Source organism: Mytilus edulis, chromosome 9 (assembly GCF_963676685.1).
Source record: "Mytilus edulis chromosome 9, xbMytEdul2.2, whole genome shotgun sequence".
Lineage (NCBI taxonomy): Eukaryota > Metazoa > Mollusca > Bivalvia > Mytilida > Mytilidae > Mytilus > Mytilus edulis.
In genome coordinates this window covers 42,291,561-42,353,950 of record NC_092352.1, presented here as the reverse complement: position 1 = coordinate 42,353,950, position 62,390 = coordinate 42,291,561, and the positions used below count along the sequence as shown (strand labels likewise).

General features: G+C 31.2%; 1 protein-coding gene across 1 annotated transcript; it reads right to left on the bottom strand.

Moving 5' to 3' along the window:
• Window positions 1–3,637: 3,637 nt before the first annotated feature.
• Window positions 3,638–33,318, bottom strand: LOC139488392 (uncharacterized). The gene is made up of 6 exons (XM_071273942.1): window positions 33,234–33,318; window positions 30,648–30,720; window positions 21,001–21,129; window positions 20,572–20,700; window positions 20,034–20,153; window positions 3,638–4,356 (listed from the first exon to the last, which is right to left on the bottom strand). Exons 1-6 carry the CDS (start codon window positions 33,234–33,236, stop codon window positions 4,271–4,273), a joined length of 540 nt encoding a protein of 179 aa, XP_071130043.1. The 5' UTR covers window positions 33,237–33,318; the 3' UTR covers window positions 3,638–4,270.
• Window positions 33,319–62,390: the final 29,072 nt, after the last annotated feature.

The following is a 62,390-nucleotide window of genomic DNA, read 5'->3' as shown; positions in this document are numbered from 1 at the left end:
TTATGAATAAATTGTTTTTGTTTCATGAAATATTTTACCGTATTAATCCAAATTTGAAATCTAATGTTCAATTTATGATAAAATATCGAAAGGTGCAATTAAACAACGACAAAAGTTCTATTCATCTTGTATACAGTTTGGCATCATTTCGGAAAATGTATGAATGCTATACCTTTGCTGTAAATATTGCTTAGTCATATAAAACAGTTTAAATGATTAATAACAAAGACGCATATCGACCAATTTATAACTGTACTTCACATAAGAAGAAGACACTGGGACATTACTATCAAGGAGAGAAAAGTGGTCAAGGTTATCAGCCATAAAGATTACTTTTATCAAAATATGAGTAGAACACATGCTACAATTGATGTGAACAAAAAAGTCTCAATCTTAATACATTGACCAATCACTGGAATATAGTTTATCTCAAGATAAAGGTCATTATCGTCAGACAAAAACCTAAAGCTAGTAACGGTCTTTATAGTTTATTTGTGTATCTTATCTGTTGGATTTCTTTTTATAAGATGATGGATTCTTCGATCATCACGAAGATTCGTTGGAAAAACGCAATAATCAGTTATACCAAAGTAAAAAAGGCTTAATCTCTGCTAATCATGTTCATGGTCGACAACTTATTATCTCACCTATACTAATCTAATCATACAAACATATAAACTCATCATTTGCAAAAACAACTTAATTTGCAAGATCTCAATTTATTAAAAATGGTGCTAGTTGGTCAAATGCAGGTTAACCCGAACGAATCATTTGAAATAAATTCCACTCAATGCACCACTTTAAGATATGAACAAATCAGACAAATTCACAAAAACAGTGATGAAAGTTATTATCGAGATTGTTTAATCTATATGTATGTTCTGTGAAAAACGACAGCAACTATGATGTGTTGACCGGCGAAGTAAAGATATCGCTTTAATAGCCTTAAACTACATTGTTTTAGGAACGCTATAATATTTGTGATTTAAGTAAAATGAAAGTTAACCGTTGATAATTTTGAATGTATTGATTATCAATTACATTAATATCAAAATTGAAAGATGTGGTATGATTATCAAAGAAAGAACTATCAACCAAAGTTAAATTGAAGTTGCAACAAGCAGTTATAGGCAACGGTACGAGAAAGACCTATACTGTATAGTAGGTTTTAAAAGCCCCCGACCTGAAACATGTGAGATAATACAAACGATTTACTGACTGCTTGATTTATAACAACTATATTAATGATCAGAAATGATGATAAGCGAGACAACCCAAACACAGAACATCAATGATAAGATTATATAAAAGAAAGTAAATGTAGAACATTCCATAGGACAACAAAAAGTAAATTATAAACAGCACAGTCCATTAGACGAAATATGCTTCGCGATAAATATTTAGCATTAAAAGCCACATCTGCATCTTGAATTTATGATTTCTTGTGCCTGTGTACTCAATTAAAGTTGAATTAATCATCACGATTTAAAAAAAAAGAAGATTTATTTGATTTGATGAGTAAAATAACAACCGAATTGAAACTTTCAGCTAAACTTTCAGAATTCAAACAATATGAATTAAAAGACAAAATGAGTTCACATTGCCATTTACAGTTGAGAACTTTAACCAACCGAACTATGTCATATATAAATATTTAATCAAACTGAAAATGATATTCATAAATCAGCAAACAAAACAAAGAAAGATATGTAACATAATTTATGGTCTTCAAAGATAAACAGTGTCTGTACCATAGGCCGAGCGCCGCATTGGCAAAACTTTAAAAAAAACAAGTTGATTGTTGATTTATCAGAGACAACCAAAGACATGATAAGAACTTTACAATTTTTGATACACAAAAAATGATTAGTAATATAGATTATCTACCGCTACCTTGGATTGCAAAATAGCAAAATTCTATATATTCAATCAAGTCGGCAAATTTCGTTACAGGAATGCAATTCCCTTAAGAGGGGGTTTCATTTCAATGAACAAATGGATGTGGTTTTATCTTATAGAAGAAACAGACAAGACGCGAGTTTCGTCTACATAAGACTCATCAGTAACGCTCATATCAAAATAGTTAGAAAGCCAAACATTTTCAGAGTTGAAGAGAACAACTTAAATCAGTGTACTTTTGACAGCAAAATGACACAGGTGTTATATTTGTTACAACATGAGCAACACGACGGCTGCCACATATAGAGCAGAGTCAGCTTACCCTTCCGGAGCACATGAGAATCGTTTGTATTGTCTCAAAGTTTTTAGTGGGGTTCGTGTTGCTTATTCTTTAGTTTTCTATGTTGTGTCATGTGTACTATTGTTTGTCTGTTTGTCTTTTTCTGTTTTAGCCATGGCGTTATCAGTTTATTTTCGATCTATGAGTTTGACTGTCCCTCTGGTATCGTTCGTCCCTCTTTAATACAGGTTCCTTTTTTATAAATTGTATTATCATAATTCGACTTTAAAATTTGACAGTTCCATTTTACCGGATGTGCAAAAACATGAGCAACACGACAAGTGCAACATACGGAGCAGCATCTGCTAACCCTTTCGGAGCACCTGAGATCACCCCTAGTATTTTTTGGGGTTGTAGTTACTTAGTTTTCCATGTTGTGTCTTGTGTAATGTTATTTGTCTGTTTGTTATTTTCTGTTTTAGCCATGGTGTTTTCAGATTTTTTTTCGATCTATGACTTTGAATTGCCCTCTGGTATCTTTCGCCCCTCTTTTTAAGAACACATAAAGAGTGGGTGCCCATATTCGCCATGGACACATTTTTGCCGTTTTATGATTTTGTTCGTAAAATTTCTCGTTTTTTCCTATTACCAACGAAGATGTCTGCAGTGTCAGCATAGTTAAAAAGTTTCATAGCGTCTTATGTGCAGTAAATTATTGTCGTGGTAAGTTTTCAAGGATACACAAGACTCGAGTTTAAAATAAATTTTTTTTCTCGCAAATTATCCTCGAAGTCCCCGACTGTACAAAGATAGTTATAGTAATTTTGGTACATACAATACGAGGAAAGCATATGAACCAAGCGTTTAAGCGTTGAACAGGGACCTGATATGTCATACACCTTTTTCAGTATGAACATGTTCTACATGACAGAAATAAACCACAACGTTTAATCATTTACTACTTTCATTTTGACACCAATATTTACATTTGACGTCACAAAAAACTATTTTCAATACAAAACCTACCTTTCGATTGTAGAATACTTATTATTACCATCATTGTAAAATACTGAGTGGGTCTTCTGACTTAACGTTTTCATTCAAATTGATTCTATATACTTATTCAGTGTAATAGTAGAAATAAAACAAGAAATCATTGATACACGTACACGATAATGTTACGAGAATCTCCCAGGCGAGCATTGAGGGTGGCTTTAATATGTCTTAATTTCATCTTTTTTTTCTGAGTTCGTGTTGCTCAATCTTCAAGTTTCTGTGTAGGATCCTGTTTACTGTAGTTATTTTCTTCTTTTTTCTTTTCATCAAAGTATTCGATTGCTATGGTATTTATTACCCCTAGAAATATCTTTCCCTTTGTGAGAGGTAACATCAATCTCATTGTACTTGCAACAAAAATCTTCATTTATCTGTAACTTAATGATATCATTCGAAAATTAATTTGATTTAATCTCTTTATTACATTATCATATGTACATCAGGTTGCATTGTAAAAACAACTTTCATTAACATACGGAACGTAAATTTGTCGAGTTTTAAAAACTCCCTATCAATGATATTTTGATTTTTTCACATTTGTTGTTTTTACCATTACATATGAACATGGTTAGAGAAGTTTAACAAGCATGTGAATTAAGTCAGTCGAAACTGCATTGTCCAAATACACGTGAATGTCCGCAAAATATATGATACAGAAATATTCAACTAAAAATATTCAACATCATTTCAAATTAACAAATCACAATTACATAATAAATCAAAATGTCAATAATTAGGGTGATATAATTTCTTTATAATGCGACGAAAATGACGGTTATCCTGGTACTATAAATGGCTCATTTCCTCCTTATCTAATAAAAAACATATAGATGATATTGATTTTTGTTTGATCACAGAGGTTCATTACAGTGTCCATTTTTTAAATTCGTTGCCTATTGCAGTTTTGGCTACAGAAGTAACTACGTTCTTGAGTCACACAGAAGTAGTGTCATTAGTCATACACAATAAATGCCATTAATAACACACAAGTAGAGTCATAAGTCACACAGCAAAGGTGTCATTTTGAGCTAATAGTTATTTTAAAACTTCGAAGTATGCCAGCATTAAACACATGATAATAGTTGATATCTCCACCACAGCCATAGTCATAGCAGAATTACCTGGAAATAAATAATTGTAAATTCTGTCGAATTGTATACATTAAAAAGAATAAGTAGAAACTAGTGTTGTCAACGGTTAACCGGTTAACCGGTTAACCGTTTGAACGACCGAATACCGAATACCAAAAACGCTAACCGGTTAACCGGACTTTTTTCAATTATGTTAGGTTTGATATAAATTTGTATTAAAATCATTAAATAGTTATGTTTTCTTTAAAACTTGTCGTCGCGGTAGTTAATTTGACAGACCAATTGTCCAGTATATTGATTGCTATTGTTAATCCTGAAATATAAAATAATTAGAACTTGTCTGCTCTGGGCAATATCTTAACGCAACTGTAAAACTGTAAACGAAATGCTAACTCAAAAATTGAGAAATGCAAACCAATGTGATTGTTATCAATGTATACTTGATAGTATGAGTAACAAGATTTTGCTTAATCTTTTCAAATTGTAACACACCACATTATTATCGGAGACAACAAGAGAAAATGAAAGAGTCATAGGTTTCAGCCATATTAAATTCTACAAGACCAAGAAGGTTTTTAATGTTTCAATCTGAAGTTAGTACAAACGCTATAGACGCAACGTCAGATATTGTTACCATTTAGTGTAACAGAAAAAAAGACGTTAAATTGGAAACGCACATTATCTAATTCTTCCTGCTTTCAATTTTGAGTATAACACACAAGTATAAATGCCGTGATAATCCAATCCAATATAAGTTTATAATTAAAAACCAATTGTTCAGCTCTTTCCACCAATAAGGATCTATTTTGATATGAAAATATTAAAATTCAGTTGAAAATGTCAGTTCCTATGGCTTATTGATGTATAAATATGAATTTTGAGCAAAGGTCAAAATCTAGAATGTCAAATTTACTGATGACCTTGACCTATATTTCAAGGTCATAAACCAGGGACCCCAAATAAAAAGACCCTAGGTCTGTAATATGTATAGTTAATGAGTTATATCACTTTACGTTTAATTCTTAATATAGGAGGGGCAAAAACTCCCATTTTATGTCTACACACCCTTTTAACCAAAATATATAAGTTACGACATGTCGCAACTAACAATTTAGTAAAAATAATTTGTCGGTATCTTATAAGGTTAATGAAAATTAGTGAAAATAGGCCAAAATCAAAATTTAGAATATGACCTTGACCTTTGACCTTTACCTAATTTTCATTTTTTTGGACCAATGATCTCAAAACAAAAGACCCTAGGTCTCTATCACTCATGGTTTTCCAGTTTAAAATACATTTCAAAATTTCAAATACAAAAGGGGAACTAACTCTCATATGGAGTCTCTATACGGCTTCGGTCAAAATAAAACAGAACATCCTGAGGATGAAACGAGCAATTTGGTAAAATAAATTTGTCGTAATCTTTTATGGTTGCGAAGGAGTAGTGGCCACAAGAAAAACAGTGTTTAGGGAGATAACTCTTACAACGTAAAGTATTTGGTTACGCAGTGGTCAGTTTTAAAAGTGCATACGCTTTACGATATCATATTCCAAATATCTAAGCGACATCTTTTGAAACATCAATACTACGCAAGAAAAGAATTAGGCGGAAGAATAAAAAAAATAATAATAAATATAAATCAATTGCTTTAAAAAAGCAATTGTAGGGGGTCTTTCCCCCTTTAAAATTAATTGAGTGGGGGGGGGGGTTGTTTGTTTGTTTGTTTGTTTGTTTGTTTGTTTGTTTGTTTCTGTCTGGGGTCTATATTATTGTTACCGGAGAAGTTTTATGTTTAGTTTGGAAAGTTTTTCTTTTATTTTAGGTACAGCGCGCGCGCCACATCACGTGACACGGGTTTATAATAACGAAAAGATAGTCTTTTTATTCCTTTTTAGGTGGGGACTTTGAACAGACAACATGTATAGAGACGGAATGCACACAATGTAATTTCTTTTGTCATTGTAGGAAATTGACATTTTGATGGCAGTTCACAAACAGTGCATGATTTGGATTTATTTGATCCGGTGTAACTTTAAAACACATTTATTGATTATTTTCTGATAATGTACATTTTTCAGCACCTGTTTGTAACACAGATTAGTATTTCAATCTCGGAGCGGACATTTTATTGTAGGCTTTTACTGAAATTTACGGACCTAGCAAGCAATTTTTACGGCATTGCAATTTTTTTTCTCTAGGAAAAGCTTTGAGAGATATCTGCACCAAATTTTTTTACAAACTTTTAGTACATGTATGCCCTGCTGACTGCAAATTTTGAGGTCGATTGTATTTGTAGTTTCAGAGTAAATGTGGATTTTTTTTTCAGAAGTGACGCAAGAACAATATTAAATTTCAATTTTTCATGAAACATGATTGATTGATCATGAAACATGATTGATTGATCATGATCATGATTGATTGATCATGATCATGATCATGATTGATTGATTGATTTATTGATTAGTTGGTTGGTTGGTAAAACACGTTGGATAGGGCCAATTCAAACAGCGAAAAAGAAACAAAAAAGATCTTGGACCCTATATTAAACACACGAGACGGAAAAATGATTGATTGATTGGTTGGTTGGTTGGTTGGTTGGTTGGTTGGTTGGTTGGTTGGTTAAACACGTTGGCTAGGGCCAATTGAAACAGCGAAAAAGAAACAAAAAAGATCTTGGACCCTATATTAAACACACGAGACGAGACGGAAACTTGACTGATTGATCATGATTGATTGATTGATTGATTGATTGATTGATTGATTGATTGATTGATTGATTGATTGATTGGTTGGTTGGTTGGTTGGTTGGTTGGTTGGTTGGTTAAACACGTTGGATAGGGCCAATTGAAACAGCGAAAAAGAAACAAAGAAGATCTTGGACCCTATATTAAACACACGAGACGAGACGGAAACATGATTGATTGATCATGATTGATTGATCATGATTGATTGATTGATTGATTGATTGATTGATTGATTGATTGATTGATTGATTGATTGATTGATTGATTGGTTGGTTGGTTGGTTGGTTGGTTGGTTGGTTGGTTAAACACGTTGGAAAGGGTCAATTGAAACAGCGAAAAAGAAACAAAGGAGATCTTGAACCCTATATTAAACACATGAGACGGAAACATGATTGATTGATTGATTAATCATGATCATGATTGGTTGATTGATCATGATCATGATTTGTTGATTGATCATTATTGATTGATCATGATTGGTTGGTTGGTTGGTTGGCAAACACACATAAAATTCTTCAAGTCGTGCCCCAAATCACATGTACATGACCTTGACCTTTGACCTTGTGACCTTTGTCACGGTCATTGCTTCACAATGTCATTGCAAAAGACCCTATGGGTCAAGGACCTTTTGTTTAAGTGTTTTGCCTAATAATGGCTTTTTATAAACCATCAATGGGGGTTATGTCCCTTACATAATGGTAAAACCAATACAGCCATAATGTAACAAAGTTGCCCCTTGAAGTACTGAACATTTTTCACTGCTTAAATTTTCTGTATCTATAACCATTCAAGAATTATAGGGAAATCAAAGACATATGAAAATCTAAAATATGACCTTGACCTTTGACCTTGACCTAATTTTCTTAGTTAGGAATCAGGGGACTCAAATAAAAACATTCCAGGGTTATACGGTTAACGGTTTATGAGTTAAAAAAACATACCGACAAATTTATTCCGTAAAGGTAGATAACTCCTATAAAATTTCATCGAATCGCTTCGATCCAAATTAGCCAAAAATTTCTGAGGATGTAACGAACAATTTGTAAAAAGAATTTTGTCGCTTTCTTATTTTGTTACGAAGGAGATGCACACACATGACAAACAGTGAATAGGGAGATAACTCTTACAAAGAAAATGGTTCGGCTTAGCAGGGTGAAATTTAAAAGCGCATAAACTATACGATACAATATGAAAAAAATCTAAGCGACATATTGCGAAACAAACATTTATCGCAAGAACAAAATTTGGCGGAAGAAAAAAAAAAATAATAATAATCAGAACAAATACAATAGGCTTTCCACAGAAAAGTGGAAAGACCTAATAATAATCAGAAGAAATCCAATAGGTCTTTCCACGGAAAGGTGGAAAGACCTAATTAACATAGGATATTCAATTTAACTGCTAGTAATTATGTGTTTTTTTTTTAAAATATAGCATCATTCTATATTCACAATGAGTATGATTTTATTCAAGCACTGACATACAATAGCTTATAGTTATGATACTGAAGTTCTTTTACTTTTTTATCGTCTTATAGATGTTTATTTTTTGTAATGTGTGCATCATTTCGTTTTGTTGAAAGCAGGACATTTATATTTAGTGGTAGGAACACGCGAATGCAGTTCATGCCGTCCTTAACATATTACGCTTGTGGCGACGTCAAATTATGATCACGGATAAACTTGCAAGACATTTTCATTAATCCGTATTTTTTACAGATAACCCTGTATTCTTAATGCTATTTGGTGTACCAACTTCAGCTTTAAAAGTACTTTTTTGGTATAGTCATCAAAGCCGAAAAATAATCTTCACGAAATCAAATCTCTGTTTGTTTGGCCGTAAAAGTTTTGTAAAGGCATGAAAGTTTAACTCGGACATTTCCGCAAGACATTGCAAATCTATTGTTTTGAATTGAATTTGTAGCTCTTTTTTTTTTCAATTCGGATTTTGGGAGCTTACACTTAGTACAAAACGATCTTGCTTACAATTTAATGAATTATCTGTCAAAATTTTATTGAACTGAAATGTTTCAATTTTCCAAATTAAATTTCCGATGGGACATTTCTGTACATCATATTCTTTTGAAAATATGTATGCAAATTTTAATTTCAGCATTTCTATACAAATTTCCCCGTCAAATATTTACTTAACGCTATTTTTCGTGGTAGTAGCAATATCTAACGTTGCGTCACTAGTTGATACGATGTATTTGATTATTAAAAGTCAAATTTCGCCAATAATTTTCACAGACAAGTTTTATCATACCAAAGGACAAACTTCAATCCATCGTATTATAAAAATGTAGATGTATGACTTGGATGGAAGGTTGTTTCATTGACACTCATACCACATATTCTTATATATATATATATATATAAGTGTGTAGGATACTATAGATAAAGCCTTCAAACATCAACCTAAACTACCAGTCAACTCGTTAATTGTACGATTTGACAACACTAGTAGAAACAAATGAAAACAACAATTTATGAATATCATGCGTCCGAGGCGCTTTTCTGAATATTATTTTTTCTGGAATGTTCAAAGCCAACTATTATTAAGCCAAAAATATATACGAACAAAAACCTGTGAACAACGATAAGACCAAAAAGGACCTAAATATGCGCATTAAAAAATAATACACATATATGTCAAACTTAACCATCTAGTTTAAAGTTTTAAACACCAATATCAAGAATACACTTCCAATTGTATATCATCAAAAATAATTTCAGATCAATTCCCTTTTGAACTAATGTAAACAAAAATCTACACCCTTGTACAATTCGAACAAGATCAGGCTTATGCTGCTACAATGCAACACTTGCATCCGCATTCTCTAGATTTTAATCAGCATCATACATTTTCGCATTCACTCATTAATGGTAAAACAACGGTAATACTAGTTTCTTATCCAACTGGTAATTTTGCGTACGGTGTAGAAAAAAGCTTGTTATCATTGGACATTTCGAACACATGTTTCACATATTATTGTATGTATCTGAAGCCTTGAGTTTGTTTCTAATTTTAAGTATATTGACGCTTTGATACTATTCAAATATATACTGAGGCTATGTTTCTGTTTACATGTGTACTGACGGGAAATGTATATTCTAAAGGAGTAGGTTCAGTAAGACCCCTTTTTTTGGCCCCAAAGTATAGCAGTTTTACAAAATTGTTAAAAAGTATACTTTTAGTTATTTTTTGGACAGTAGAATGCTTCTGCTAAATAAATATAGGCTTTGGTTGACAATACAATGCACATATATCGGATACTAGTACCATTAAGTCATGCTAAATTACTGAAACCTTCATTTTAGCATTTTAGTTATATTTTAGACGGTTACCGTCTAAAATGAAAGTGGCCGCATTCGTGTTCATTCTTAATATTGAAATGTAAGTTGTATTGGAAGATAATACATATCATATATAAAGGTTGAGGATGAACACGGATGCGGCCACTTTCATTTTTGACAAACACCATCTGAAAAGTGACAAGGTTTGGTATATTTGATAGATTTTTCATATTTAAGCTAGAATCGAGGCGTTTTTAATGAGTAAATCAGTTAAAATATTTTACATATACTTTTTGAATTAACTAAAATAGAGACTTTGTAAGAACCAGGCAGGGTGCCATATACATGTGATTTATGAGGGTTTCAGATTTTATCTATAAATGGCCTAGAAGAAGCAGTAACTGAATACTGCTCAAAAAATAAATATGAGTCGGAAAATACGAGTGGATGCCATGGTAACGGACACTCTATTTTTTGGTTGTGAAGCATAGTAAAATCTTTCAAAAATCAGCTAAATCACTACAATTCAGAGCCTGATTTGGAATAGAATCAAGCATTTTTCATTAATTTTCATATGTAACATTGATACAACTTGGTTTTAGCATCATTTTAGTTCAGATTGCATGTAAACCAAATTTGTAAAAAATTTTAAAACTTTTGGCAAAAAATGCATATTTTCAACTTTTCTGAATTTGGGATTTTTGCGAAATTTTCAAATTTTCTGAGGTGTTTTTCAGAAAAGAGCAACTGTGTATAGCATAGTTAGCACTTTAGTTATGAAGTTTGGATACTACTTTACCAAATTAAATAGAAAAAAGCTTGGGACTTTCTTTAGTTTTATCACCATAGCAACCGATTTTTTCCTTGGAAACGGAGTTATTATTTGCAGATTATTGCAGTTTTAGAGCTTTAATGTACTGAATTGTTCTATAACTGATAAAAAAAATTATATTTAAGCATAAGCTTACTCTAAAATTACCATCGTTAATAGTTGCTGACTTCAATAGTTACCATGGAAATACATATTACCCATAGTAACATCTATTTTAAAATGTATCAATAGAAATTTATGTAAAAAAATACATATATTATATATAGACGGTGTTTATATTCATATTGGAATATGACTGCATGCTTTGCTTCACTCACAGTCTTGTCTGTATATAATATATAATGAAACATTGAGGTTAGAACCGAAGGTAAGGGGAGAAAAGGGGGGTAGGTTTATTTAAAAAAAAATCATACATGTAGATTCTTGAAAAGATAACGTTTGGTCGGAGAGCCTGATTATGAATAGAATAATGATAATGAATAGAATCAATTTTATTTTCAGAAATTTCATATAAATGTATAACATCGATATAACTTGGTTTTAGCTTCAGAGCTTAGTTAGTATTGCAGTTCAACCCCGACTTTTAGATTTTTGTTAAAAAATACTAAAAAACATTTATTTTTTTTCGAAATCATGAAGTATCGTGAAATTATCAAAATTTCCTCGTGTGTTTTTTCGAAAATTGAAAATATGTAAATCATAGCTAGCATTGTAGTAACAAAGTTTGAATACTACCTGACCAAAATAAATAAAACATTGTGTGGGGCTCTCTTGAATTTTATCACCATGTTAACGTAATTTCCCCTTGGAAACAGAGTTATTATTTATTGAATTCTGCGGTATTGGGGAATTCAATGTTCTCAATTGTTTCCAAACCTTTATGAAAAGACATGCATTGAAGCATATATAAGCTCTAAACTGCAATCGTTAAGTATTATTACAACAGTTGCCATGGTGACAAATATCACCCATAACAGTCATGATATATAATATAGTTTATGTAAAAAATTACATATAATTATGTTTATAATGTTCATTTTTCTAATGGGAATATAACTGCATGCTTTGCTTTGTTTCACTCTCAGTACTGTCATGACTGTTTTTGCTCATTAAAAAGACTTAACAAATTTAAATATATACACTGTTGCATTTTGGGGGAGGAGTGGAGGTTGGGTAGTTTTTGTTTGAATCTTTCATAGATCAGGATCAGGCACAGCTAAGGTGGGCATTAACTACCTGAGATATACTGCAAAGTTCAAAAGTACTCTTAACTGATCCTAGACTTTGAAAGGGGTGCATGTTACGCCCGTCGCTTTTTCAAAGAATAAAAAAAGTTAAATAACTTCTCAATGTCATTTCACTAATTCATGAAAAACTAATGGGAGGTTATAATATGTTAATAGATATAAACCTGGCGTCACCAAAGTTTCATAACTGCTCAAAGCATTGTCTGAAAACTGGAATATTCCCCCTTTTTATGATTAAAATCACATTTATCCGTCACCTAAAACGTATACAAATTAAAAGTGAACTCCCGTGAATAAATATAAACAATTTATTGAATGAAAAATGGAAAAAAATGGGGAGAGTTTAAGATTGGAAAGTGAAACTTTTTTTCAGTTTATTTCACTTTCTAAATTGAGGTACATTTCTCATTGGTTCATCTTTCTCTAAACATATAACCTAGGGGAAGAAAAAAAATACATCTATATTTAGTTATGATTTTGCATACACCTTTTTGAAACTACACCAAAATGGAACTAAAACTGTAGGAGATGCAGGTTATACGTCAATAACACAGCAATCAAACGAAAAAACAACTAATGACATTTAGCAGGCAACATAAAGATTTCAACAATACTAGTAGTTATATATGTCTACCATTGTCTACACAATATGTCAAATTCTTAATCATGACTAATTTATCTATATAAAGATTTTCTTGAGGATTAATTTATTTAAAGTTGGGATCCTGCTAATATATATACCCCCGCCACATTCTCTATGTATGTGTCTGTCCCAAGTCAGGAGCCTGTAATTCAGCGGTTGTCGTCTGTTTATGTGTTACATATTTGTTTTTCGCTCACTTTTTGTAAATGAATAGGTTTTCTTGTTTGAATTGATTTACATTGTCATTTCGGGACCTTTCATAGCGGACTATGTGGCATGGGCTTTGCCCAATGTTGAAGGCCGAATGATAACCTATAGTTGTTAATTTTTGTGTCATTTTGGTCTCTTGTGAAGAATTGTTTCAATTTGGCAATTATACCACATCTTTTTATTTTTATTTTAACAGAAATGATAAAAAAATAAATACATGAAAGTCGAAAAAATATTATATGGTATGTATGACAGAAAAAAAGGGCTTCAGAAAGGTTTTCCTTAAATATCAACTGGTCACTTTTAGATATTTATTCACTAAACCAGGTCATTTAAGGTAAACAATACAGTTTTAAACTCAGTGGCAGATCCAGAACTCTGTGTAAAGGGAGGGGGCTCCATTCACACTTCAGTGATTCCCGATATAATCAACCAATTTTTCCCCACGAAACGGGGGGGGGGGGGGGGGGGGGCTGTCCACCAAGGATCTGCCAGAGAAACTGATCTGGTTCTCGGTTTTAATAATTATTTAAAGTATCAAACAAAGAAAAGTAACGCAAAACGGGCATAACTCGGGAACTGTTAAAGTGGCACCAACTAAATTCAAACTTGATCTCTGTTTTGTGGTAATAAGCATTGTGAACATCTTTCATAACATTTGGTTGAGGCAAACTAAAATTAGAAAATGGGAACCAACTTTGTGACGACTAAAGTACTAAAGTATGGAACAAAGAAAAGTAATGCAAAACGGGCATAACTCGGGAACAGTTAAAGTGACGCCAACTAAATTCAAATTGATCTCTGTTTTGTGGTCCCCTCAAGGGAGACTGGGGTATAGAAATATGGTCACTTGGTCTTCTCCCGACCGGCAGTAAAATGCTTGCCGAAGTGGGGCGTCCGTTTGGCTGTGCGGGATGTAACAAGTTCGCAGTCACGTCCGGTCAGAAGGGGGACGTTAAATCCGATGCCTCGTATAAAGAGAGTGCCACGCTCTTTGCACGTTAAGAACCCTTGCAACAACTCTTTGAGGGGTCCGTATGTGGTCTGTTGCAAGGCAACATTTCTGTCCCTATCCAATATACCCTCATTTTCCAGTGGCAGTCCAAATTTCCCCAACCATCATCCTATATGGCCTCTATTGTATCAACCTACCTATTGTATTTATTGTGAACTTGTTCTCGTCCTGAATATGCATGAAATATTTGCCACTTGACGTTAAGCAACCAACAATCAATCAATCTGTTTTGTGGTAATAAGCATTATGTATATGTTTCATAACATTTGGTTGAGGCAAACTAAAATTAGAAAATGGAAACCAACTTCGTGACGACTAAAGTACTGACGGACATGGGTGAAACTTATGATATGAGACAAATCTTCACAAGAAACGAATTTTAACAGAAATAAATAACCATAAGTCACCCTACGGCCTTCAACAGTAAGTAAAGCACATACCACATAGTAACATATGAAGGCTTTGTAAACAGATATCAAACTAGTTGAAAAAAAAAATTACTTAAAATAAAAAGATCATGATTGTTTAATAAGTAACTGTTGTTATTTGGCACATGTCAAACGGTTCATTGATTTTTTCAGCATATCAAAGAAAAACGGGCACGTGTCTAAATGTTGTATTCCTCCTAATTCACACTTTTAAAAATCACTATTCCTTCAATAGATAGATTGATTAATTATAAATTGGTTTTATAACAATCAAAATGCAAGGTTAATTAAAAATTCACCTAAGATTTACCTGTACTTTTTAAAAGAAAATATAGTTGATACACTGTTCAGTGGCGGATCCAGGGGGAAAAGGGGGAAGGGGGTTGAAAACCCCCTTTTTGGACGATCAATGCATTTGAATGGAAGCACATAGTTGCAACCCCCTCCCCCCCTTTTACTCTGGGTTGGGACCCCCCTTTTTTTTAAATGGCTTGATCCGCCACTGAACAGTGTATCAACTATATTTTCTTTTAAAAAGTACAGGTAAATCTGCTAGGCCTCAACCATGATTCACTATGCAGCATTAATGCCCCACCAAGAAGTAACAACAGTACAGTTTGGCGATGCAGCCACCCACCTATTCACATTGAATAGATTTATAAACTTTAATAGACTAATATACGGTGGACTTCTGATATGTGTGCTACAATGTGTGATTTGCTTAAGTGTTGTTTACTTGTATTGTTTGTTTCATATTATAATGCTTGCGTGACTTTACTTTTGAATTTGTGTTATAAAAAAAATATTAGATCATTTGCTACATTTCTTTATTTCGATTGTTTTATGCTATATGGTCACGTTTTTGTCTCTTTCACTTATTCAGAATTTCAAATCTCAATTTTATTCCATTTCTTTCATTTTTATTTGAATTAAAAACACAAAATTCAAACATATACAAAAATAACCTATTTCCTATCCCAAAACACATTGGCCAATTAAAAGTTGATTAAGTATAATCCTTTGTTTGCATAAGTTTTCCTCCTTATGAAATTTTAACTTTTCTTAGCAGATTTATAAAAAAAAGTGAAAATAGGAGGAATGAATCGTTTGAATAATGTTGAATATTTATTTATGATTATTTTTCTATAAAATTTGAATTTTTTTATTCAAATATCTATCTCTACCATAATATGTATAGTCCTTATTGGCATAATATGTATAGTCCTTATTGGCATTGTATAGGTCTTTAGTGCACTAAGGAGTCCTTAGCAGTGTTTAGACGTACCGTTTTCTTTTACGATTCTAGACCAAAATAAAATTTGAATTTTGAGATATTGAGAAAAATCCAGGAATACAAATTTTTGAGGAAACCATGCACCAAATTCAGCAGGCCTACATTATTAACTCTGTCTCTCCATCTAAAATTTCTATGCCATACTTTGTTATCACAAAAAACAAATGACCCGTTCATGAAATCAAGAGATATGAGTTGTAAATATAGAGAAATATGATTTTTGTTGATTATGGTTGAAAGAAGTCCATTTACAGGGCTGCAAACCAGATATTATAACGTACATAACGGTTTGTATCAAATCTGAACTTTTTTGTTCCCATGGTAACCAAAAGCAGATAAAGTGTAAATTAACTACTTTACTGTTGAGTATATTATTCAAACTCCATTATTTATATGCATCCAATACCTAGAAAACCATGTAGTTGATGCTGATTCTGAATTCATTCAGCATTGCTAGGGCTTTTTTTTTGGTTGCTATGGTCTTTCAGCCACTTAAATTAAACCTTATATATATTTTTTTATCATTTTCAAACAAATCACAAGTTTTATTGTCTGTTAAATTACATTAATATAAAAAAATAGCAAAACTTTTGATAATGAACAAGTATTGTCTTTTGTCATTTTTATGAATTTTACCAATTTTTGTTGCCATGGTAACAAAAAATTTCAAAAAAACCCAGATGTTTTTTTCGTGTTTTATTAATTCAATGTATGAACTTCAAGATGCAATCATAGTTTATAATGAACTTGTCTGCTCAATGTCAATTTTTCTTGATTTAAAGTATGATATTAAAGCTATTTTCAGAAAATGTCAAAATGCAGATTTTTGCACCTTTTTAAATACCATTTTAGCCTAATATCAAAAAAAGATTTCACAACCTCAACATCAAAATATATACTTCAAATAATGCCTAATTATATGTTGAAATTATTTTTTTTCTTGAAATTGTCATTATCATGAAATTGCTGCAACCAAAAAGTAGACATTTTCCAATTTTCATGCCTGATTTCATCATAAATTCCTCAAAAAAATGGCTGCATGTTTCCATAGCAACCGTTCAACAAAATTAAAAAAAAAAGCTTGCAAACTTTATTTCAATCTTAGCTGCCTATTATATAAAAGAATAAAGCAGTTCTGAGACATACATGAATCACCCCCTGCCTGGATCTTACAAATAGCTGTACTTAAGTGTTTAAAAAGTGTCTAAAATCTTTCCTCAGATGAACTTGAAATTTGAGGCCAAAATCGACCCTAACCGGACCTACTCCTTTATATCTGTAAAAAAAAACGTTCCGGTCCGAAATTACTCAACGTGACTTTACAAATAACAATCATGGTGGAATGAAAGTTTATATTGAGTTCCATTTGAATTCATATATGTTCCAAAAAAGCATGTTGTGTTGTTGCTTACAATTTAATCGTTGAGTTCATCTTATCTATTGATATGTTCTATAGCATGTTTTGGCAAAATAGATTTTGAAAATACACAGAGATCATTTTATTACTACATTATTTACATATGTAATGCATTTTTTGTATAGAGAAAAAGGACTTCCATATGTTATATATGAACCTTTAAATTATATTGACACTAGAACTTTGTCCTCGGTCAATATTATCGGCACAGGAAGATATATAGCATATTGATCTCGTCAAAAGTCCTTAGTTAATATAAATCCCGATTTAGACCAAAGACATCTATAATTTGCGATTCCAAGATGTATCATCATTGCATTATTATTTTTTTTTTTTTTTTGACATGAAGAGTATAATGGTTGTCTCTAGCTTAAAGTAGAATTCAGTTTGTCGTTAACTACATTGCAGTTATTGCATGTATATAGATTGATGCATAACAGAAAGTGTGAAACTCTGATTTAATTTACAAGGGCCTCAACTTTAGGGGAAAATGCTCAACAAGAACGAGATATAAACGTCTTATGTAACTTCTTGTATGACTATATCTACCAAATATGAAAAGTAAATGCAAAAAGCTTATAAAACTTACATACTAACAGACCTACGTGCGGACTGATTGACTGGCAGACGAACGGGCGGACGGTCTTTGTTAGTGCAAATTATATGGTTGCAGTAGGATACTAACACAATGACCAAAGAAGCAATTGTTCTCACTTAAGGCACTATAAGTATATCTGAATATGTTCAATGTTTTCATGTTTCAATTAATAAATGGCCATATTACTGCATGGCTAATTCTTGAGAACTGACAATAATGGTTAATTTAGTTTCTCCTTGACAATCAAACAACGTCTCATTATTCTTTATAATAAAACAAGTTTTGAGACGGGCGATTTCACACAGATGTGGCGGGGTTAAACAAACTGCGGGATATCAACATTCCTTTTAACCTGGTACAGTGGTGTAAAAAGTAAAATCACAAAAATACTGCACTCCAAGGAAAATTCAAAACGGAAATTCCCTGATCAAATGGAAAAACATCAAAAGCTCAAACACAACAAACGAATTGATAACAACTGTCATATTTCTGACTTGGTATAGATATTGTCTTATGTAGAAAAATAGTGGTGACAGAAAAACATAAGAACAAACTATAAAAATCATAAGATGGATACAAATAGCAAAACATACATTTGTATAACTAAAATATAGAGTAGACGTTGACGATTACTTGTTCATCCAAACAAAAAAATACACTGAGTACAGAACTAAAAGTTCTCGCAGCTACTGACAGCTAGTTCAAAGCAAATAACAACTAAAAAAATCATGCATATTAGACTAAATTATCAATCAGTACAAATCCGGCATCCAATGGATTTAGTGTATATACGTAGGAAACAGTCAAAGGGAAACATGACCTTGTGCAATGTCAAGAGACAAAATTCGACATTTTGCTTATTTATGAAACAAAAATATTTAGTTTGCTTTTGATTTTCTAATAACAAAATCAATAGTAAAACAAATAAAAACAATAGTCAAAGATATAAAAGCAGTGTTTGGTTAGTTACCTTTTAGAATACGTTTATTTAAAGAATTAATAAGTTTACCGGCATCGTTTCTAAATTTCCGGGTACGCTAAACACCATATCCGTAAAAATAAGGATGTGCTATCCCGTTTGAAATAAGTTAAGTACAACCAAACTTCGAAACCAAATCTTTATATCTATGAAAGAATTTAGTAAAGGCTTTTAGTAATTTGTGGTAACGATATCCCTGAGCCAATTATACTCAATATCACACAATATCACTATTTTTAAAAAAGTTGACCAACGAGTTGACAAAATTGATATCGTACCTACTTAGCATGTTACGTCACTATAAATAAATAATGTTGTCTAATGCTTTAGATTTGTAATTCCTCTACTTCGGAAAAAGAATACTTTTCCCAATATTAAAAAAAGAAATATGCATACATCATAGATCTGCTTTACTTTGCCCTGTTGTTGTTTACATTTGTATCGTTGAGTGTTTATGGATAGTTTTGGCACTGGTCATCAAGCTTTTCTTCATTTCTTCACTACATTGATCTTTTGTGTCTGAATCTTTTATGTATTAAAATACAGTGCACACAAGTATGTGTAACTTGCCATTTTTCGTATATTATTTTTTCATTAAAAGAATCCTTGTCTTTTGTAATCGGATTTTAAACTTTTGAAACTAAATTTTTCTCTTTATCTTGTTTTGTTTACGAGTATTTTGGATTTCAACTTGTTCATTTCAAAGTGCTGAGTCTACAGCAGTAAGAGCAGTGAAATGTGCAGTTCTGTATTGAACATACATTATCGGTGATCATAGTGTATGGTCTTTTTATCAGTTGAACGATATCAGTTTTCGTCAGTTATTGTTCATATTCACTACTCATACAGAAGTAAAAATAAACACAGATTCATATTTTGTTTGCAAATATTGAATATCGTCAAATTGAAAAAATCAAACATTCAATGGTATTTTACTGATGATGCTACATATATCATTTACAGTGATTCTATGACGTATATATAAGTTTACATATTTACTTACAACTTGTTTTGGTTGCTGTGAAACCTATTTCACAAACACAAAAGCTGGTAGAGTTGCAGTATGCGTTAACTACGCAAGATTCATTCTTTGGAGTGCCACATGTCACATTTGGGTAAATGCCTAGTATACAAAGAAAATACTTGGTTTATTATGATTTTTTTTATGTTTTTTTTTTATGAGAAAAAATTACTTTCCTATTGAACTCATAACGGGTTGATCCTAATCTTTTATGTTGTACTTATATTTGTGTATTAGGTTTGTCGGTTTTTTTTTCATTTTGCTATGTTTATATCCATTTAAGAGAAATCGGATGTTGACCTATCTTATAGATTAAGTTAGTGCTATGTTCAAAGGCTGATTTGCTAGACATGTATCCATAAGTTGCTGTGAATTTATTCTAAATTTTTGAAATATCTTCAATGCATGCATTTGTACTAGTTTTTTTATTAAAAATATCTTAATATTTAGAGTTTCATCAGATCAACTCACTGACTTTGTGTTCACTTTGTACATTTAAATGCTACATAAAAACACATACTAGGTTTGCATTTGGAGTCGGAGGCAGTGTCCTTATAAAAGGAATCCTTGCAAACACAAGTTTTCTCACACTTGCTGTTTGTATCAAGGCAAGGCATGGTGGCATTACAGGATGCATCCAACGCCACTTCTACAAAAAAAATAGTTTCATCAACAAAATCAGGAAAATGCAATGTCACTGTACATAATGAAAAGTGAAAAGATCTGCAAATGTATTTAAACAAACATAAAATAAATGTGTGTGTATAGCAGCTGACAAAAAATATTCTATTATTTTGTGTAAACAGAATATGACAATATTAAATGATGATTCTACGTATTACATATGTGTTATCCTTTTACCGTAGACGTATGTCGACTTACCTTATTATCTCACAATCTTCTTTCTTTTAAAATTTGTATTGGATAGACCCCTCAAATGTATACTTACTATCTACACAGGTTTTTTTAATCTGGTAATGAGTTATCACACACTGACATTTTCCACCTTTACATTCTGTATTCGCAATATTATCTGTACAGTTTGATGTATTTGTACAAGCTTCTCCAACAGGGACTCCTGTTTGAAATATATGTTCAAGTATTAATGAAATAAAAGTGAAAATGTTTAAAAACATTATTGATGACGACTTTTTGTATTAAAATTTCCTTTTTGACACCTCAATTGACTAAATAAACATTTTAAGAATAAAAAAAACTCGATTCGGTATTTTACACAAAAAAAAATGATAGCTAGTGTTCCAAATTTATTATTCTACATTTATACATTTGTTTTAAAGACAGTCTGAAATCATTATTGTGTTGACTCTACAGTTTGATAATTTATAAAATTAGAAAATAGAAAAAGCAAACTTCAGCATAATAACATAGTTTTGCTCTACCAGTTACTCGGTCGACCAGATTTAATAAAAACTGGTTCCTCTATCTGTTCTAAAAATGTCTTTACTTATATGTTTTTTCAACATTAGAGCTTATATACCGTCAATTTTCATGTCACAAGTGCAGGAGTGTGTTCTAAATTTCTAAAGAATAGGACGTCCAAAGAATTTTTTGTAGAAGGTATATCGTGTGTAGTCTGTGTCACTAATAGTCTAAAATAAGAGTAAGTGAATAACATGTAAAACATGAACTCATGTAGTACAGTACTTGCAACCTTAGGCGTTACTGTTTGACGTGAACTTGACTGATCGGTGAATGATCGGTGACGGATGTTTGACTGATCGATGAGTGATCGGTGATCGGTGACCCATAGGATCCGTCAGATAAGTCAAATAACCTATGTGAGAGTTACCCTGACAACTGTCACCGATCAATCAGTAAATTAAATTTATGCACGGATCGGACGGATACGTATATATTTAAAATTCTTATGTAAACCGAACTCGACAGTGTTTACAAACGATGAACGCGGACCTGTACGAAGACACCTTAATTTACACTATTTGTCATGATGACAAATTTATCTTTCTGATGTCACATGACTGTATACAACCCTTTTTAGCAAAATCTTTATATTTTATGTTTAACCGCAGAAAATATTGTGTATAACGGAATGTTTTTTTCTTTAAATGTGATGTAAAAGTTTTATTTATTCATTTGTAAATGAATGTTAGAATAAGTTTTAAAGCAAAAGTGTCTCATAAGTCAGTCATGGCTGGATACCGATATTTTAACTTCGATTTAAATTCTTATTTGTATTTTTATACTTATATTATTATGTATGATATTGTTCAGTATTGGTATGTGACACTATAATAAAATATTCTGTCTGTCTGTCTGTCTGTCTGTCTGTCTGTAATAAAATTAGTTGCAATAAAAAAGTGAAAATAGTATAACAGAATAAGATGCTTAGAGCGTTAAATTGTTTTTGTTGATTAATAGTTTTGTATTAAATATTGTTAACATCAGAGACATATAATACATAATTGTATTATATGACTCTGTTAACATAAACTTATTCCTACGAAAATGGTTATTATTGACCGCCATTGGATTTTTGAACTTTTTATAGTTTCGAATAGGTTGTTTTTTCATGAAATTAATAGAATGTCAAAAAAATAATATAAAAATTTTGTTTGCATTGTTTAAAATAACCAAAATTCTTCTTCTTTTTATCAAATATGATACTATTTTATTTAAAATCAGTTATTTTTACCATCTTGAGACAAGTCTTCTAATCAGAATTGAGATATAATGAGAATTAAAATACTTAAACTTTTATTTTTGTGGAATAAGAATGCAGTTATTGATTTATTTTGATACAAATTATTAACCGTCATATGATTTGAGTACTTTTTGTACATCAAGATTGGCTGCTCTTCATCAAATATGCTTACTTTAAGGAAAAAGATACTAAATTTTTGTATGCGTTGCCTAAAATGCAAATATTTCTTCATTTTACTGAAAATTATTGACCGCCATTAAATTTTTGTACTTTTTATAGTTTAGAATAGGTTTTTTTTCATCAAATTAAAAGAATATCAGAAAAATCATACTAAAATTTTGTTCGCATTGTTTAAAATAACCAAAATTATTCTTCTTTTTATCAAAAATGATACTATTTTATTTGAAATCAGTTATTTTTACCATCTTGAGACAAGTCTTCTAATCAGAATTGAGATATAATGGGAATTAAAATACTTAAACTTTTATTTTTGTGGAATAAGAATGCAGTTATTGATTTATTTTGATACAAATTATTAACCGGCATATGATTTGAGTACTTTTTGTGCATCAAGATTGGCTGTTCTTCATAAAATATGCTTACTTTAAGGAAAAAGATTCTAAATTTTTGAACGTGGTGCTTAAAATGCAAATATTTCTTCATTTTACTGAAAATTATTGACCGCTATTAAATTTATGTACTCTTTATAGTTTAGAATAGTTTTTTTTTCATCAAATTAAAAGAATATCAGAAAAATCATGCTAAAATTTTCTTCGCATTGTTAAAAATAACCAAAAAAACTAAATTATTCTTCCTTTTTTATCAAAAATGATACTATTTGATTTAAAATCAGTTATTTTTACCATCTTCAGACAAGTCTTCTAATCCGAATTGAGATATAATGAGAATTAAAATACTGAAACTTTTATTTTTGTGGAATAAGAATGCAGTTATTGATTTATTTTGATACAAATTATTAACCGTCATATGATTTGAGTTCTTTTTGTACATCAAGATTGGCTGTTCTTCATAAAATATGCTTACTTTAAGGAAAAAGATTCTAAATTCTTGAACGTGGTGGCTAAAATGCAAATATTTCTTCATTTTACTGAAAATTATTGACCGCTATTAAATTTTTGTACTTTTTATAGTTTAGAATAGTTTTTTTTTTCATCAAATTAAAAGAATATCAGAAAAATCATGCTAAAATTTTCTTCGCATTGTTAAAAATAACCAAAAAAACAAAATTATTCTTCCTTTTTTATCAAAAATGATACCATTTGATTTAAAATCAGTTATTTTTACCATCTTCAGACAAGTCTTCTAATCCGAATTGAGATATAATGAGAATTAGAATACTTAAACATTTATTTTTGTGGAATAAGAATGCAGTTATTGATTTATTTTGATACAAATTATTAACCGTCATATGATTTGAGTACTTTTTGTACATCAAGATTGGCTGTTCTTCATCAAATATGCTTACTTTAAGGAAAAAGATACTAAATTTTTGTACGCGTTGCCTAAAATGCAAATATTTCTTCATTTCACTGAAAATTATTGACCGCCATTAAATTTTTGTACTATTTATAGTTTAGAATAGGTTTTTTTTCATCAAATTAAAAGATTATCAGAAAAATCATACTAAAATTTTGTTCGCATTGTTTAAAATAACCAAAATTATTCTTCTTTTTATCAAATATGATACTATTTTATTTGAAATCAATTATTTTTACCATCTTGAGACAAGTCTTCTAATCAGAATTGAGATATAATGAGAATTAAAATACTTAAACTTTTATTTTTGTGGAATAAGAATGCAGTTATTGATTCATTTTGATACAAATTATTAACCGTCATATGATTTGAGTACTTTTTGTACATCAAGATTGGCTGTTCTTCATCAAATATATATGCTTACTTTAAGGAAAAAGATACTAAATTTTTGTACGCGTTGCCTAAAATGCAAATATTTCTTCATTTTACTGAAAATTATTGACCGCCATTAAATTTTTGTATTATTTATAGTTTAGAATAGTTTTTTCATAAAATTAAAAGAATATCAGAAAAATCATATAAAAATTTATTTTGCATTGTCTAAAATAACCAAAATTCTTCTTCTTTTTATCAAATATGATACTATTTTATTTGAAATCAGTTATTTTTACCAGCTTGAGACAAGTCTTCTAATCAGAATTGAGATATAATGAGAATTAAAATACTTAAAACTTTTATTTTTGTGGAATAAGAATGCAGTTATTGATTTATTTTGATACAAATTATTAACCGTCATATGATTTGAGTACTTTTTGTACATCAAGATTGGCTGTTCTTCATCAAATATGCTTACTTTAAGGAAAAAGATACTAAATTTTTTGTATGCGCTGCCTAAAATGCAAATATTTCTTCATTTTACTGAATATTATTAACCGCCATTAAATTTTTGTACTTTTTATTGTTTAGAATAGTTTTTTTTCATAAAATTAAAAGAATATCAGAAAAATCTTCCTAAAATTTTCTTCGCATTCTTTAAAATAACCAAAATTATTGTTCTTTTTATTAAAACTGATACAATTTTATTTGAAATCAGTTATTTTACCATCTTGAGACAAGTCTGCTAATTACAATTAAGATATAATGAGACTTAAAATACTTAAACTTTTATTTTTTGTGGAATAAGAATGCAGTTATTGCTTTATTATGATATAAATTATTAACCGCCATATGATTTCATTACTTTTTGTTCATCAGGATTGGTTGTTCTTCATAAATTATGTTTACTTTAAGGAAAAAGATATTATTTTTTTGTTAGAGTTGCCAAAAATGCAAATATTTCTTCTCATATTGTAAAATATTGTAATTTCAATTGCAATCAGTTGTTATAAATGATTTTCATATGTTTTTTGTAGAAAATGTGAATTATTCAAGAATAAATCTGCTTAAAATTATTTCTTTCTTTTTAAGGAATATATTTATGTTTACCACCATTGGATTGTTGTACTTTTTATTGTTTAGGAGTAGTTATTTTTTTATTAAGGTAAAAATAGACTATCAGAAAAAATATAATGTAATGTTGTTTGCATTGTTTGAAATTATTCATATTTCTTGTTAAAAAAACAGCATTTATTTTTGATATTTGTTATTTTAAAGGCTTCGATTGTGACGAGAATATAGAAAGTACATGATTATGATAAGTTTTTTTTAAAGAATTTTATGATGATAAGGATAAAAAAAATTAAAATATTGAAAAAAATAGACTACATTTTTCAATAACTGATTCTTTCATTTTGTTTTTCCCGAGTATGTTTGGAAAATAATAAAATCAATTTCGCGATGTAGACACTAGCCGGGTTTGAAAATATATAACCTAAATAAAACGAAAAAGACCATTCTTTAATGATGAAATTTTAATTTAGGTTTTATCTGTACAATTCTTTTCATTTCAATTCATAAAACTTTGCTAAATTATATATAAATATACTAAATAAATAAATGATTTGGAAAATACATTGAAGGTATAAAAAGTCATGAGAATTCCGAATGCAATTAGGTTATATCCGGGCACTCTGGTTCTAAACCTTGGTTCCATCTGGGTTTTCTGGTTCAGAACCTTGGTTCTTTGGTTCGAAACCATGGTAACTGGTTCAACATCCGGGTTGTTTGGTTAAGGCAACCCAACTTCTTGGTTCCATCTGGGTTCTATTCTAGAACATTCTAATGTTCCCGTTGAACATAACAGAAGATAACCGCAAGTCTCCGAATAAAAAGGTAAAGTAGGTCAAAGACGCTAAAATTATTTTATAACATTCAATTTAACATCGACGGTGAAGGAAGCATTAAGGTATTTATCTTCTCATTTTAATTATTTTGATAAGAAAAGTAGATAAAAATAAAGCATCGTATATAGATTTTTAAAACAAACCGAAGTACACAGTACATCGAACATCCTTTTATTTAATTCAGACAATTTGTATTCTTTTTTTTTCCTTTACTCATCCCTTGTCTTAGACAGTGGCTTACCCAGAACTTTTTTAAGGGGGGGGGGGGGGGGGGGCGCTCCATTTATGCTTCAATGATTCCTTATATAATCAACCAAAATTTCCCCACAAAGCCCCCCCCCCCTGAATCCGCCTATGCTAGAAGTTTTAAAACCACCCAATTAGGACATTAGGACATGTTGTTTATATGGCTAACGATATGTGCATCTAGCCACTTGACCAGTTGACGACTTGCATATATATTTGATTGCACATTTATTATCAAGTTGAATTTTCTTTTATTAATTAATGGCTTTTTAATAATGTCAGATTTGAAAGAAATACATGTGAAGTATATGTAAGAAATCTTTTTGTTCAAAAAAGAATGTTAAAAGACATATAAAGGAAAGTTATGATCAATAAGTTGGTAAGCTTTAATTGTTTGGAAAAAAAGTTATAAAATATAATAATAAAATGTATAATTATGTACAATAAATTTGTCAAATTTGATACTCATTCAGCCGTTGTAAAGGGCATGCATATAATCATTCGGCCAAAAATAAAGAAATCAAGATTAAGATTGAATATTTTTATAAAAAAATTATGTGTACATGTGTTAATGACAGTGCTAGTGGGATGTGTATCACCAGCACAATAGTAAGAACTTCTGTGTTGGCGCCATGATTTAGGAACATAAAGAGTGTCCGTCTGTCCCGAACGTCCCATAAAAACGGGTTCCGCTCTTCTTACATTAGTTTGCCTCAACCAAATACTACAAAACTTATACACAATATATAAAGAAACTGGTGCATAGTGCCAAATAGAACTCTCCACAAGAGACTAAATGACACAGAAATTAACAATTATACAATGTAGCCTAGGTCACCACACGGTCTTCAACAATGAGCAAGGTTCATACCGCAAAGTCAGCTATTAAAGGCACCGACATGACAATGTAAAACAATTAAAACGAGAAAACAAACGGTCTAATTTATGTACAAAAAATAAACGAAAAACAAGATAGGCACGTGCATATAAAATAAGGCGGGGTTAAAAATGTTAGCGGGATCCCAACCCTCCCCCTTATGTGGCATAAGTGCCAAAGAGAACTCTCCACAAAAGACCAGATGACACAAACACTAACAACTATAGGTCATATACAGCTTTCAACAATACCGCATATAGTCAGCAATAAAAGGCACTGAAATGACATTGTAAAACAATATTCAAACAAGAAAATAAACGAACAAAATGTACAAAAAATGAACGAAAAAACAAGTATGTAACACATAAAAAAACGACATTCATTGAATTGCAGGCTCCTGACTTACCACTAGCACAAAAACACCGAAAAAGGCGGGGTTGGACATGTAAGCGGGATCCCCACCTCAACACAAAATCAAATTTGAAATTTTTTAAGTGTCACTTTTGCCGTTCAAGAGTTATCATGTCCCTTTAAAAAAATATAAGAAGTGCCGACTCTTTCGTTTCCTTTCTCTTAAATAAGTCTGACTCAATTAAATGTTAGGAACCTTATCCGCGATTAACATCACCCCATAACACAGATCTACTATGAAGCTCAATATTGGGTCCCGATGGCGTCACTGTTCATGAATTTTTAGATTTAAAAAGTTGTGGTACGAGTACCAATGATACAAATGTCAACCTGAGTTAGGAAAACTGCTAAATCTATTGTTTCCGTTCTTTGACTTTTAATAATATAATTTGCCTCAGCCAAATGTTTTGAAACTTATTCACAATGCTTATGGTCACAAAACGGTCAAAATTACGCGAATCCTGCATCTATATGTGGAAGTTTACTCATTTTTTTCACAAACAGGGGCATCTGTGATTAATAGACATATTCTACATTTATTTCAGTAATCAGCTTATTTACTTCCATTGAATTCTTTTTTAAATAGACTTAACTTGCACATTTTTTTTCAGAATCTTGGTGCAGTTTGGTAACAGACAGTGATATTTCAAGTTAAATGTGACCAACTTAACAAAGTGTTTCACTGGATTGAGCTCTCGGTCTAAGTGTACTTTAATGGTTCTTAGCATTGAGTTCAGTTTACTGATATGCGTATACCTTCTGTATGAATTTTTATAATGTTAAAGCAGACTATCCATACCTACATGTCCATGAAATGAAATCTAAGGTAAAATGATTGAAACATTGTTGCATTATCTATCACAACTGGCAGCACACGGTGCTACTGAAGCAGTAAATTTTCTTACTTGATAATCATGGAAATTAAGGATTTAGTTTCATCTGAACTAAAGTTTCTTAAAAATTGAGAATGGAAATGTGGAATGTGTAAAAGAGACAGTCACAATGTCAAAATAGCAGAAAGCAGTCAAAGGCCACTTATGGGTCCTCATAGCTGACTATGCGGTATGGGGCTTTGCTCATTGTTGAAGGCCGTACGGGTACCTATAGTTGTTAATGTCTGTGTCATTTTGGTCTTTTTTGGATAATTGTCCCATTGGCAACAATACCACATCTTCTTTTTTATATCTTCAACAGAGCGAGAAAATCCCTCGCCCAGAGGCGGGCTTCAGATGGCCCTTAACAAAATGTGTACCAGTTCAAACTCCAAATTATAAAATAAACTTACAATTAAAAACATACAAGACTAACAAAAACCAGAGACTCTTGACTTGACGTCAAGGTAATCATACCAAGAGACACATCCAATATGCAAAGGTTAAGAGTCAAAAAGTCATAGTCTGGTCAAGAGATCCTTCTAAAAAAAACACATATTTAAACTCAATTGAATGGTACTTGTAATGCAGGTCACTACAATTGCCTTCAACAAAGAATATAAACTCTCGCAACAATGCAAAGTTAACCCCGTCTTCCGCTAAAGTTTGAGCAGGATTATTTGCAACGATTATCTTAACACATATAATTGAGAATCGAGTCGTGCAGTAATGTCAAGAAATTAAAACGGTAAGATTAGACATTAAAACAGTAAAAACTAGCCGAAGGGTTTACCATTAATTTTTTACCCAACCATATGATAGTACTATGGTAAACTTATGGAAATACATGATACAGTCATTAAATTGAATATTTGAAATCGTACGACCAGAACAATACAAAACAGAGTTGTAAACTAAACAAAGTAATGATACATATCGAATTTTTAATCCCAATTCACAAATTCGGAACCGTAGTTTTCATTCAATTTATTTATCTAAAATGTACGCTTGCGTTAAACAATGGAAATTAACACTGTATATTTATATAAACGACCAATCTTGTAATTAATAAACAAAATGTATCATTGAACGTTCGATTTTCACGAGTCGCCATTTTAATTAAATTAAACGAAAATAAGATTCCGTAATTTGTATTAGTTTATCATGTGACGTATTAAAGTTCAATCCGTCATCAAGGTCGATCGGTACTATCCGTCCGATCAGTCCGATCAGTCAATTACTTTTACTATAAGTCTGACGGATTGCTGACGTGAGTTTGACGCGAACTTGACTGATCGGTGACTGATCGATGACCGCTGATTGATCGCTGAAATAGTAACGCCTAAGGTTGCAAGTACTGTATGACATGGCTTTTTTCCTCATATATTATCAAGCTTTTGATAGGTTTTTTAATTGCTATCATATTCATTTTTAGCCATGACGTTGTCAGTTTGTTTTAGATTTATGAGTTTGACTGTCCCTTTGGTATCTTTTGCCCCTCTTTTAATATATAATTATACAGTTGTCTTTTTTCTGCTAATATGATCTTACAATTTAACAATAGACAAAATGTTAATAAGAACCACTCAAGTCTATTTAAATATAACAAGAAGTTGTAATTGCCAATGAGAGTTATGAAGTGACGTAGACAACATTTTCCTCATTTTAAAGTCATTTATATATTCTAATATCAAAATTAATAAAATGCGTTAATGCATTAAATATTACCTGCAGACACAGCAAATTGAAAGTAAAGTGCAATCAGTGGAAGAATGAGTAGTACTACAGTATATAGATAACCCTGCAAATATACCAAAAGATAATTCAATACTTGACTATTATTATAAAGTAACTTTACCTCATTGTTGTTTTGTTTTCATTCTAAAAAAGGATTCCGTCAATATTCTATCTGTCAATACATTTTCATGCAATTAAGTTATTTCAAAAATTCAAAAGTTTTGTAAACAGTTAATTAATAGATATGACCACATCAATGATAAATTATATTAGCACAGAAGTGCTGACTACTGTGCTGGTGATACCTGCGGGTGATAAAACTCCACCAGAAGTGGCATTGACCCAGTGGTTGTAAATAAACTTACCATTGATACCAGGATTATTTTTTTGTATTTACGCCAGACGCGCGTTTCGTCTACTAAAGACTCATCAGTGACGCTCGAATCTAAAAAAGTTCAAAACACCAAACTCCAAGGAAAATGCAAAACGGAAAATTCATTAATAAATGGCAAAATCAAAAGCTGAAACACATCAAAGGATTTGAATATTTCTTCGCAGCAATATTTTTGTAGCGAATATATATTTCAGTCGATACGATGCCCAAGATTTAACAGTTTCTATCATGGTTTCCATGCCAGAGGATTGCTGGACACCACGAAGCTATTGAACAAAGAGTTCCAAGTGATGAAATTCAAAAGTAAAATTACAAAAATACTTAACTTGGAGGAAAATCAAAACGGCAAGTCCTTAATCAAATGGCAAGATCAAAAGCTCAAACACATGAAACGAGTGGATAACAAGTGTCATTTTTCTGACTTACATCCTTTCGTATTTTTTTAATACGCCATCATCAGTAAGTTGACCGCTAGGAAAAATCTGCTTCTCTAATAAATATTCCAATTGTCCTAACCACAATCCTGTTTTTTTTAACCATGAACATAACATATCGAACTATACTAATGCCGAGTTTAAACTTACATGAGCAACACGACTGTTAGCTGGATCTGATTTTCCTTACAGATCTCCTGAGAGTTCAACCAAGTTGTTTTAGATGGTTTTGTTGTGATCAGTATTTGCTTTTATGTGTTGTTTTTTTGTAACGTAACAGTCGTTAATAAAAAAACAGAAGATGTGGTATCTTTACCGATCAGACAACCTTTCCACAACAAACCAAATGACACAGAAATATTCACTCATCAGTCACTGTACAGCCTTCAACAATGAACAAAGATTATATCACATAGTCATCTATTAAAGGCCGCGAAATGACAAATGTAAAACAATTCAAACGAACAAAATATTGACCACCCAATGTATGTACAAAATAATGAAAGAAAAACCAAATTTGTTGCAGAGCAACAAACGACAACCAAATCCGTTTTAAAAGGCTTACCTCAGCATACGAATAAAAAAAAATACATCTCACATCTAGTTCAATGCCAATAACAGCTACATTTTAATAACAAAATGAGAATGCATGTCAGACTAAAAATTCAAATATTTGTTTTTCAAAACGAAATCTTTACATTTATGGGAGAATATTGTAAAGGTTTTACTAACTTTATAATTTAGTAGTAGTACATACATTTTTAGACTACCTTCATTAGCAAAACGACACAACAGACACTGGCCAAGAAAACGAGTTGTTAAGGTGTTTACAGTTTATTTTCGAATAATAATGTTTGAAAATCGATTTGGTATCTTTTGACTCTCTTTTGTTACTATCATCTTTAAACTAGTTGACATAGAGGGTTTCCGATTTGATGAAAAGTGTAAATGGAAGTAATACCGAAATCCTCGGAAAATTCAAAACGGAAAGTTTCTTTGTAAATGGCAAAATCAAAAGATCAAACACATCAAACAGATGAATAACAAAAGTCATATCCCTTGATTGGTTCCGGCGATTTTATTGTAGTAAATGGTGGATTAAACCTGGTTCTTTAGCAATCTAAACAACTCACATGCCATGATATTGACATCGATTCGTGAATATAACAAACAGTCATAATAAGTAAAGCTGTCGATAGTAGGGGTAATCTTAATCTCAATAAAACAAGCAAATATTTAAACAAAGATAAACAAAAAGCATATAGACAAAGCACATGATCAAAAACAAAAGACAAAAAACAAAAAATTATTATAGCACAATAATACGTAAACGGGATGTTTAAGTACCTAGCCAAGACAAATGGATATTACCAAACATTGACTTAACATTAAAATTTATACCTTACAAAGATAAATAAAAGAATATAACAATTTTTTAAAAAGATATTCAAAGCCAGTAGCTATAATCTAGACTATCGTGTATTAAGTTAATACGGAATATTTATTAAAAAGGTCTTGGTATATTCCGATGAGCTTTAAAAAAAAAGAAGACGTGACGTTCTTTGACATACAATGTATCCCTGTCCTACAACTTTCTGCTCAAACATGGGTGACGTTTTAAAAATCTGATCAGCAGCCGTAAGCTCTAAAATATCGAATCTCTCCTCAGTGATTACACAAAGAACATATAATTGCCAAATTTCGAAAGCTATAATTTAAAAGGTAAATATTACAAAAATGCAATCTTACCATGGCTCAGTTCGTCGTGCAATTTTTCAATCTGTAATTACTGTTAAACATTTTTTAGTATTTATACGATAACGTGATGGTAACCCATATCAACAGAAATCATGTGATACTGTCTGCTAGTAATATTATATGTATTATTAACAAATATATCATCCTATGTAAAGTTCAATACGTAATCATTTGTTTAACAAGTCTTGACATAATTTCAACTTCCGGCTCATGATAAGATACCTTTGCATTAGTTAATAAAAGTTTAATACAGGTAGATGTGAAATAAATTGAAAAGTGTTCGAATAAGGTTCGAATGCCAGAAGATTCGTTCGGAAAGAAAACCGCTCGCGTGTTAGGGAAACCGACGTGGTAAGATTATGATAAAGGCAGCAGCAGTGTTCCCGCACAAAACAAAGGCTATCAATTATTAAAGCCTATGTATTATATCGTCTTTTGCCTACAATTGTCCTATATTTGCACTGTCACTTTTCACGTTGGTATCGAAAATGTTATTCAAAACTGTGTATTAATATAACAACGTATATTAGTTCGTGATATAATACCATTGTCTTCATGGGCTGCTTTTGTGACAGCAGTGGGCAATTTCAGACACCCTACATGGCATATGCCATGTATGCAATCAATTTTTATGGCAATATAAGTGTTGGTCACTCAAACGACCAATTCAGTATCTTCAGCAATCCTTAGTAAAAGCTTCGAAAACTTTAGCGATAATGCTATTTTTACATTGTAAATATTTTCTAAATGTGGTATGTAATACTTAGATTAGTTATTAAGACATGCAAACTTTACTGCAAAAAATATGTCCTTCTTCAAATTTTGAATTTGTATGGCTCTCTAGTATCTAAATGAACATACAAATATAAGAGACAGATGGTAATACTTGGTTGTGCATTTTCTATTGTTATTTAAACATGTTAAAGCAAATATTTTTTCTTGTACATCCCAACAACAGAAAGACACTAAGTACAGATCTGAGAGTAATCGCAATTACTGACAGCTACTTCAAAGCCACTAACAACTAATAAAAAAATGCATGCATTTAAAACTAAATGATCAATCAGTATACACATCCAACATCCAATGGATTTAGTGTAAAAACGTTATAAACAGTCAGATAAGAACATAACTTTGTACAACGATAAGATACATGTTTCGACAAATTGTAGATCCATGAATGTGTATATGAATTCAACAAAAGTATTACGTTTGCTTTTAATTTACTGATAAAAATATCAATATCAATATAGACCAATAAAACAATATTCACTGATCTAATTACAGTGTTGAAATGGTAACCTTTATAATAGGATAATTTTACCAGGATCGTTTCTAAATTACCGTTGTTGTTTTGTTTATTAGGTCTTTCCTCTTTTCTGTGGAAAGACCTATTGTTTTTCTTCTGATTATTTTTTTTTTTTTTTTTTTCCGCCTAATTTTATTCTTGCAATAAACATTTGTTTCGCAATATGTCGCTTTGATATTTGGTATATGATATCAAACAGTTTATGCGCTTTTGAAATTTACCCTGCGTAACCGAATACTTTTCTTTGTAGGAGTTATCTCCCCAAACACTGTTTTCCTTGTGTTCACAACTCCTTCGCAACCGTAAAAGATAACGACAAATTTATTTTACAAAATTGCTCGTTATATCCTTTGCATGATTTGTCCTATTTTGACCGACGCAATATGACCGCTCCATATGAGAATTATTTCCCCTTATGCATCTGATATAAGTGATATGCATTTCTATCTTATAAACCATAAGTGATAGAGACCTAGGATCTTTTGATTTGAGGTCATTGGTCCCAAAAAATGAAAATTAGGTCAAGGTCAAAGGTCAAGGTCATATTCTAATATTGTATTTGGCTTATTTTCACTTATATCCAAAGACCGTATAAGATATCAACAAATTATTTTTACTAAATTGTTAGTTGCGACATGTCGTAACACATAAATTTTTATTGCAAGGGCACGTTGAACGTAAAAGGGAGTTTTCTCCCCTCTTGTATTTAAAAATACGTGTTTGGTGATATAAGTTATTAACCAAATATAATTAAGACCTATGGTCTTTTGATTTGAGGTCCTTAGTTCATGACCTTGAAATTGATCTCAAGGTCATAGCTTAATTTGACGTTCTAGATTTTGACCTTTGCTTTTATTTTATATGTATACATGATAAAGCTATGAAACTTTTGGAAAAAGGTATCAAACCATTTAACCTTGAAAGAAACAACCGGAAGTGACCTTTTATAAACCGGAAGTAGCTATTTTTTTGTACTTTATTAATATAAAAGTATATAGAACCAGATATTTTTGGAATCAGTGTCAAGTAAATATTCAAATATAATCGTAAGTAACATTTTTCAAACCGGAAGTAACAAATTATCTCCCTTATTTAAAAAAAAATGTATGGAAACCAATTTTTTTTGGAATAAGCGTACTAGAAGCTATCATTTGACGATTGAAATGACATTTTAAACTTAGTTTCACAACTTTCATATCAAAATACATTGTTTTGATGGAAAGACCTTCAATTGTTCTCTGAACAATTGGTTTTTAATTATTATATGATTTGTAATGGATAAAATTTATCATGCTAATATAGTATTAGTTTTCTTAAAAAGAATCTGAATATATCAAAGTGTCGCACTAAAATTGACCTCATTTGCCTCAGGTTGATACACTTTGAATCTTGTCCAGGATATGCATGACATACTTGATACAGGCCATTAAGGAAGAAATTAAATATCAGCATCATGTAGTCAATTTGAAGTTTAATCATTACTCTTCAGTTAATATATATCTCATGCAGTTTTCCAATATTATAATTTTGATTTTTTAAGCGCAAAGTTTTGCATTTTTGTCGTCATTTTCCTCTTTGTATTTAACTTGTTTTTAACATTGAATAACTTAGTCTACATCAGGGGTTTGATTGAATCCTTTTCAGCCAAACTTGGAAGAGGGAGTAGAACAGAAATAATCTGCATTGAGTTTGCTATGGTCGGAACTCTAACCAATGACCTCCCGATTTCGAGGCGAACACACTCCCACAAAACAAACCAGGAAAGTGGTAGTACAGAACATCGTTTCAAAAACAAAAGTACTATAAATACAGTTTCACAGAATTGTCACATTTACTTTAGCGATGATGACAGACTTCAGAATAGATTTCAAGGTTCAACGATCTTTGTAATTTAGAAACCCTTTCACCTATTATTTAAGAGATGTGGACGTAGCTGGGTGTGGCTAGCTGTTACCGGTCTAAATTTCTGACCGTATTCCATTCACCCTCACATTCTAGTAGTATTCAGTTTCACGTCCAACCTTACTGTCGACCGCCTATCGCAGGACCTCCATATTGTATTTAAAATGTATATGTTTTGGTCATGAACGTATGAAATATTTGTCACTGGACGAAAATCAAACAATACAATCAATCAACTCCATAAATTATTCCATGTACATATAGTACACGAAGACAAGATACTGTATTATGCTTTAAATGAAATTTTTCATTTAAATTACTAAATAGTAGTGCAATTTTCTTCTGGTTTTGGAATTTAGTACATACCTGATCACGATTTATGATATATGATTTTGTCAGAGGATTCAAAACTTAAGAACAGATGAAAGGAAAACGTTTGTCAATGTGTCTGTTCATGCTACTTCTACACGTTAAAAGGAATGTCTAAAATAAAAGTGTTTGTTCTAATGAATTACATATTATTATACATGTACTTCAACTAAAGAATGATGACCAACCTTGCAAAAACGTCTCATCTATTCACGTTTTAATCGTGGCACGAAAAATTCGATTTTATTCATAGGCGTTTGCATGCATATTGTTTATTTACAAGTAAAAACAAAGCAAGAACAAACACAACACGACAACTTATTAATTCATTGGACTGAACAGACAAAACTAATAACTTTGTATTCGCATGAAATGTAATAAAGGAAAATTACAGAATCAAAACAAAACTAGACATTTACCTGAATAGAGTGAAAGACCTTTTGCATATAGATCTATTCGATTATACGTTGTGAAACAAGCTGTTAAAATAGTTAATTGTTGCAAGAATTTATTTACAACTCTATTTCATGATTACTGGCATATACTTAAAACATGAAATACATATATCAAGAAGTTTTTTGTGTTGAACATTCGTATATAGGTTGTAAATGCAGTCTGTACATAGTTTTTTCCAGATAAATAAAATAGAAAATCATTATATTGAAAAGTAGGAATTCAAATATATCAATTTATCCCTTGATTTTATTTAACTATCAAATAGTGTTATTTTATTACCCAACACATTTTATAATAAATTATAATTATTTGAAGCAATTTAACCGGTAATTCTATATATAAGTCCGAGTTCTTTAAGTAGAATATATTGATTCGCCTTGTTCAAGGAAATAAGGTTTCTACAAATTGTTATTTGTTTTTTACGGTTTGTAAGTCATTAAAAAGTCAACGGTTAAGTTAATTGCTAATAAATTTGACATTAAAAAAAATCCTAATAAAGCAGGCTACACAAACATTCCAACATCCCTATTTGTTAGAAGGTCTTTAAATATTAATATTAATTTATCATTGAGCTTTTACTATTAAAAAAGAGGAAAATTAAACCATCGTTTCAGATGAAATCCAAAGAACATTTGTAGTTCGAAAACATACAAAGACCCACACCGTTATGCTAAACTAGCTCCTCGTCTTGCCGTTTACAGTTTTTCCTCTGTTTTAAGGACATGTAAACACTTGAAACTTTTCTAATAAAGTATTACAGTTAGAAACGACATCAAAAAATCAATGGAGAATAAAAAAAAAACTTAATTCAAAAAGTTTGGAGCTGGGGTCGAAATTGCTGCAAGTTTTGTTTAATTGACATCGATTAAATGTATATCCTTTTTGGTCAATCATTTTTTTCCAAATTAAGTTAAGACGGGGGGTAGGGGGGTCATTGATAAAACTATATGAATGTTTTATCCTACATTGAACTTTTGATGTCGTCCCTAATATTCATGTATGATAACCGATTTCAATGTGTTCTGGGAAATTTCGCTCGGAAGCTTAAGAGTTCGTCTTGTTTAATGGTAAATATTTTTTGTCACTTATAAATACTTTCCACAAACTTGTTAGCATCTAGTACCGATGTAGGTCTCAGTTTATCGAAAATCAGTAAATCAGTAAAACACAACAGGACTAGTCTTAACATCGGGCAAGTGCTTTTATGTTACCAAAAAGTACTGAATTTTCGTAATAACATTGCAATACCAATGGTATACCAATGCTATATTTATTAAATAAAACAAACTATCATGTGTGTTTAGGTATCGCCAACGTTATCAGTTTATTAATTAAATAACAATAAACCTAATTTAGAATCTGCAGCGATAAAATAGTCATACCTCTTAGTGATGTGAATTGGTTATGGTATAAAAAGAATTCAATTCATTGATTATCAATAAAAATATTTGCTAAATCATATAGTTTTCGAACTAGATTGTGATAAATTATGTAAAATTCTATGGTAACTGTAACATTTATAAGTCATTATACAAAGTGTTAACCGTTTGATCTTTTTCATTGTATGTAATTAGAAGCAAACATAAAATCGGCGCAAATGAAAAAATGATATCGGCGAAAATGGAAGAAGGATTTTTTTTTAATGTCATACGCCCGTATTCCTCATACAAGTGTCGACTCTTTTTCAAGTAGTTTTTGTATTGTAATTTTACGACTCAGACATTGAAAATCAGTATCGCACAACTATAAAAAAAAAAAAAAAAAAAAAAAAACTTTACTCATTTAACTGTACAAATTATTTTCACAATACCAACAACTTTCATCGCACCGATGATGTTGTTCGTATTTTACGAGATGTAAAACTGAAATGAATGTATAACAAATATTTTCACTAAATTGATGTTCATTCGTCTGCCTTAGATTTCACAATACGATTTGTAAGGTCATCAATGTTGACACATTTTTTTTTAAATTTTAGGCGACCAAAAAATATTTGTAAGAGCAAATTGTATTCAAGATAGCATTTCAACAAAGATTCTACTATCCCAGTGTTGTTCATTTTGGTAGTATCAACGATTTTCATGAATTCTTGAACTGTTTTATCGGGTTATACATGTATAATATTCCCGTATAAACCTTGATTCGAAATAAAATGTGCAATTTTTTATAAAATTCTTGTAGATGACATTAATCTTCGACAATATGTTTCTGTTCTGTATCTGTAATTAAATTAATTAGAATAATGGACAAATATACGAACTTTAAATCGTTCCGTGTAAACATTGGTTTCGAGAGGTAACAATTTACGTGATTTTTGTGGATTTTCGTGGATGACTTTTTAATGAAATGTTTCAGTTTCCAAAGAAATATAACAACTGTTATCCGAATTAAGAAATTGAAAAATTCCCATATAGATTTGACTACATGGATACGAGTATTTAATCTAGTAAAAAGTAAATGAACAGAATTAACGAGGAAAATTCTAAACGGAAAGTCTGAATCAAAAAGCAAATCAAAAGCTTACACACATCAAACAAATGCATAACATTTTCTTGACTTTGTTTATAAGACTAGTAAAGAAAGTAGAGTAGCGTTTGCTCTTATTCATGTATATGAGCAAAGATCGTTAACTGAATTCGTGGTTTGATTTTCCTGTTTGGGAACTGTTTTAGTACCGTTCTTTAGAACTTGAATTTGTATTATATAATTTAATATTTTGATGCATTTAAGTTTAAATTGCATGAATATAACTTTGATTATCTAATGTGTATGCCTCTTAGTCTTATAGCAGTATAAGTAAGATATCCCATTATTATCTTACATTTGAGTTCAAAAATTGAAGTAGGACATACAACACGGCTAGAAGAAAACAAGAATTAGAGACCAACCATAGTCCACTCCTTTTTACACAGAAACTTTATAAAAATGCTTAATGTCAAAAATTGTGAGGACATATATGAAACGTGCCAATGAAAGAGTATTACTACTATGTTTCAATGTATATTTCGTTTGAAAAATTTCACAAGGATTAGTAGATCTTATTTATCATTTGTTTTCATTTTTAAATCTTTTAAAGTTTATGCACAAATACAAACTATCCACAAAAGTAATTATTTATGTTCAAGATTCGATACAAATAATAAGACCACGATGAAAGAACCTATGCACAGTTTTATAATCCAGCTAAATTGATAAAATGAAACACTTTACTCTTGATCTGTTATGTAAATAAATATTCTTTGATAACACAATCTCAAAAGTTGCACAAAGAGTAAACACAATCAATCTTATTTTAGAAATGTCTACAGATTTACAGATCAATTACACTATGATCAAAACGATTCTGAGCATACGACTAGGTAGTTGTGGTACAAACTTGTGATGTACATGTTACTTTATTGTCATAAAAAAATGAACTTGTATTGAGATGAAAACTAGAAATATATTTAAAAAAGTAAAAAAATACAGTTTACATTTATATCTTCAAACATTGTGCATTGTATGTAAAAATAGAAATATATGAATGTTGGACTGCCGGTAGTATACATTATTTTGTACATGCTAAACTATACATTACGGGAACATGTAACTGTGATATAAATATGAACCATGCTTGCGGTCATAAATCTTTGAAACATAATTATTGTACTCAATCAAACTCGGAAATCAACCAATCTATTTTTTCAATTTGTTGTTCGGAGCATACGTTGTCTCATGAGCGATCGCCTTGGTATACCCCTTGATTTTAACTAGCTAGGCAAAGGAATTATTACGTGCTAGGTCCAAAGAGTACAGAAGGTATTTACCACTATGTCACATGAGTTCAGACTTCAATCTGCCAGTCTGGTTTTTTTTCTTTTAATGTTTGGGTAGTCAGATAAACAGCAGAAATATCAATTTTACATTTTCGAATTTAGCGTCACCTTCAATCTTAATACTCAATAGGTTATGTAACCATAATTTAAACATCTATTTCTATTCCTTATGTTTGAAAAAACGACATAGGAATAGTAATAAATAAACTAAATAAAATATTTCATTAGATCTAATATTTTAACGGTTTGTGTGCGTTTATGTTAACAAATTTTCGAAAAGAACGAATTTTTCTTTAACAGTATGTGATAGTGTAGCATGATTTAGATTTATTTTATAATGGTACAATTTATTGGATTTCAAATATATCATCCTCATACTAGAGATATTGTAAAATGTACGCATGAGTTTTGATCTCGTTTTTAGCAACTCTTTATATTCAGTCTAAAAAAGAAATATTTCTATGTCAAGTGTTTCATTTTCGAATATACCTCATCTTTTTTATTTCTATGGTTCATGCACTTCATATGTTTCAGATATTCTGATGAATTCTCGGGGATGGGCATATTTATTTTAATATTTTACCCTGAGCGTTAACGAGGGGACAATACGAATATACATTCCCTATCCATGGTTAAATGAAAACAAATATACGGCTGCCAAAATTTTTTGATTCTAATAGGAAAAATTCGGTAATTTGGTTAACCGTGAAATACCTTTACATACGATACTGGTTTTACCAAATTTTGATAATATTAATAAATTATATAGTCAATGATTTTTTTTTAAACGCATTTTTCACCTATATATTTTCTTCCAATGTAATTTAATTTGGTCTGAGGCGTACAAGAAGCTTTGAAACGCCCTGTATTTACATTTTATTTTTTGTTTACGGAAACATATTTGTGACGTCACCTTGTTTCGTTGCCATGCCAAGACAATAACATCATTTCGCGGAATTTTCTTTAAATGAAATTTTACCATGACAAATAAATTGAAATGGACTGAATTGTTTATTTTGATATTTTTTTGATATTTTTTTTATATTGTATCTGAATCTTGGCCTTCGTAAATTGGGGGTCTTGGTGTCGCAAGTTGAACATATCTGTAGTATAAATAAGTTGGTCGTAACGCGGAACAGCCGTTTTGTGTAATACTGCGTTTGCTCTAAAGGTATATTTATTGTGATTATTCTGGTTAACGATAATAGGTCGTCATATTAGAATCTGCATTGAATACAGGTGCCTTATATTTGTAAACGTTTCAAACAAACCTTTGATATAATCATTTCAACTTCAAACAATATCAAAATCATAGCTATTTCCCCTTTTGATACCAGTAAAGAACTGTTAACAAAGACTCGCGCATACGTTTTAAAATAATAACAACATCAAGACAAAAGTTGGACAAAAAAAATCCAGATTAACATGTGAGAATGTGTGTTCTACAGGATAAGAATAGTCAAAGACGTACGTGACGAATATATTGCTGATTCATTGGTCCCGGTTTTAATATGCAGGACCAGTAAAACATAGAGGAATTTTAAAAATACTTATCCAAAAGCAATAAATCGATTAACACAGTAATGACAAATGAATGTGTTTTATTTTGTTACTTTGCATTTCAAATTTCGCAGTTGTTTATTGTACATATCCAAATTAGTTATTTTCATACATTGTATTAGGATCATATTGTATCTCGAGTTATAAATCTCGATTAAAATTATTGAGTCGATGCTATCACTTTGGCGACTTGGAGTGATGTGCGGAGCGTATTCGCAATATCAAAATGTTTTGTCATGTATGGACCACCGTGTATGAAATGGCTTACTGATTTATGAAAATGACTAAATTGCATTAACTAGTACAACATGAAATGATTTTCACTTAAATAATTCATGTCACTGTCATTATCGTTGTGTAACTTAAGCACCTGTACTTCATCTATCCAATAAATAAAAGCCGTTTAGTTTTCGAATCTAAAGATTCCAGGTAAAAATCACTTTATTAAGAGAGACAAAATTTGCAAGTACGGTTTCATCTAAGCATGCTATCAGAAATATCGTCCAGGCCCTTGTCAAGTCAATTCTACTTTGTAAATTTCTTACTCCAAATATAAAAGTCGCTATCATTATTTCATGTTGGTCACATTCATTCATTCGTATTTTCGTTTTTGATATTTTATACTCCAAAAGAAAACTCCAGCTTATATGATAACTGGTCTTTATTTTGCATTTCAGTTGTCGAGTTTTTTGTGAAGAGTTTTTCTTTGTTGAAATGGTTATTTAAACCTAATGATAACTGCTGATCTTCAATTTTGGACATTTTTACATATGATATATTTATGTTTTGCTCACACGTTGTTGTCAATATAAAAGAATTAGAGGTTTAGCTATCTTTCAAACCATGTTTCATGGTGAAATGTTTTATATTAATATGACTTTATATTGAAGCTCTTTTATAATACATACATGATATTATAAATCACTTCAGTGGGTAAAGATCTGAATTCGAGGTGACAGTCCTAAGAGTTTGATCTAGATAAAAGTAAGGGAAATTTTCATTTAAATACCATCATTTATAAAGAAAGCATATTAATATGAAGTATGACGCGAAAATAAACTTTCACGATGCATCATTTTATAAATGTCTATACCAACGAACCGTCTGCAATGCAGTTCCTTCGAAAGTCTACCAACAGCGGAAATGATGAAACGGAAGGTTGATAAATGTGTTGGACCGATTCACATACACATGGTTTTCAAATAATCTTCAATATGATAGCAAAGTACAAAATAATGATGATTGATAACAGAAAAGGAAGACTAACCAGTAGCCGGTCTTAGCTGACCGCTTCTTTGATCGTGATTTTCATTTTCAATCGATAACAATGCTTTACACATAAAAACATGAAGCGAGCTTTTAATTTTTTTTTTTTATGTATGTTTTTTTTTTTGCTCTTTTGTTTATTTCTTCTTGGTTAGGGGAGGGGGAGATCAAAATTGATTTCAGTGTAATGATATTTTTTCAAAACTACAACAGTCTGTAACAAATCAAAATAAAACAAAATATTTGTAGCAAATCGCTTTGTCTGCTTCAATTCAAGTATTGATTCTAGCATATATTTGAGTTAGTTAGCAGCTCTGAAATATCCGAATCACAACTTAATTGTTTTTAGATACTTAATTTTTTTCCAAGCTTTTTGACAAAAATGGTATATCATTTACTTCTCCTACGCACTAAATCATGTGTCAGTGTTTAAAAATCAGTTTGCTACATTACAGTGACTTGACTGTTAGTGTTGCTCTCCACCAATTGGAACTCATTCAAAATTTTAACCAAATTGCAATTTGTTTTATTAAACCAAATTGTTCAATTGGTCAGAATATTGAACAAGTTGTTCAGTCAAAATGTGAAAGTTCAAGGTGATAAAATAAAACATACTTACAATCCTATGAGGGTGGCGATGGAAATATTCCGAACCCCAATTGGATAAACAACAAAAAGGTCCTACAGATGATACAAAAATATTCTAAATCAAGAGTTTCCCCATACATTATAGTGTTAAATGTTGAAATAAAAATTGATTACCAGCATCGAAAAAAAAACCGGAATAAAACGTTTGCGCGGTAAAATTTCTGGCTCAGATAAATTAAGAAAATACCCCCCCCCCCCCCTCCCTCCCCTTTTTTTACGTTAAGTGGTTGCTTCTTTATGAAAGCCATTAGGATGATTTGCAGTAGTTAAGGAAGGAACTGTTATTATTTTGAATTGCTATAAAAATGTCCAAACTCAGCTTTCATATTGTTTTTCTTTCTAAAAGTATTCTATTTTCATAAGAATCAGATATCATTTTAAATAAAACATCATATATTCAGTAAAATATGTGTGAAATAACAATATACTATTGATAAGTTTTAATGGGGAGATAACCTAAAATATTATTCTTTTGAATAAAGACTTTTTGAAAGAAAAAATGATTATCTCCCCATGGAAACTTCCTACAAACATATTGCAATTTTAGACATATTTTACTGAATATGAAATGTTTTAATTCACATAATGTCTGATTCTAATAAATATAGAATACGTTTAGAAAGAAAAACTATATGAAAGCTTAGTTTAGACATTTTTATAGCAATTCAAAATAATAACAGTTCCTTCAGCATGGAAATGACTATAATATACCTATACAAACTGATAGATTGATTTTGTCCCAACATCATTAAAGTGGAGTTAAAGTCTTATAGGATTTTAAGTATGTTTTATTTTATCACCTTGCACTTTCATGACTTGGCTGTGGTTTTTTACAGGAGTTAGTTCAAATTTCTGACCATTTGAACAATTAGATATTATAAAACAAATCGCAATTTGGTTAGAATTTTGAATAAGTTGCAATTGGTGGACAGCAAATCTAACAGTCAAGTCATTGTAATATATTTCCTATAGCTTACATAATGCTAGTCAAAAGTAGAAAGTAAATACACGTTCCTGAACTTAAAAAGTTGACCACGATTCATGTAATTATATGGAAAGAAATTTCGAACTTAACACACACCTACATATATTCTGAGCTTGTAATCTATTAGTTAATTTACAATAGCTTAACCTTCAATACATTTACTAAAATTAGAAGAAACAACTTTTGGCTGGCAAATGTAATGTTCTAAATATGGAAAATTTATACGAAATACAGCAGATTGGAGTTTACAATTTTACTGTTTGGAAAATTCATGTACTTTCCCACAGTAATATGATTCTGACGAATTTCAAGATTTTAGAAAGTTGGAATTAGGAGAGTATTTGACAAGATATTCAATAGTTGGAAACAAATGAAAATACTTTAGGGTGCATTTTATTGTATTGTAATAAATATACAAAAGGAAATAATAAAAAAGCGAATGTTTTGTGGTAAATGCCACTGGCGACTATAGTCAACAGGTATATCTAAAGTTGACCTATAATAAAGTGAAAAACGCTTGGATAAATACGATTTAAAATAAATTATGTATCAAAATATAGATATATAAAGTAAGCTTAAGTTAACGATAACCTTTTAGTTAATAGTAAAAATAAGGTTTTTGATATATTTTATCATAGTTTATTTAGTAGCATTTATGGCTTATTGATGATCACTTGGTTCCATATTTGTTCTATGAAAGAGTTTAAATAAATAGATCATAAGGATTTTAGATAAAAGACATACAGTGTATAAATTTCAAAACCGAATATTTATTTTTTGTCAAATATATCATGATAAGAGATTTTATGGCCCCTGATGTGTGAAATTTTGTCACAGCAAGATGTAATTTGATAGGGGATATTTTTAACTTTTCCTTTTGTAATACTTTCTACAAAGACAGGATTTTCAAAATTAAAACATTTACGGAAAAAAATGGCAAAGACAAAAAAATTACGAGGTAGTGGTAGCGTTTTAGTCACTTTGTCTCATACAATGTTGACCTGTCATCAGATATAAGAGGTTTGTCTTATAGTCTTGAGTACCATTTCTGGTTCATTTAAGAACTAAAAATTCTATCTGAGACACTTATAGATGCGGACTTTAAATTTTCAGAAAATTATATTTGTACATAATTTCATGGGCTGCTTATATTACATACATTTGGTCTTTACCAGTATGTATTGTTGATTTACAACAACTGGGTCGATGCCACTGCCGGTGGAAATTTATTTTCCCGAGGGTATCACAAGCCCAAAAGTCAGCACCTTTTGTGCTGACATGAATTATCATTGATATGGTTATATTTATGAACTAACTGTTTACAATTTTTTTTTAAATACTAAGGCTTTTCTACCTCAGGCATAGATTATCTTAGCTGTATTTGGCAAAACTTTTAGGAATTTTGGTCCTCAATGCTCTTCAACTTTGTACTTTGTTTTGCCTTTTCAACTTTTTTGGATTCGAGCGTCACTCATGAGTCTTTTGTAGACGAAACGCGCGTCTAGCGTATGTACAAAATTTAGTCCTGGTATCTATGATGAGATTATTTACAACAACTGGGTCGATGCCACTGCTGGTTGGATTTGTTTCCCTCGAGGGTATCACAAGCCCAGTAGTGAGCACTTTTTGTGCTGACATGAATTCTTATTCATATTTCGCCTTCGGTCTCAAGTAATGAATTAGCTTAACTTCTCTTTGAGGGGTGAAGCTTACATATAATATCTCTGTTTAAAGAAACAAACTATACCTGACCAGACCATATAGCTGGCCAGTGACCTTGACCCTAGTATATAAGCACCTGTTCCATAATAACTTGTCATTATTTTTCTTGAGGGTGGAAGTGGACACTTCACGTAAGTTCTTTTTAGTTATTTTATTTTTATCTTAAATTTGGGAGAAAGTTCTTAAAGTTACATTAACTTGTCTACGAAGTACGACAAGTTCTAATATTATTTTGTTATTTACAAATAATAATTCCTCAATTGTCTACGATGTATGACAAGTGTTGATGGAAATGAATTTAAAAATTTCTTGTCTACGATGTATGACAAGTGTTCATGGGAATTTAATTAAATATTTTATTGTCTACGATGTATGACAATTTTATATTTTCATTAAGTTTTTGCATTAGTACGATGTACGGCACATGTGTTACTTAATTCATACTCCTGTTTGTTAAACAGGTAGATATTTAAAAGTATTTCTATTCACCTGAAGGTCGTGAGTACTCTTCACAATTTACATGTGTTTTACCTGCACAGGTACACATTTTTGTATGACAATGGCTGAATTTGTTTATGCAAATGTTTTGTTTTTGCAAGATGTTTAGAATGATGTTTACACTTACTAGGGTGATGGTTATGATTTTCATCACCTCTGGAATGTTTTAGAAATTAAAGATGATAAATTTAATAGGAAATCAAGAGGTATTTTGAATAAATCCTCTTCTTAAACAGTTATAAAACCTAGTAGTTTTATAATAGGTCATAATGGCATGGCAATTGGAAATAATTGACAAAGCAACAGAACCTGTAAAAAGTAAGTTTTAAATCTAGTGCTACTTGTATAACTTCAAAATCTACTTGATTTGTGAATGTTTCTCACGAAAGTGCTGTTGAGATTTAAGATAGGCATGTATATTGATACATTTACTCATTATTGTTAATGTAGTAAAGAACCTGTATGAATCATGAGGTTTGAGACAGTTTCACTGCCTTCTACTCTAGCAGAGTTTGTAGAGAAACCTGCTGCTTTATTTGAATTTTGCCATTAGAGACTTACTTTTATGAAGATTTAGTTCTAATTTTTTGATCTGATCTACTGAAATGATACGGTGTATGTACCTCTTTTTGGAGTTTGTGCCATGGCTGATGATAGTCCAGCCGGAGTTGAATTTGATACGTCTTTTCATTCTGCATTAAGGTTTTCAGAAGCCTTTAAGGCTTCTTTTAGTGAGATTAATGGTCCATTATCTCATCCTGTTTGTTGAACAGTTTAATCATGATTTTGATAAAATCAGGAAAATATAAAGTTCATAGAGGAAATAATACTATCACTATGAGAACTGTGACAATCCTAGTGTGTCTAGGATAAATAAAAAATCGAAATGGCACTGCCTAGACAGGCCCACGCTGTTTCAAAGATGCAGGAAACCCAGAGATACTTTCTGAAGGGGTTGATCATCACCCCTATTGTTGAGTTGGCTATTTCTTCTTGTAAGAATGAGCCATTGGATCTTGATAATACAAGGATTTTATTGTAAAATTCTATTTGTTTGTTTGACCATGGGTTTCTGGTTAAACCCATAGGAGATGCTCAGAAATATTTAGATGATAAAACTTTTTTGTAATTCTGTTGCTTTTTCACATTTCTAGTTATGATTGCAAAAAGCAAACTTGTGTTTATACAAAGATTCTAAAGCAAATTATAGATTCCTTGGAAGAGGTTCCAGGTCTAACAATTAATTTACTCCCAGCTGTTATGGGAAAGGCAATATCAGTTTTTTAACTGCAGATGCTCTGTTGGTCAACTAGTGTACTATACTAGTAGGCAATTCCCTTCATTGAGAGGGAGAGGTTTCCAAAAAGGGAACAGAGAATTTCGAAGAGGTCACTTTTCTCAACCAGTTGCTATATATACAGTAGATAACTTAAATATTATGATTTGGAAAATGTTTCTAATGATCTATTGATATTAGATATATTAAGAAATGGTTATAAATTTATTCTTAATGATGTACCACAAGGTTTATCATTTTTGAATTAAATACATTTCACCTTTCATAAGGATGAATTATTTTCATAAGTCCAAAAATTGATAGCTAAGGGAGCTATTTAAGAGGTTGATCGATCAATGGAAAATCAGTTTATTTCCTTTATTTTCTTAGTTCCTAAGAAAGATTGGTCTTCAAGTCCTGTATCTATTTGAAAAATTCAAACAAACTTAGTTTGTGGCTAATTAGCATTTGGAGCAGGACCATTTATCTTTTGTTTAGATGTAATTCTTTTTAGAATAATTATCTATATATAGAGAGAGAGAGAGCTAACATCTATAGATCTCACAGATGCATATTTAGGTATCATTTATGATTATATCACAATTTCCTGATTCATGTGGAAAAGACATTGATATGATATTTATGTTTTTTGTTTTGGATTGGCTTCTGCATCAAGAGTTTTTACTAAGGTTTTAAAACCTGTCTTATGTATTTATGAAATAATGTCACTTGAGGTATATACATGCTATAGTTTATACATTGATGATTCTTTTATTATGGATCAGAGTTTAGATGATTGTATTGTGAATACAGAAGAAGTGGTGCAAATGCTTGATAAGCTGTGCTTCGGAATAAATTTTGAGAAGTTGGTACTCATTCCTTGGAAGCACATTGTTTTCCTTTGTCTCATTATTGATACTGAGCTATTTAAGTTTTTTCTGACAGATGAGAAATGGTAAAATTATCTCCCTTGGGAAATGTTTCTTAAATAGAATTGTGTTACTGTATTTTAGATGATTTACATCATATATTGGTCTTGTGACGAATGCTTTTAATGCAGTATCTGTGGGAATGCTACATTGCAGAAACATGACGAGAAATAATGTTGAAACACTGTATAGTTGTTACAGTGTTTATTATCATCAATAGGTGACATTTTTTAATAATTTAAAATCAGAAATTAAAAATTTGATTTATAGACCCATCCAAATAAGTTTTTGGATTGAACCAGATTCCTCTGACAAAAGAAGGATTTGGGATCCAAATTTGAAGAAAATTTTTCTGTTGGTCGAATTTATTGGAGCTTCTTTAAGAGTATGCACTCATTTAATATAGATTTCATAGTATTGTTGGCTATATTTTTCTTTTGGAGAAAAAGTTTTAGTCACAGAGAGTTATACAATCAGAAAATACTATTTCAGTAGCTTTTATTATGCAATAGGAGGAATTAAACCTCTTTGTCACTTAACATACTTACTACAAATATTTCATTATTTGGGCTTGGTGTTCAAGAAAGAACATTTTTATCACAGCTCTTTATATTCCTGGTAAGAAAATTTTTGATGCTTATCATATGTCTAAAAAATTTACAGATTCAAAAGGATGGCAATTGAAAGAAGATGTATTTGTTTTGTTGTTATTACATTTTCATTTTCAAATCTGTAGATAATTACTTCATTGTCTTTAGACCAACAAGCTCCTTTCAGAGATGTTTGTATTTTTCATGATCAGAATTAAGACCTTATATTTTCCCATCTTTTTCATTGCTGGGGATAATTATAAAGAAAATTATTTGTGATAAAGTTCAGGAGGCTCTTTTGGTTATCCTTTTTGGCTTGCTCAGAGTTGGTTTTCTTTGCTAAGACCAATTTTAATTTATTTGCCAGTTAAACTGCTAAGCATAAAAATTAGTAACAATGTTGTATACTGAAGATAATGTCTTTCCGTCAGGAAGAGACTTAATTTAACTGTATATTGTAAAAAATATAAGTGAGCCAACACCTGAAGGGTTGATTGTGCAGTAGGGTAAAAACATGTGTATTATACTCAGAAATCACTTTTAATATAAACAGGAGATTTCAGAATCATTTGTAAAATATATTTACACTTCATCTTGGAGACCTTGCATCTATAATCAAGCATTATCAATATTTTTTGAGAAATTTCCTTATTTGGTGTGATCAATTCCTTATCACCATCTAAAAAGGATGTTATTGATTATTGAAATTTTTGTAAACACAAGCTTTTCATATTCAGCATGTTTAATGTGAATTTTCCTTGTTCTATTTTGAAACAGACTTTATCCTTTAAGAAAAAGATGTTACTTAATTTGTTTGTTTACTATATGTATTTGTGTAAGGTTGCTTAAACCTGAATCTGCAATTGAAGAGTTAGATACTCTTTCACTTGGGAGATGAATTTAGTGCTATCTTTTTTAGGTTCTTAATATTCATTGGAATATTTAACATTGAAGATTGTCTTTTATACTTGTGTCTTTATTTGCCTTGACTACATCTGCCTTAAAGTACTATCTTTATCAGCTGTAGATTTACATTCTATGTCTTTCATTCAGAGACATGGCACTTTATTTTTTCATATACATGAGTTTTTGAAAAATACTAGATCTGTTAGTTAGTTTATCTAATGAGGTGATCAAAGGTTTTGATAAACCAAAACTTTGTGTTGTTAAGGCAGTGATTTATCAAGTTTTGTGTACAAAATAGGTGAGAGAATTCATCTAAGTCTTTTCGTAAAGTTTAGATAGTTAGAGAAAGTTCTAATTTTTCCGAGGTTTTAAGGTTAACTCATTTAGAGGAACCTCTTCTTAAGTGCATTTTGCTTCAGGATGTTCTATTAAGGACATTATGGCAACAGTTTTGTTTGGACATATGGTAAAACTTTTTCAAGTTCTATAACAGGAAAGTAAATAGTATCAGTACTAAAACACAAATTTAATACAATTCAGTTGTAGTTACTGGATGATCTTGTGATTTTTATCCTTTATTAAATGTTGGCATTTATATAAAAATTGTTTTTAGTTTGTGTCTACACTTTAAACAAGCTAATTCATTACTTGAGACCGAAGGCGAAATATGAATAAGAATGTTCCTTCATCCAAGCATATCTTGGATGTGCAGGATGACGGTCATTCTTAGAATATGAGCCTGAGGCTCGAAAGTAATTAATTCCCACCCTAGGGATTATCAGTCAGACCCACCCTTTTCCACTGGGTTTTATATTTGGTCGACACAAACTTGCTTTAAATTATGACAAGTTATTATGGAACAGGTGCTTATATACTAGGGTCAAGGTCACTGGCCAGCTATATGGTCTGGTCAGGTATAGTTTGTTTCTTTAAACAGAGATATTATATGTAAGCTTCACCCCTCAAAGAGAAGTTAAGCTAATTCATTACTTTCGAGCCTCAGGCTCATATTCTAAGAATGACCTTCATCCTGCACATCCAAGATATGCTTGGATGAAGGAACATTATCATTGATATGGTTATATTTATAAACTAGCTGTTTACAAAATTTAGAATTTTTTTAAATACTAAGGCTTTTCTACCTCAGGTATAGATTACCTTAGCTGTATTTGGCAAAACTTTGTAGACGAAACGCGCGTCTGGCGTATATCAAAAATTTATTCCTGGTATCTATGATAAGTTTATTTGCATATTCTTTCGGTAAATTTAATTCTTAAAATGTTTCAAGAGGATTTAGTGATATATTTTCCCATAAGTTTTTACTTTTTTGTAGTTTTTAACAACTGACAATCATTTAGAAAACGAATTGAAGACTGTTTTCGTAGATATTCTGTCCATTTCATGGATTTCTAAACAAAATGTAAAATGAAGGAATCGCAATTTAGTGTGTGAACGTATTGTGAAATTTGTCACCTCAATATAAATATACTAGTCAACAAAGGAAATATTACAAGGCAATGTGTTTTCCCGTTTATAATGAACTTGGATACACTGTACTAAGATTAATTTTTTTTTCAAATATGCCCATTTGTTCTTATATTTACAGTGGGTTTGGGTTTTTTTTCTTATTTAAAACATTGATTTCAGGCAATTAAGAGAAATTTTCTACTAATTCAAAATTCGACCAAACAATTTTCAAATCGATGTTAGAACATGAAATATTATATCAAACTGGTCTGCTTAAAATTCTGAATGCCTTTTGAGATATTTGAAAACTTCGTAATTGTCATCATTTTCAGCAAAAACAAATTGACCCCTGTGTTCAGTAACACGGTATTTTCTCATTTCCAATTTTGACGGATTTTTTTATTGATATGTATTTGCTTTGCAAAGGAATGTTTTGGTTGGATAACTTAACTATTTAGAATATTTTATGATAAATTGAATTCAAAACTTGTGTATTGTTACTTTTGTTAACTGGTATATAAATCTTGAGTGAAGCCTTGTCGGCATTTTGTCAAATTAAAAATGAGAATCATTACTACCTTAAATGATAAACTATAGGAGGAGGTACCACATATTTCATATTTACCAAAGCAAGATAATGATGTACATGTAGGTGATTAATTACCTGGAATATTATAAGTTAAAGTGTTTTAATTTGTTAATTATTTGTTAAGTTCAATATTGTTTTTAAATCTATCGGAAGAACTTACATATTCTTAGATTCAAAAGTACAGAACGTTTGCATTGAGATCCACAAAATGATCACCCTGGTAAAAATTAAAATCACAAAAATGCTGAACTCCAAGGAAAAATCAAAACGGAAAGTCTCTATTCAAATGGCAAAATCAAATGATAAAACACATCAAACGAATGGACAACAACTGTCATATTCCTGACGTGGTACAGGCATTTTCTAATGTAGAAAATGTTGGATTGAACCTGGTGTTATAGCGCTTAACCTCTCACCTGTATGACAGTCGCATCAAATTCCATTATAATAAAACGATGTGTGAACAAAAGAGACATAATAGGTAAAATAGTCACAATATTGGTATAGCAGTCATCATTGTAAGTAAGGGACTAAGGACAGTTAGTTTGAATGATCATATTTGTCCACATTAGGAAATTAATTCATTTATCTCAAAAACTGTAAAGAAAAAGCCATACAGCCTGTACATGTATGCATATCATAGATAATATACAAAACATTATCAATGTAATCTGAAACAAGCTAAGACTACAAAATTGACACGATAAAGACTTTAAGATCAAGAAACAATCAAAGATCTACCTCACTTTTGTTTTCATCCTGGTATCAAATATTAGCTTATTCAAAGCCAATATTCTCTAAATTAAGCTTACTTAGGACAGACATTTTAAATTTGACGGGTTTAAGCTAGTCTTTATAGTTTTGCTTACTGATGCGAAAATACGAATTCAGAATTATAATGCAATCGATCTTATAATGGCCAACACGTATGAAATGTATTAAATGAATGTCATTTCCTGAAAGCTTTTCAAATATCAATCCGACACTTTAAACAAAATAATATTTGTATTTGTGGAACATTTTGATCATAATGATTTTTACGATTGTTTTAAGTTCTTTGTAATTTTCGAGCCTATGAATAAACTTTGGTTTTAAATTAACTCTTCAGACTGTCACGCAATAGATTAAATGTTTCAAATTAAATTAACAATTTGGTTCATTTCCTTTGATCAATGAAAATCATGTAAGTATAACTAGGAAACATTCAACTCAAACAAACATAAAAATTGTGAAAAAAGAAAGTATTGATAACTTACAATAAATGTATGCATATATATGTTCAGACGTATTTATATATATATATATATATATATATACGTACGTCTGAGTGAGTGACAACTCTACAACAGATGTATCCATCGGATCGCCATCAATGATGGTGATACATGGCTGTGTACATAATGTATAAACAACTCGTCTAAACATCAACCCAACAATGTTAGATCTGTAAATTTGCTTTCGCAAATTTTTGGTTCTTCCCTCGCCGGGATTCGAACCCATGCTACTGTGATATCGTGACACCAAATCGCCTGCACTGCAGCCGTCCCGCTAGACCACACGATATTTATTCTAATCTTCAAAGCAAAAAGCGTACTAACACACTAATCCGAACAAAAACTGTTAAACACATTCAACGTACTAGTATACAAGCTATTAACAATAAAATACAAGTTTTACTATATTTATTTCACCTTTCATCATCACCTCAATATCAATCAACTGCATTCCGATTGAAACCAATGGCGCAATTATTATTTTGGATTATTTTACTTGAAATGAACATATTTCATTACTGATTTCAAGAAAATAAAGAAAGTGTTGAATAATTCAGGTCGTTAGATAGCTAGAGCTGTCTCAATATATATGGCTTATAATAAAATCACCATAATAAGCTAGACATTAAGTATTCCACTGAATTCCTCCCTACGTTTGAAATAATTCCGGTATATACTAAGCCAAAACGGTTTAGCAAATAAAATATGAAAATTTATTTATTTACTAAAACTTAACAACATATGATTTTTATATCATCACTCACATCCATTAGAAATTTCTGTGTATGAAGCGCAGTATGGTCCACATGTGAAAATGGGTATAGTGTTTATCAAATTCAATATCTGGTCTATGCTCTACGTGCATCGATGACGGATTGGCAGCGTTTTAGCATTCTATCGAGTATTTTTTGTTAATTTGTCGGTTTGGAAAAGCATTCCATTCTCTAATCAGTGCATTCTTAAGTTTTTGTATATTTTGAAAATCACTGTGATTTTTACGGATGTGTCGATTTAGAGGCAACAATAGTATACCGCTGTTCAAAATTCATAAATCGATAGAGAAAAAACAAATTCGGGTTACAAACTAAAACCGAGGGAAACGTATCAAATATAAGAGAACTACGACACAACAGAGACACAACACCGAAATGCAACACACACAGAAACGAACTATAATGTAACAATGTCCATTTTCCTGACTTGGTATAGGACATTTTATGAAAAAATGGTGGGTTGAACCTGGTTTTGTGGCATGCCAAACTTCCTGCTTTAATGGCAGTGTTAATTATGACATAACAATTACAACATAACACGACAGGTTTACAATAAATAAACAGATAAATGGGAGAAAATATACGACAGAAGAAACAAACGAATAAAAGCCATCAAAAGGTAACAGGTTAAAAAATATTTGTATACGCCAGACGCGCGCTACGTCAACACAAAACTATGCTCGGATGTAAAATGTTTGAAAGCCATAACAACTACAAAGTTGAAGATCGCCGGGGACCAAAAGTTCCAAAAAGTTGTGAGGCCAGGGTTATCCGCCTGGGACAAAAACATAATAATTATCAAGAATAATACATAGTTTTGCAAACAGTATTTTTTTTATAAAATGACTATATACATGTAATAGATATATATGATTAAACTGAAACGGCGACTAGCTATAGAATAAAAACGATTACATTACAAAATCACAGCCCTGTTAGACATAGCCAATGCAACGCCCGAAGTGACGTCACATTTAAATTTCTAAAACGTGTTCCGAAAATTAAGAAAGAATTTGGATGAAATTCATGATTAGATTTGTATGACTTATCTTACTTATATTAATAACAGTGAAAATTATAATACTAATTAATTATTAATTGTAGTAGTAATTAGATAATCTAGCTTTGAGGGTATTTCTTCTGATCAAACTGCAAAGTAAATATATCGTGTAAATTGATCCAAAATTAAAACTACCTAATGAACTGGATGAGTAGTTATCCCCAACACAACTCACGAAAACAACAGAAAAAATACGATTAATAACTACAAACGTTTAGACTTTTGACAAAATCTGATGACAACAACAAACACAACATCAAAACCCAACAAATTTAATTTGGGATGGAAAAGTACCTCGCCACGTCTTAAAGCAATACGAATTCACACTCAGAAAAACTGTCACATTCGGTATTAAGTCACGTTCGGTAGTAAAAAGATCAGATGACGTAATGACAAACCACAATCTAATACGTGGTAAAAATGTCCATAGTTAGTTTGGACAAAGATAAATCATATGGATCAACAAATTCGTGATGGTGTCCGTAAAATTTACGGAGTGTCACTTTTAATCTGTCCTCCTCGTAACTTTGTTGGAGCAGTTTCTGTGTTAGGAGCACACTCCTGTATATGAACTCCGTATAGTGCGAACATGCACGAAAATAACGTATTAATAGAGATATGTAAACACCATACGAAGGGGCAGAGGGTATGTTACTGCTGAGAAATGGAAAATTGATAATTGGGAAGTTGAAATCGTCCCGTTTTTCATAGATTTTCGTGTGAAGTCGTCCATCTGTGTCAATATTGAGGAAAAGGTCAAGGTATGAAGCAGTCCTTCTAGTATCAGAAGTATACTTAATTTCAAGTTTATTGGGATATATTAGATGCAAGTATTGGTGGAAATATGGGTTATTCAGTGATAGGACATCATTAATATATCGGAAAGTGAAAATAAGCAATTTTGCAAGGTGCTTTTTCTGTTTGTCTTTTAGAAGGGTTTGAAAGAATTCTGCTTCATACGAGTACAAAAACAAATCGGCTAGTAGGGGTGCACAATTAGTGCCCATTGGAATACCGATTGTCTGTTGAAATATGAATCCTCCAAACTCAACAAATTTATTGTCGATCAAAAAGTCCAGCATTTTGTTAATATTATTTTCAGTATATTTTCTGGTAGATTCAGTGTGTTTCTTCACAAAATATTAATTATTGTAACCCAAAATAAGAAATGTGTATCTACGATTCCCATTTTAATAGAAATAGCTCTGTTTAATGAGATGGTTGAGTCGATCTTTCTATGTTGCTGCAAAATTGCAAAGATGAAGATTTGAGATTAAGCAGTAGATCTTTCGAATGTTTGAGAATCCACATCTGCTTATCACCACTGGTAGAATATATATCATCACAATATTTTTGAAACCCATCTTTAACTGTAGAAGGAATAGTAGTCAGTATTTTAGAAAGATGTTTAGTGGAACATTTTGACGATCCAGCTATGCATCGTTCTTTATATGGAGGTTTGTGTAGTTTTGGTATCCAGTATAATGATGGTAAATTTTCTTCGTTTTCTTTGATGTTGATACCAATAGAAAGAATGACAGATTTGTGATTTTGTAAAATCTCGTCATTGGTAAATGATGTTAAGGAATATGTAGGATTACCAGTAGTTTTATTTATTCCAAACTCTGTTGTGAGACCTTGCAAATAATGGTTTTTACATATGAAGACAATATTATAAGGGGCTTTTTCTGCTGGAACAACGGCATATTTGTCACGCAAAGAGGATTAAGCATCCACAACAACCGGATTCTTGGAAGGGTTAGTTACTCTTGTGCTCATAGTACATCGTAACGTTTGAATGCGCCTCTGAATGCATGATCAAATAGCTTTGATCCTTTCAGACAAAGTGTCCAGTTCTGGTTTGTCTGGTTCGCGCTTTACCCATTTTCTTGCATAGTCCTCAACTGCATCCTTCAGTAACTTGAAGTTCTGTTTCCAGTTGATGGGCTCGGGAATTCTATATTTTGGTCCCTTGGCTAACAACTCTCTAAGTTGTTAAGTGGTAACGATGCCAAAGTCACCAGTAATAACATGACCAGCTGGACTATATTTGTATTGTGACGATGCACATGAGCAATCCGTAGGCTTGGATTTCACATCTTTGAGGTTACAGGCCTGTAAAACCCTCTTGTGATTGAAAATCTTGGATGCAATAGACGTGGTGTAAGTATAAGAAAAAACAGGTATAGCTATTTTTTTTAAGTAATCAGGTATAGTCTTTTGTACAGATTTCTGATGGAAAATATTGCTAATTTTTACAGTATCTAAACCTTTATTGGCAAATTCTACCTTAACAAAAATACGTTTTTCCTCATTTTTGGATGTAGTCGATACTGGTTTGAATAGTCTATGGTTAGCAATGTCCATGATTATTGCAACTTATCTATACAAAACAGAACGAGAATCAGTAACGGAAGTATTTGGGGCCTCTTGAAATAGTAAATAGTTTTGACAATAGAATGGAGTATAATTTAGTACTGATATGATGGATTCCTATAGGTTTTTGAACATACGTTAACAGACTATCAATTGTCAAGGTGTGCATAGTGGGTGTTACATATGTTCTGTGACCATGACTTCTATTTCGTCGAGAAGAAATATTAAATAATTGTAATGTATTGACAGTACTACACCATGGGCTAGACAAAATACCTAAACCATTAATCTTGTCATTGCATCCATAGGGAATGGCTGTTCCCAGCTTTCTTATCCAAAAGTTTTCTCTTTGTAAACGATATGGTGTACTCAATATGGGGTCGTTTGTTGAATGATCTGTTTTCTCTAAAATCCGGACTTTCATTGAAACAATAGAATGGTCAGGCTGATTGAAATGTTTATAGAGAAATTTGTTGTTTTTAGGATCATTTACATGAGATCGATGATCATTCATTCAAAAAAATTGAGTCTTTGTCGAGTTTCCCCGACGTAGATCAATCCACATAGAGTACATTCATTACAGTACACAATATTGGAAGCAGTGCAATTCAAATCCTCATGACTGTGTGTATTGTAACTTTTGGTGGTTAAATTACTTTTAAAATTGGTATCAGATATAAGTATATCACAAGTTTTACAATTTTTACGGTAACATTTGGAAATAGAGCAATATTGGTGGTTGTCATCGAAATCTAAAATATCTGAAAGTTGAACAGTACAGGGCCGAATATAAACAAACTTGTCAGAACTTTTATAGTACAATGAGGATTCAGAAGACAGCACTAGTGTCATTTCTATTAAATCATTTAATATGATCCTGGGGACACCTGATAACATCGACGTTGTTGTGTCCTTGACAACATCCGATTGACACCTTTTTATCCTGGGTGGCGTGTCATCCAGTATAATATTTTGCATTCTACTAGTTTTCATGCTGTTAGGCTACCGGACTGGTAGAATCCTCGGGGACAGATTGTCCACAAGAAGAGATTCCGGTCCGGTGGTGATAAAATGATCCAATACATGTTCGATCAAAATTGAGATCAGGGGATCGACTTGGCCAATCAAGAACTTTGATGTCTTGATTTTTCTCATCACAATAACTCCGAGTATTATATTTCCCATGAACAATCACTTAATTTGCAATTGTTTTACAACCAGAATGGATTCCCCCCAAACCATTAAACTGCCACCACCGAACCGATCATTCTGCATCAGTGCTGGCATAGCATCGTGCGTTGTACCCGTAAGCGAACATAAGCAATGTAAATCGTGACTCATCTGTTACCTGTTCTCCAGTCCCTGTTTAGCTAGCTTGAATGGCGGTTTTTTCGTGTGGCAGGAATACCTTTGTTATGTGTTGACGTACTCGTAAAGCGAATGTAGCGGTCCACCCTCGGCGTTAGTGTTTTTGGGTGTACCAGATCTCGGCCTTTTTTGTGCAGTTTCAGTTTTTCAAGATATGTGTATTAGTCTCGAAACTTTTGACATATGCATATTAAATCCAGCCGGGACGTCGGTAACAGTTATTTCGGCATCAACCATCGCAATAGTTCTCTGGCGGTCAGGGAGGCGTGGTCAACGCCCCATGAAATTATTCTAAAAGTTAATAATAAATTATATGATTTTCTTACCAATGGTGTGTCTCTGAACGTCAGTGAAAAATAACCTTCAAATTTCGTTTTAAAGTACAGATGAAGAATATAAAACATCGATTACACGTGCAAAGCTTAAATAGCGCGAAATCAATCACTCGGGAAACTGTACGACAATTTAAATTACAGGAAGACCTAAATATTATATCAGTGATGTTAAAAAAAAAAAAACGAAAGATAAAATTAAAAAAAAATGTTGCTAAACATTTTTGTTCAGTATATAATATATAGAAATACACTGAAGAACGTTTGAAATACAATTTTAGTTCCAAGGTTATGACCGATATTTTATGTGTATGAGTGACAAAGTTTCTGCATTCCGTGTGTATGTTGAGTACAAAGAGTTGTTTCTTATGTGTTATGAAACCAAATCTATTTCGCATTATTTCCTCAGTCCGGGTTATATTACACCTGTTCAGTGGTTGTCGTTTGTTTATGTGTTACATATTTGTTTTTCGTTCATTTTGTCAATAAATAAGGCCGTTAGTTTTCTCGTTTGAATTGTTTTACATTGTCTTATCGGGGCCTATTATAGCTGACTATGCGGTATGGGCTTTGTTCATTGTTGAAGGCCGTACGGTGATCTATAGTTGTTAAGGTCTGTGTCATTTTGGTCTTTTGTGAATAGTTGTGTCATTGGCAATCATACCACATCTTCTTTTTTATATATTCATTGAAACAACAGTTTTACGGTCGCAAACTATTCTAGTGTACTCTTTAGGACGAAGTGAGTTGCTTCTAAAAAATAACTTTATGTATCTCATATGCTTTATAGTTTAAACGAATGTCCACGACCTACAAGACTACGACGAATATGCCGATTACATCCGTTCAGCAGTATCACCCCTGACTTATATCACAGTTTTGTTAGCTAAAATATATAGGGTTTAGTTGAGTATTCACTGTTCTCACGATTGTTTTTCTTTTATGTTTATAGTCCGTGCACCGTTTCACTGTTTTCTCTTTGTACCAAACGTGATTGTGATTAAAGCATGACAATAAATCAATGATTTTCATCTATAATTATCTAACATTTAAAAGCAGTCAATTAGCTTAAATAATAAAAATAAAACTATAAGAAAAGACATTTTGTGGATAGCCTAACCCATATCATTAACAAAAATATGTTATGGTACAGACCACGATAAACGAATTAACAATTAAATGTTGAAGTGATATTATTACAAAAAAGAAAAATAACACTTTAAGTCATATTTCTGAATCGCTTTGCCTGATTTACCTTCATCAGGGACTGGCAAATTCATGTAATTTTAAGAAACGAAACGGTTGAAGAGCTTTATGACCACAAATGACCAAATAATTAGCAAAAAGCATAAATTAAGACGATCAAACATTACTTTAGATCAAATTAAAATATAAAGATGAAGCTTTGTTCTTCATGTTCTTATACGATTTTTAAATATTTCAATTTCAATAATTATTTAATTCATTTTTGTGTCGTATGAAAGAATGTAAAAGTAATCGTAAGAATATCAGAAAAGACATCATTATCTCATTTGTTTTTGTCTGATCAAAAGTATCGAAATAAGAGAAAATCCATAACAGTTCGAAACATTGGCAATGTCAGAATTAACAAGATATAATTTGTTAAAAGTAACTTGACTGGGTTTTCTATCATTGGATTTATTTTAAAATCTCAAAA

Bases quoted from the DNA above. Each gene is read 5' to 3' on its own strand.
- LOC139488392 (XM_071273942.1), bottom strand. The intron at 21,130-30,647 runs GTAATATTTAAT...TATTTCAAACAG, and splicing joins TCAATTTGCTGTGTCTGCAG to GAGTCCCTGTTGGAGAAGCT. The intron at 20,701-21,000 runs GTAAGTATACAT...TTTTTTTTGTAG, and splicing joins TAAAAAAACCTGTGTAGATA to AAGTGGCGTTGGATGCATCC.